Here is a 60948-nt window from a genome sequence, read left to right as displayed (position 1 = left end):
TATATGCGTTTTTAGTAAGTAGTAGCGTGACGTCGTGTTTCCAATAATATGACTTGACTAAAATTCAACTTGTATTATCTAATCTAGTGACTTCATTTATCAATGTTCGGCGACCAAGTTACGTCGGGCGTCAGCAACTACAATCTTGAGAGTCTCCCTTTAATCTGCAACCTGCAATCAGCACAACTCGCTTGACCTTATTTATTGACGCATAAGTCGGATAGCGCATGCCAGGTTTCCTTTCACATGTGCTCAGAAAATATGGCGAGCACCACGCTGATTTGTGTGACTCATCTGTATTGTTGAGTTTACAATATAAATCAGAGACAGCAGACTACTCATCGAGATTCGTGAAATCTAGCGCAATCCGCATAGCCATGCTAAAAGATGTTCCTTGCTTTTAAAAAACGGATTGGAAGAAAGAAGGCGGCACGAAATGTGCAGGGGATAATAAATTTTAAAAGATGCTTTGTGAGATATAGCCTACGTTGGAACAACCAGGGGCTGGAGGACGAATGCTTGAGCTCGATTTGGTCGATAATGTGTTGGTTATGCGGCTGTAGAAGGTTGGATGTCACACAGCCACAGCGTAGGGTAGTCTTCGTGATACGAATTGGTAGACCTTACAACGGCATAATCATGACGGAGGAAAATTTATTCTTCAATAAAATTACCCAACATACTACAAAAAAGCAATAAGAGAAGCATTGGTTGATTTGTCTATTTGCAGAATTGTGGCAGAAATGGTTTAGTAAGTTCATAGTAGTTTAGTAGTTGATATTGTAGTTTAATTACATTATACAACGTATAGGAATTTTGTGAGAACTCTGTAATGATTTTGTGCAGTGTCAATCAGAAAGATGGACGAATAGCTTGAATACGCATAATAAGGTATCGTCAAATTTATCTATATAAGCTTTCTCATAGCCTATTTTGAGTTATCTGACGGTTACGATTTTTTTGTTTCCTGATTGCTCTGAGATAACCTGCTCACTCGTTTGACGTAAATTAGAAGGTAAGTTTTTATACTTGTTCGGAGCGATATAGTTTTATCATCTGTTACTACAGTAATTAGCCGGCGGCAGTTAGTAGGTCAATTATCCTACATTGGCGCCATTAAATAATTTTGCTGATAACTCAAGACATACATGATATAGCAGGTATATTTCTAGTGCAATCCCGATGGTTTTACTTGTCGAATGGTTGCGATTTTTACTGCCATTAGTTAAAAAATACCCACCGCAGACAGTGTCATGGGTGTAGATCCGACATTTATACTATGTAACTTTCTGGGTGTGCTGATTTATCATATGCAATTTGCTTGTGGAACGCATATACTATTATATACTCCCAGTCCCTTTCCATCTCAAAGTATCCAGCGTAGAATGGCATTCCATCTATTCGAAAGCGGATATTCTAGTGATAGTAACGGGCTTCGCATTTTAGTTACGATACTTTTTCCGTATGTATGTATAATACATATACATATACATATACATGGTATATGTAGGCTACTGTGTGTCTCTAAGATTATCTAGACATATTGATGCTGATTTAGATCGGAAATTTATCCATGTTTTTTACGGGCATCGGACAATTTTCGTACGTCGGCGCCGAACGCGCAGGGCGTTGTCACCGCCTACCATTCGCGATCTGATAGAGTCAGTCGGGTTCGGAATGTATGCCGTTCATTCTTCTAACTCAGTTATTCAGTTAATAACTCATACAAGACATTGTTAAGTAATTAAAGTTTTCTGCAGTGTTCCCAGTGACTTTTATATTCACTTCATTCATAATAACCATGTCATTAACGCACATCTCGTAGTACCAGAGATGTAGCTTTGATATATATACTATTTAAATTGTGTCACATTCTAGGTAAGTAGGTATGCGTAGCATATGCGCTGTATGCACCGAGATTCTAGTACACATGTGATATCACTTACTCCCTTGTTATCGCAATTTAACTGACAACATATCAGACTTTCGATTGTATAATGTATGTAGGCGAGCCGACGACTTTCCCGCTGTATTTGTAATGGGTGTCAAGATTTCGTAAAATAAATAATGTAGGGCTGTAGGCCTATATTCTGTATATGCGTGTCTGTATGAGCTATAGATAGATAGATATTGTCTAGGTAGGCCTATATATCGTAGACTACCCACTACCCACATCGCCACCTATCAACTCGCAGGGCGTTTTCATCGACTCGGAGGGTCACTCGGGTTTGCAATCTTGTCATTTCATGAAATCATATTGAACAATCGAACTGTATGACTGGGGTATTTACTCAAATGATAATGAGTAGCGTACTGTAAAGTCGTATTGATTAATGAATAAGTCTATCTCAGCATGAAGAAAATTAACTTGAATCCTGTAAAATCCTTCTTAAAGAAACTGCGGTTGTTATGAATTAAACAGAATTTCAAATTATGTTTAAAAATTATACTCAACGAAACTACGAAACCTGCAGTGAGAACACTCCGTAACGTATATTTTTTTCTGTACACCCAAGAAATATAGCGTTAAATTGCAATGCTTTGACAAAACCTGCCAACGAAATCAGAATTTGGCAACACTAGAAATTGGTACAAATTGACACTATAAGCTATACAAAATGGAGAAATGTTTTTGTATGGTAGGTTTTGTAGTGTAGAAGTACAAACTAAATTCAGGAAATGAATTTATCAATTATTGTAAAATATAAGATGTCAATTTACCAAAATGTACGCACAAAGATGCCCGCTGTGTCGTGGTGTTGTATTTTCGTGTGCATATTTATATGGAGTGAAAATATTGATGAGATATAGTATAATACGCTGGGTGCCACGATTACACTCGTTAATATAACTTCTAGTTGTAGTGTAGTAAGTGGGGAATGGGGATACCTAAGCTCGCGACTGAGATCCCGTGAGTTTGGACGTAGAGCGAGTCTTTTGTTAAAATGTGCCGCGTCAACTGTTTGATAGAGGGCATCTTTTGAAATCGGTTCAACCGGGTGCGCGCGGCGAGCGGGGGAAAATATCGATTTGACGATATGAGTAATGCGGCAAACGCGCAGGCCGTTCGCGGCTCCGATCGTTTGTATCGGAGCGTGACGGCCAGGTCGGCGTGGAGAGGGAGTGGCGATGTTGTTCCGATTCTGACAATAACAGACGGACAAAGATGCGAGTGAACTTTCAAGTTTGGATTTTTGGTTTTCAATGTAGCACCTTCGGTTGAGATGAACGGCCATGCGGAGCTCTGTCAGTCGAACGGTGTTACAAAAAATGGAAACCACGTCAATTACACCAACGGAGATTGCAAGATACAACTGATCCCAAACGGCCATTGCAAGGATAACGGCGTCCATAACGTCGGGAATGGGAATGGCAATGGTGTGGTGAGTAAAAAAGATGATTGCAATGGTGTTTAACGCTCTGGAGTTTCACATGTACCTATGATATTCAGCTATTACATGATTCTGTATAAATCTGCTCCTAAAAGAACTAAAACCCTGCACTCACAGGAACTGTACCGATTCAATCAATGTTCTGTTTTGTTTTTGGAACTATCAACCGAATAAATTAGTCTCAGTTCAGTTTATTATGAATTTTCATCATTTAAAAATATCACAAGACTGCGATACGATGAAAAGATAGGAAGGTATCGAAACGACTTGGAGTAGTCTTTGAAATCAGACACCCAACTGGCCCACTGAATGAAAAGTAAAAGAAGATATATAATACAAGACAGGCGACAAAATGACATGGCATGTAACGGAAGGCGAGTTTGATGTCAGGTTGTGGTCCGGTAAACTTGAGGGCTGACTAGTATTTAATGAAGTGGTGAATAGGTCAATGTCATACCAAACACATGATAAACTCACCTAATTTTCACTGGGCCGGCAATGCAAGGCGTTGATCATGTTGATCTGTATGGGACTTTTGAGTAGTCAGAATGGATAGATCTGGTGCAAAATAACGATAGTAGTCGCAAGTGCGGAGTCATCGAACACAATTTCTGGTTTGTCTTCCAACCGGTTAGATACGACTACCTTGTGGCATATGATGATATCACCATTGATATTATGCATACCTATATGCTGTGAACTGTTTGAAATAGGTTTGCAGCAATATTCCACTATCCCATAAATCAATGCTCTGTAGTGTTATGATGTGCGTGCTTATCAGTTAGTTTTTTTGATCGGCCTATTTCCTCATTAAATCAATGCCTGTATGATGCGATGTACCATGATATCAGGTTCTCCGCACTTTGGGTTTACTTTCAAAAGCCTGTCATTTCAGTGATTTTATAACTACAAATATCTTTCGTGACTCGAATTTTTATGCACTTAATTGAATTGACTAATATACGACTATACGTACCCACACTGTTTAACTCGCACATTGGTGCTCCAACCTACTAGGCTATTGTTATGCAATAGGGTAGTCTGTACTCGTTTCACCCACATATTCCTACCCCTGACTGTAGTCTATTCATTTTTACTTTCCATATCATACTAATGTGAATTTCCTTTACAGATTGTTACCTCAGACACATTTGACCACAAAGCAAAAGATACACAAGCTCATAGTCAATTTGACGCTGATGACATAGCATGTAATGATCCTGTAAGTAATGCTCCTTTTGATTTAATTTACTTCCAAATAAAACAATACCAGAAGCAGTTCTGTGTGATTGTCATATACTTGCAGTGTTTTATTTGAATATCTATAGTGAATGATGCAAGGTGTTGTTTTCATGCTGTTGGATGTCTTCATGTAGGATCCCCGTCAATTATAGCTGCACCATTGTTGGACCGAGTTATTTATCGCCTATCCTGTATAATTCTAGCCCCTGTTCTCGGTGGTAGTCAAATTAGCAATTTCGAATTGCCATATGCCTTCTCAATACACTATTAGTCACCTTATGTTTGCCCCAAAGATGCATCATTGCAATATTTCCAAGGTAGGCCATCACTGTTACAAGATAAAACAATAGGCTAAATATATCATGACAATTAAGTTCTATTCCAATCAAATTTGAGCAGGCCTACCGCCTACTCCCCATCGAAAGCAGCTATTCCAAACTTGACTTAAATTTCACAATCCCATTTGACCACTTTTAGCATACATAATAGATTCTGTTTGGAATATAGGATCCTCATTGGCTTGGATGTTATGAGTTTCTGCAACTTACTGGAATGGCCTGAAATTCATAATAAGCAGAAATAACTTGAATGAATTTGTATAGGCAATACAGTCTACCACAAACGGTTGGTTGGTCAGAAGTATCTCCTCAATGAGCAATGATTAACCCCCTTACCAGTATGGAAATATTGATTACGTCATAATGTGCATCTTTTTTGTCATTACTGTTTACCATGTTATTGATGCATTGCATGTCAGGGAAATAATGTCATACAAGTATGTTGTTACATTACTATATTTTTCTGCTTACAGGTCAATTCTTGGTATTGCCTGATAACGCTCTTTGCCACGACAGCATCTACGATGATGTCCGTCGGTCTGTCATTTGGTGCATTGAATCCGATCATGAAATTCCTAGGCGCATTTTACGGTGAAATATATGTGGTAAGTTCATTTTGAACCAATCGTATTGGGGATTGAATGTTTAAAACATATTCTCTAATCTTTTTGATAAAAGTAGTCTACTCCCTAAGAAATTGGATATAACATTGGATAAATGGGTGGTGGTTATCATTGAAATGAATAGGCTAACTATATACATCTTGGATATGGTCATCAATAGGACTTGAAACTTACAGAATAATTCTACATTCTTGATGTTCCTCAACTTGCGTTTATCAAATATTGGCTAGATTTGATTAGATAATATCACGGTCTATCCTATAACCTTGAGCCTTGTGAAAGCAAATGTTTGGATGTCACCGTAAATTATTATGGCCTATTTTTGTGTAATTTGTTAATTAAAGAAACATAAACGGAGTAAATGACATACCAACTAATTTTTATGGGGGGGGAGGGAGGTTATAATTGTTTTGCATCACACTTAAGCTAGATCAGATTTGAAGCAGACAGAATCTTGCAGTTGGGAGACATGATTTATACATGTGACATGTTTTCCAGACTCGTTGCAATGTAACCCCTGGTTGCAATATATCCTCTGAAGATGAAATCGAAGAATTTGCCAAAGTGGGAGTCGCATTGACGGTATCCATTACCTTGTTGGGAGGACTGGTGGGGGCTCTGTCACTAGGACTGTTTTTGCATTTTCTGACACGCAAAAAATCCATGATGGTCATCAATGCAATTAACATTATCGGGGTGATGCTATCCAGCTTCATTGGCCATGCTGTCATATCATACGAGGTGATTATTTTCGGGAGATCATTAATGGGATTCGCGTCTGGAGTTGCAATGAGTAAGTATTGGCATATTTATATGCTCCTGTTAAGGAGTTTTTCACTCAGTGACTTAGTTTCCAAACTATTAAATCTGTTGATGATTCATAATCTTGCCTCACAGATTTGTTGATAGCCTATTGCTTTTTCCCAGTGCATTAACATTTCAGCAAGTTTACTCCAAATCCTTGAATCATTTTTAAAATCTCTTCGTTTTCATATGATGAGATCTTGAAATAGATTTCATCCAATAAGTAGGCCTACTATGCCAACTTGGTTAGAACATTGTTTTCTTTAAAAAACATACCCCTTTCATCTAAACCACAAATTAGCTTACTATTTTCATAATCAATGCCAAAAAAAATATGCTGATTCTCTGAAAAATCTGCCAATTTAGGCAAACTGGTTATGTGGTGAACTGGGAATGCTGTTATTGGGTTATGACTTATGAGTAGGGCGGTTTTTTTTTGACATGTCAAAATTTGTCAAAATTTTGTCAAAATTGTAGCGTTAGGTCAAAATTTGTCAAAATTTTTCATAAAGTCAAAAATATTTTGACTTCTACATTTTGTTTGTATCGTAGATTTTGCACTGTCCGTGAACTTATAATTTGATATTTTACCGCTTTTAGCCTATTTTATAGGCCTACCGTTGTAAACTGCTAATCGTCTGCCCATTCTGAATCATAAACGGTCAAATAAAACGAACAATAGGTAGACATGGTGTTATGGTCAACGTACTGCAATATCCTAACTGAAGAAAGACTTCTTGTGCATTGCGTCATTCTTATATTGAGAAGCGCATGATGAAAAATCGTGATGTAGACAACATTGTCAGAATGAAGCAACACGGTGTGTCACCAGCACTGTACTCACAACTTGAGTGTTGTCAGCCAACAACTCCTGCTTTTGAACGTCCTTGGCAAGCTTCTTAGTAAGGACGTGCACTTTCTACCCAAGAATGTAGGAAAGTATCTCTCGTTGTACTACAAAATATTTTAATTATTTCTACCATAATACATATTGTAACTCATAGGGCCAGATTTCGTTAAAATAATGTTTTTTCATGTAAAAAGTTGCCTGTTGCTCAGCCAAAAACGTTTTTTCAGGCCAAACTACTTCGTTAGGACAGTCAGTTCCAACCAGAAATGAAGATAAGTGGTACAATTTTAACATTATGTGGGAAAACACCTAATTTGCATATGTTAGGTCAAAATTTGGTCAAAATTCAGTTTTTTTAGGTAAAAAAAAGTCAAAATTTTGATTTTTTAGGTCAAAATTTTCTTTTTTTTTAGGTAAAAAAAAAACCGCCCTACTTATGAGTAATGAACAACAATTTTTCAAATAATATCAGACAAGATCTAGAAATATAGGTCAAATTCATTTTAAAACGAAATGGCATATTATGTAGAGATGAGCTAGTTCTAATCAGTTACATTTATAATAATAATTAGAGCATTTCATGAGTTAAGAAATGATAGTTGAAATTCCAGTAAATAGGCTGATAGGACATTTTTATATTTGCAGTAGGCAAAGTAATACTGCCGTTTTCTTTCTGCACTAAATCATCATCTGCTTCTATGGTTTTTAAGGCCACATTTTGCTACTGAAATTTGGAAAGTTGATTCTATTCGGTTTTATCATTTCTGTCACTGCCGAACCACGCATATAAAAGCCGCTTTTTGCTGTGTACCCTCAGACTGCATGGTTTTGTAATACAATTTAGTCATTATTGATTGGTCAGGATCAGGAAGATGCATTTTGCGATTTCACTAGTTGAGTGGCGCTCTTGACCTATTGAAGTCTGAAACACATTATCTTAAATTACTTTGAACTAGGGCAAGGTAAAGGCGGTTCCAGTAGGCTACTCTAATCCAACTCGAGTATCAATTATATTGGTTCGATTAGTGAGTGTTGATTACACTTTCACACGTAGAGTAGCATGTCATCAATGAAAAATGTAGTTACAATACTTCATTTGCACCACTGGGGTCTCAAATCTTAATACCATTCTCGACTCTGAATAAAATCGCCCAGCCCAGCCTACTTAGAAGCTAGAGCTATGTAGAATAGCTTGGTCTGAGTGTTTTATCATTTCAGATATGGTTCCCATGATTATATCGGAGTCTTCCACAAAGTGCCGAGCGCCTTTCTATCTCAGCCTAATCGGAGTGAATTTGTCGCTAGGAGGTGTGCTCGGTATCACGTTTGGTCTTCCGGAGGTTTGTGCATTCATTACTAAAAATTATCAATCCATATTAAATCATTGGTACTAGATCAAGTCTTAAGTATGGGCGCAATGCTTGGTATACTATAAAAGTGGAGTGGATCGATTGATCAAGCAATTGCTCCATTTTAGGCATATGCATTGCTAGTCGGATTTAAAAAGATTTTGCGATTCATTGATATTGTTGCCGTAGGACTAATCAATTTCTCCGCATGCCTTAAAATTGCCCACTTGTATTATATGTTTCTGTCCATATTTTTTTATTACTGTGTAATACCGTCACATACATTATTTTATATAGGACTCGGCAAACTTATTATTACTGTATATTAGGGTGGTTCAAAAATAACCTTTTTTCCTGAATCTTCCAGGTTACTTGATTAAATCGTTCGGTTGCCTTAAAAAACGACGCACACCAAATTTGAATTCATTCCAACCAATATTCGCGGATTTCGTAGAGTTTGAAAATTTTGAATTTGCCTAAAAATGCAGAAAAAATTTTTTTTCAAATTTTTCTGCCAACCCCATGAAATTGTTGCGCTGTCTTCGAAAACGATGCAAAACAAATTTGACTCAATTCGAAGCCGTAGAAGTGGAGTTATTTCAGTTTTTCTTTGATAATTCTGGGATTATCCTTGATTGGTGGATCATCTCAGAATTATCATCAAAAAACTTGAATAACTCCGCTTCTGCAGCTTGGAATTGAGTCAAATTTGTTTTCCATCGTTTTTGAAGACAGCGCAACAATTTCATAAGGTTAGAAGGAAAATTTGAAAAAAATTTTTTTTTGCATTTCAAGGCAAATTCAAAATTTTCAAACTCTACGAAATCCGCAAATATTGGTTGGAATGAATTCAAATTTGGCGTGCGTCGTTTTTTAAGGCAACCTAACGATTTAATCAAGTAACCTGCAAGATTCAGGAAAAAAGGTTATTTTTGAACCACCCTACTGTATATACATAGACTCAAATTGATATACGGTACCTCTTAAATTTGTTTTTACCCTTTCCTGATGTCCCGTCTTTTCATTATATTACAATAAGTAGAATCTGATTTATGATTTATCAACCATAATATAGGTATCAAATGCTGCTGCATTCCATTTAATAAGGCCACTGACAACTAAACTCGATTTTCCTTGACTTTTCGTGTGGACTTTATTACGAAATTAGAAATTTTTTATCACTGAATTTTTCTGTAATCATTCAAGTTCTCGCGTCTGCTGGTGCATGTGTGTGTCTCGCATTCTGTAGTTTGAAATCATAACCTCCTCGCGTATCCGACACATGCAGCATTCCTTTTCATCAGTAGTAGTTTTGTATTATCCCTTATTTCTTTCCATCCAGGATACACGGCTTATACATTGCTTAGGCCCGGGTTGGTGTCCGATTTCAAAGACGACTCGAAGTCGTTTCGACACCTTCCTCTCTTTTCATTGTATCGCAATCTTGCGGTGTCTTGAAATTATAAATAAACTGATACTGATCCTAATACTCCAACAAATTTGTTGTATCTGTGTGTGGTATTGTAGTTTGAGCAAGCATTTCTGTGTATTTTAAAAAGGAAATATTGTGCATGTCAATATTCAAGACTTGACTATTGAATTGTACCATAATTGGTTTCTCGTCGGCAGGTATTTGGTACGGAACGCTTCTGGCCAATCGCGCTTTCAATGGCTTCCATTCCGTCACTTGTATATCTGGTCTTGTCACCTTGGCTACCAGAGACGCCTTCCTACCTCATTTTGATTGGCAAGAATAGAAAAGCGCTGGATACGCTTCAACGTCTCAGAGACGGCTCCTCACGAGTAGGTTTTCGAATCTGCATTCAAGATCTTATTATTTCGCAAGGCAGGGATTGTTACGTTTATTGCAATTGCCGTAATTCATTTTGTCAACAGGCAAAATCGACTGACACTAATTCGTCGCGAAAATCTCAATCTTAAATCAACAGCAACATTAGTCACTAACACACTTGTAGCAGACCTATAACGAAGTTGAGTCTAAGTCTGAAACTTGACTTTGCAAACTAATCAGAACTGGTGAAATCAGACTGTACATAAACAATTTTGAAATATCTTGTCATGCAATTTTATGGAAAACTTTCAATTGGCTATCATAATATCTTGTTTGCTGAAAACTTGTGTTGTTTTCTATTTGTTCAGCAATCATTATATTTCGTTTTAAAGCACTTCTTGACAAGCCTCATCATACTTGGACTGAAGACTCAATTTCCTGCTTAAGTCAAATTACTTGAAATGATGATGATGATGTCGAGCATGAGTCATCAGTCTGTCATGTTAGGATGTTTTCTTTGTGGCTTCATAAAGGAAGTGTGAGACACATTGTACTTTGGATGTTCTTATTTAACAAGGAAAGTGTCAGTTTTTCTTCAGAATTTCAATTCATCAATCCATTTACGACTGATTACATTTCCGGACGAAATCTCTGCTCTTGATCATATTTCCCATTGCCTTCTATCTCTGAATGCCCATAAAATGACCTGTGATTTGTTCCAGAAAAGAATATATCTGAGCTGAGTCAGTTTGAGTTTGGAATGCTATCATTTGAGTCATTGAGCACTCCCAGTTGATGTTCTGATCATTTCCTAGCAATCCCTCTTTCTGGAACCTTGGTAAGTCCTGAGATTCCAAAATGATGCTTCATTTTTGTAGGTATCTGACTATCTGTGTGAGATATATTATCCATAGTCACTCTTTTTTAAAAAATAGGCTGAATCTATTGTCATATTTGAAAAGTTGCTACTTATACTGGTTGGATCTAGCCAGATGTCTATTGGCAATAGAAACAGGTCTGATGTCCAGTTCGCGATCCATGGGTCACGACTTTTGAGATTCCGTGGTTCATTCCGAGCACAAAAGCTATCCATGCTCTAAATCAGTGGTTCTTAACCTTTTTCATACCATTACCCCCAAGAAGAAAATGACAGGATGCAATTACCCCCTTTCAAAAAATAACAAATTACAGCTTGCACTCTATTAATTGTAAAACAACACAAGGTGACGTCGTAATGCCTTGTGAAAATATCAAGTCAATGCGAAAGCTGTTTTTGCGTTATCCAGTGGTCACATCTAGGCAAAGCGGAGGATAATAGACAGCATCTCATGTAATAGTCAATCGCAAACTTATTTCAATTTTTGGTTTTGATAGATACCATTGCAGAAAATCCTATTTCACCGCAATAAGTTGGAGGAAATTCAATCAGAAAGTTTTAATGCCATTATGACAAAGATTGGTTATTCATTTTGAAGCCGAACCCACAAGGTTTCCAATATCTTCCCCTCGTTTCTCCGAAAGCATTTTGATGATGTCAGACTTAATTTTTCTGACTAGACTAGGCCACTACACTTTTCAATTCTAACAATTATATATCTAGGATATTGTTATTGCATTATAGCTGTAAACCTGAACCTATACTACCCTTGTTGTCCTTCAATTTGCCAGCATGCGTAACAATATAATATGATTCGCACTACTGCGAAATAACTTCGATATACCTAGCACTATGCTAACTACATTTGACCCTGTTATTCATAATCACTAAGTGGTTACTATGATGTCACAGCAGGCATGGTGTGTTGAGTGAAACAAAATATATACAAGCACGCAAAAATTCATCTTAGCCCACATTCATATTTACGTTTGAAAATATTTCAGTGCAGCGTCAAAAGTTCGTGAAATATGTCAATTAGAATTACCCCCCGGAAATTGGTGAATTACCCCTTTGGGGGTAATTACCCCCAGGTTAAGAACCACTGCTCTAAATGGTAGCATTTGAAAAAAAAATATATAAAATTGACAAGATCAGAAAAAGTAAAATATATGTTTGCTTTCAATCTTTTACAAGCAATCTTTCTGATTCAAAATCCCTAAAAGCTACATTCCAAGATACTCTTGTCTTTTGAGGTACGGAACTTCAATATGCAATAGAATATCGTGATATTGAATTCGAACCGAATGTTTTCAGTAGAGACTCGACAGTGGTTATCATCAGTAATTAGTTACAGCCGAACATATTTGGGTTGATTTCGATATGAATATATTTTTCCATTGTATATTGAAGTTCTGTACCTGTGTCTTCAAATTATGAATTAGTTTTCTGGATTTCGCGTCCTATAGGCTATATCACTGATATTGCTCAGTGGGAGATTTTGATAACTAGATCATAATTCTTAATAATTGTGTAATTAGTCTAATCGCAGAAAAATGTCGGTAATGTAACTTGTGAAATGTTTTACGAGCTCTAATTTAAATACTGGTTTTCCGGGAAATTCTACATGAGAACTGTGTCGTGCGAAACGTGCCAATCTTGCTGCACAGACTTCGTCGTTCATGTACTTATCAGGATCAACTCTGGTTTGATATTAACTAAACCTGATGCAAAGTTTTCACAAATTCAGTAATTCTAATTCTAATCTAGAAAACTGAAAATTTACTAGTTGGTAAAGTCTGCTCAGCGATAAGTGGAGGTGCATCGGAGCATTTTGTATTCCATTTTACATGATGTGTGGTCTTTTTGTGTCCAGAGCATGCTCGCTGCGGAGATAGCCAGCATCCGTCGTGAGCACGGCCAGCAAAGCAAATCCAGTCCTTCGCTTCCGTTGCGCACGCATCTCTGCAACCGAGGATATCTTTGGCAGCTGTTCCTGGTTGTGATGGTGTTTCTGGGCAGCGAGTTTTGCGGCATCAACGCGATCACGATGTACTCGAACGAAATCTTCATACGAGCTGGAATCCCGGAGGCTCAAGTTACCTATGCATCACTTATTGTTTATTTTGTCCAGTTTTTGGTGTCACTGGCTGGGGTGAGTGCAAACTAGAACAAAGTACCGGAATTTCAAAATGCCTAACTAGAACTACTTAGTTCAAGCTAGAACTGAACTGAAATTAATGACCTTTAAAAATACCCAACAAATTAACTAAAAAAAGGTAATTAGATTCAATTTCGAAACAACACATTGAAGGGTTTTCGGGTCAGAGGGGTCCCGACCACCAACCCCCTAGCAATGTTCGTAGTGATGACTCTAAGATAGCAATGGCTGCTATCACAATTTACGCCAAACAATGACGACACATGCTTCTTGTTGTTCTATGACTAAATATTTTTAATGCAAAACTAGAACTACCGGTACTCGCTTTTTAAAATTCGCAACTAGAACTAGAACAAAAAATATGTATTTATTTGGCCCTCAATCATCGCCATCGTAATCATTCTTAATCACAATTAGAATTTCACTCATTTCAAACACTAAAAATTCACATGTAATAAATTAGCTCACAATTGCGATTTTAGAATTCGAGATAGTATTTGTTTTTCTCTTGGGAAAAAATCCTAATAATTGCTTTAAATTTCCCGAATATATTTCCTGGGAGCAATGTTCCCTCTAAATTTTCAAGAGCCTGCGCAAACACGCCAACTCACTGCGCAAGCCCTCGGACAACAGTGCGCAACCACTCTCCAATAGGGTGATAAAACCAACTACTGGGGGGCTTCGCCCCCCAGACCCCCCTAGGACTATAGGCTTTTCCGGTACTTATCTTCTACATTGGGTGCCCATTTAGTAGCAGCGTCCCTATAACGCGCGTAGCGCGAAAAATTTATATAATTCATGATTGCATCAGCCAATATGATCGGGAATTGCATATATATTGCTATCAATTTTTATCCTCTCCCTGCTCACATAATCAGATTTACCGGTAGAGCTGATCCAGTGAGGTGTGTTGGAATAGATATGCCCTCTAAATAATAATAAAACATCTTCGGGCGTACCCGTTGATATAATAACTTCGTTGCATGATGCTATTTCGTGACCCCCTATCTGCTATGTCAAAAGATGTTGAAATCGTCAAAACGTACTAAAGTAAAAGACGTACACGATTTCAAATTGGTATTTCTTAACTGGAAAATAATGTCCCCTCGATATGGCATTTGTCTTGTCGTGGGACTCTGATCGCCAGGACAGGAACATTCGGCGCCAGCCATTTAGGCGCCTATGGACATGGACAATTACACATATATTTGTATATATCGAAGTTTTCGGTCAGCACCAGGGCAGTCTTTTTCGCTCAAGGTTTTCTCGCTGCTGATCGTTCTGGCGCACTTCTTGGAGTCGCATGTTAAATAGCCTTTAACTTCATATGTCTTGGCGCGTCATGGTGCGGTAATGGCCGACGCTCAACTGCCCATTTCTATAAATCATGTGTAATTTTTGTTGGGAAAGGGTACCCAATAATCAGATATCTGACAATAATAAAACGCGCGTAGCGCGAAAAAGTTCCTGAAAAATTCCAAAAAAATACACCATGATTTATGTTAATTCTCGAAATAATTTTGGACCCCTTTCGAGCTCGGCCCCTCCAATTGGGGGGTTTGTGTGCGAAAGTTACGGACCTGAGTAAATATTACGCAATGTTCATTCGTTAGTTTCTCGGAGATTAACTTCGAGCTAGCCCATTATTATTGATCACTTTGTTAAACCATGTTATTACGCCATTTCCAGAAAATAATGCGCTATTGAAATGATATCAGTATCGCTCACGCGTACGAGGCCATACTAAAAAAATATCTTCCGTGAGGCGCACGTGATTGTGAATTCTTATTTCTTCACTGTGCGCAATAGTTACCTTTGTGGGGCGCACTTGTACCTCGATTTCAGACTTCAGTGATAACACAATTTGGCCCTGAGAATGTTCCATCTTAATTTTCACGAATATGCGCGCCTGCGTGGTCCATTGGACAACAGTGCGCAACAACTATAAAAAAAACATCATTTCTGATTTTTTGTGCGCAGCGTAGATTTTTTGTGCGCAGAGACCGTTTCAGCACTGTGCATTTGCGCACGTGCGCAGCTTAGAGGGAACACTGCCTGGGAGACATGGTTGGGTTATATTTTTTTTATCTGAACAAGTCACACACAATGTACAATGCGATAAGATATCATGAGCAGATAGGAGGATGTAGAACGACACGCAGCAGTAGCGATCCTTTACTCTGACATCCACCTCGGCCTAGAGTGCCCGACGTCACAGTTCTTTTCAATGTTGATCTTTTAGAAGCCGCGGCCCTTTCTACTAGTTCTTTTCCATTCATTGTGAGTGGGCTTTTTTGTCGCCGTAAGAACGGCAACGGCAGGGGAAGAGGAGCCCAGATAAACCTCCGGCGGGAATCGAACGCGGTTCGCCTGCGTGCTGGGCGCTTATCGTAACCACTACACTATCTCCCCTGCCCTCCCCTCCCCTCCCCCTTGCATGTGCAAGGAAGAAATCAGTAACATGAATGAATGAAACCAATTATATGAAATTAATGGAATGCAATTATGATAAAGCCTACGTAGTCAATTTTTTCCCTGTCATGGAATTGGTGTTTCCTCATGAAGTTTACTAAACATAAGGTTAGATAGAACCGATATTGTAGACAACTTTCGAAGTCTGTGTAAAAGTTAGCAAACTTTCCACAATTTCCTGGAACATCTAACAAAAAGCGATTATCAGCAAAATTTCGCCTTTTCTCCACAAATAATTCGATTATTATGCCGCATACCTCCTTATTCCCATTGTTATCAAAGAGTCCAAAGATAGCGGAATCGTCATGTTGCCTTCTTCCCTTTCAGTCCGCGGCAGTCAACAAATGGGGCGCCAAACGACTCGCTGTATTTTGGCTCACGATCATGGGGCTCTCCATGACGTTATTGACGGCTTCTGCGCATTTTTCAACCATCCACCAGCCATTGGCCTATGTCAGCGTTGCGGCTGTTTCAATTTATGTATTGTCGTAAGTACCATTGTGGTTTGAAATCAGGAGGGAACAATTGAGAATGGGTTGATTTGAATGTACTCAACTCCCTGCAAAATGTATATGACGAGTGTGCAATGTGCATCCACTCCAGTGTAGACTTTAAAAGCGGCATAATTCTAGAGGTCCAAGAAGACTAACTGGAGAAAAATGCCGGTCATCTAATCTGGTTTCTGGAATGTTTCGTTCTTCTCATTTCTATTCTAGTCTTCATTCTAATTTTTGGTTTTCCTGAAAATGCTACAGGTTTGCTGTACGAACTTGCTATGTAGACCAATCTCATGCTTATGATGATGAACTCTGGTTTGGTATGATGCGAATTAGATTTCTGTTGTATTTCATTGTAACGTGGATTTAATTGAATTTCCAAGTTTTTGCGAATCAGCAATTCTAATTCTAATCTAATATGAAAAAAAGTGTGTGAATGTAATTTTGAAAAGCTGATCATTTGCTAGCTTTCCAACTTTGCTGCGGTGGTGAGCGACTACTTCCACTTCTGCTTGAACAGTCTCTCGGTAAATCCACGGACTTTTACAATTTGAATTTTGAAAATTAGATCATAATTTTGGGATAACTATGCACCACTTGGGTCTGTGAAACTTGCCACGGCTGTCGAGGACCACAGATGTAGAGTGATGATGCAAATATTTTTTTCGCAGATGGGCGTGTGGCCCCAATATCACGCTCTTTCCACTCGTCACCGCGTTGACCACTGAGTCTACGAGAGCCACCAGCTTCAAAGTGGGCGGAGCCCTTTTTTGGATTTCGTCGTGGTTTGTTGGATTCATCCCAAAGTTTTTGATGGTGCGTACAGCAGGTTGAGACTTGTAAATGTTGTGCTATATGTATAGGTTTCGATATTTACCTCGCTGCTTTCCAAACACTTTTGACGCATTGCCTCTTCATCAAGCTCAAACCTATCTTTACCGTACCCCTAACAGTGAGAGGTCATCAGTCACCAAGTACTTACACTGTTCACTAGTAATCAAGTTCGGTTTTGTCTGCTTGTTTCACTAACTGCTTTAAGGAACCTAACAGTTTCGTCTAGTTGCAAAAACAACAAAATGCCGTTCTACCATATTTCATGCAAAATGTCCAAACGTTACACTGGCTATTTGTCACAGTCGAATTGATTCACATCTGCAGACAAAGAACGACTGCATTCTATTTTAAGGTTCTTGTGGTGTTTACTGCGATAGGAAGCCGTGAAAATAATCGTAATAGGTTTGCTCCCAGTCTATTTTGATGATATCTTGTCGGGTTCACGACATTGCTACTTCTACTACTGAACATGACAATAATGAATGTGAAATGAGTGGTTAGATCTTATTGATCTGTACGCGAGATTAAGAAAACATTGATCTTACGAAATGTGAACTCGCGCAAACTCAATGTTTTGATCACAAGTGAAATCAACAATTTGCTGGCAAGTCCTCAATTGCTTTCAAATTGAAGACGACATAGGCCGGTGATGATGCAATATGCGGATTGCTTGTCAGCAAAATCTCTAATCTGGCTATGATTCTAGTTCACAATTGTCATGACTTGTCAAAAGTCAAATGGAGTGTGGGATTGGCAGTCGTGATACAGCCATGACCCTTGCTGCTTTGTCGACATACAAACTCCGAACTCGCCTGTTGTGTAATGATGGCTTTTTGTGAGTAACTGTTACAGTCAGCTAACGAAGTAGGATACGAGTCACATCACTCCTATCTAAGCAAGTGCAAAAGGCTATCGGTTTTAAATAGTGTTTGCAGTTCATGAAAAGCAGACTTGAAACCAGACTTAAGCTAGAAAATTTTCAGCTCTTCAAAACTGAAGTGAGAGAGAGAAAAATTTATTCATTATCGCGAAATGACAAAAACAGGCAACAAAATAGCATAAACTTCAGAAACACTCGGAGGCATGCAGTGTCAATTTCAAAACAAATGAGACTTGAGACATGTACGATGTACAGTGCACAAAATGAAGGCCACTATGCTTTATGATTGCAAGAGGAAACTGCAGCGAAGTGATCTGCGGATCATAAAGTCTACTGCAGCAGATTAGAATGATAGCTATACATTTTTTTTTTCAAAATTAGACCAGAATTAGAATGATAGCTACATAGGTTTTTACAAAAAGATTAGAATTACTGAATTCTCGGAAACTTGGAAACTGAATAAGTTCATTTTTATATCAAATCAGAACTCATTCTTGTAAGGATGAGAATGACAGATGCTTGTTCACATAGCTTGGCTCGTGTCGCATTATACAGTTCTCCTGTAGCATTTTCAGGAAAACTATAAATTTAATAGAATTAAGATGAGAGCAAAGTAATATTTGACAAATTAGATTAGAATTGGATTACTGGCATTTTTCTCTAATTGGTGGAATTGGATAACTAAAATCCCAACTGGGCAGACACGATGAAAGTAGACATAGTAGAGGCTCAAGTAGAAGTAACGTGACAAAAACTACTCCAAGTGGAAGTAGAAAAAAGAAGGCTGCCAAGCACTCGTTCAAGTAGTTTCAAAAAGTGGATTTGGTCTCGAGATCAGTTATTTTAGTAGTAATCAGGGTTTCTGTCTTTGGAATCGCAGAGTTCATCTCAGCGACGAGAGCAAAATCACGTATGACACTGCAAAAAGGTTCAATTTTCGAAAACATTCAGTTCAGCTGTTCAAATTTTACTGGCTATGCAATTGTTAGGTTGCCTGAAAAACCGATTGCCTGAAAAGCCGATTCACAAGTTTGGCTCAATTCCAACCCTTAGAAGCAAAGCTAATGATGCTCAAATTTTAGGATCTTATATAATGAAAGAATTTACTTCCGTGAATACTATTTGTTTCAAATCCGAAATTTTGTACTCCATTAATTTCACTTCTACTTGTTGGAATCGGGCCAAATTTGTTGTGAATTGTTTTTTCAGACAAGGTAACAATTTCATGGGATAGCCAGTAAAATTTGAAAAAGTTGTTGAATAAATCCAAAAGTTTCATCTACTACATCTTAGGAGAAATTACATGCAGTGAGCTCCTTCTTAATGTAAGATTGGAATCTTTCATCGGTATTCGAATATACCAGATTCAAGCTTCTCGTTTGATAGGGTTACTAGGTATACCCACTTTGTTGACTCAGCGGAAAATTATCAATTTACCAGTCGAAAGAGAGGAGACGCATATGAGTATTGTAGTTAAGCCTTCCAAGGACAAATTTTATAGTTTTATACTCATCTTTAATCATGGTAGAATGACCAATTGATACAGGAGAATGTGAATTTCCGTTGTCCAAAAGTACAAATTTTAGGCTTCAAAAACTGCTTTTTTGACAAACAAATATTTCGCATCATGTCCTGTTAATATTGATAGAACGACTTAGAATGACATGAGGATTCTTTATAGTCAATTAGTTATTTATACGCAGTATAACATTAGATTTTCTTCGTACCAAGTGAAATATTTAAGGGCAAAAACAGTAATTTTGGGCGTTTTTAGGGGTGTTAATATCTCCTGACAAAGAGCCAATCTGACAAAACTAATGTGATATTCGTAATCAGCAACCTCAAAAACCCCAGAAACGGCTCTCAGATGTTCTGCCTAAAAATTTTTTTTTCATCTTGTTGACCAGTGTAATTACTACTCACATAAGATTCATGATTTATACACACTGTTATATCGGCCTGGGTAGCCAACTGCGGGATGGCTCTTAGGTCAATCGTACAATATTGCAAAACTGACTGAGATAATGCCAAATCATCTTTAGTATCTCACATATCCTTATACATAAAGAGTAATAAGGTTCAACAGTGTAATTAAGCTTAAATTAGGCCGCATAAAGAATATCGTAAGACATACGGCTTGGTGGATTTGATTTTGCTCTGCAGATGGTGCTCACTGCTCATCTGCTCAAGCTAAACCGATAGAGTTCGGAGTATTACAAAGTTTGTAGTACAAAGGCGGTACGAACACGAACTAGGCAAACTCTTCCTATGGATCAGCAAGCTTAGTGGAATCACCAATATAGGCCTATGCCTTTACGATCTAGACTTAGCCTGAGATCATCAGTCCAAGAACAGGAAAGCATGTCTAAGCCTAAATTGTGGAGTTCGCATTACAAACAGGCCATTGCACTGGTCAGTAGATAAACTGCCCAGTAACTTAATAATTCGATGCGATGCTAGATAAATAGAATATTCATTGGACATAAGACACTAATGTGCTTACTGTAATTTTATTTATAACATCCTCTAATCCTTGGTTAGGTACACGAGTAAACAACACTTGTTATGGATCTAATGCGCTAATTGTTATAGTTGAAGAAACGCTAAATTCTGCTGTTAACTAACATGAATGTATGCCAAAATTCCAATATTTTGCATTAAAATATGCCAAATGTCAACACTGGCATCAGCTACTATTTCCTACATTCCTACAAGGTCCGTATACAATATCCATACACGGTGGACGTTTCCGAGCAAGTGAGCTTTGAGCAACTGATACCGATTGAACTCCTTCTTTTTCCCATGCAGTGACGTAATCCTCTCGCGTGGAAATATTATCTCAAACTTTGCATTGTACACATACGCATCAGGAGCGTTCCTCACTTGTGAACTAGAAAAGCCTAGCCACCAAAAAGTTTTTAGAATTGCTTCCAAACGACAAAATTTACAGGCTCACTGTTCTTAATATCGTGTTTATTTGAATTATTCCACGTCGGAAAAAGTGAAAAACATGGACAATTTTCAATCGCACTCATCTGGATTTTTCATTCGCACCACGTTCGTCATTCGCACTGATTTTTTTTCATTCGCACTAGTGCGAACCGTCACACAGGTTGAAAAGCACTGCTCTAATGTATTTGGCGAACCGTCAGGAAACAGGCCACGGACCGGCGGTTGAGTGCCACTGGTCTAACCTACAACTATTCATTTCAGGCCGGACTGAACGAATACGCCTACCTGCTCTGGACGGGATTCGATCTGTTCTTTGCAGTATTTTATTACTTCTGTATACCTGAAACCTGTGGAAAAACTCCCGAGCAGATCCAGTCGGAAATCCACTCCGTCATCAACCCCCGAAGCCAGACAGCCACCTCCAACGGCACCGCTATGCAACCTTTGCAATCCGTCAAGAGTAGACAAAATTCAAAAAGACGACCTTTTTCATAAACTTTTCACCACAATGTCGTTTTTGCTTGCCATACTATTTTCAACACTGCCATCGTCGCAGGGCAGAACGCTACCTTTATTGTGTTATGTGTGATTTTATCTGGGGCTGGGCTTAGCCTAGTACCATCGTTATGACAACCTATTTAGGAAAATATCGGATAGCTCATTTCTGAACCACACACGTTCGTACAATAAACCAACTGATAAGTAAAAAATCATAATTACGACAACATCTTCTAAAACAGCCTATTGTAGACCTCTGCTGTCAAGTAATTCAAAGTATCGATTAGGGTTGTTCAAATTGAAATTGTTTTCTTCAAATTACACTGTGTATTCGATAAAATGGAGAGGTTGGCCAAAGGAAACGCTGCGTGCCAAATTTGGCTCTATTCCAAACGGCAGAAGTAAAGTTATTGCTATTGAAATTTTTGTATTTAAAATCCATAGTGTTTGCGGTGGCTAGTTCTCTAAATTATTAATTGTGAATTTCCCACCGTAAATACAATTATTTTCAAATCCAATATCTTCACTCCTGCTTGTTGGAATTGTGTCAAATTTGCTATGCATCGTTTTTTTTAAAACAACTCAACACTTCCACGGGTTTGCCAGTCGAATTTGAAAGAGTCTTTTTTTTTTAATAAATTTGAAGTTGCTAACTCCAATACAACCTAACAATTTTATGGTAGGCAGTCAAATTTGAAGAAAAATGGAATTTTGAACATCCGTAGCGTTGATCCTGATTTGTAAAATACACCCCTTGACCCTGGTACTGGAATTGTTGTGCCCAGCCTTGCTTTTAACTTGATCAGCGATGAACATGTCTGCTGGGAAAGGATGTAGAAATCGCACGAGGTGCGTACTTGTTCAGTAATTGTGTGCGCAATATCGTAATTTTATCTGATATACTGTCGATGGTGGTGATTTTTCTGTGTTGGTGCTCCAAGCCAAGTATAACTGCTGTAATTTTTTTGATTTTTTTCCTATTGCTGTTCTGTAGTGATCATGTGATAGTTGGAAGCGATGCTGGACTTCGTTGGACCATGTAATGGTTTGAACGTGGCCATCAAAGACCGTATACACCAGAGGTGGTCAGCTGTCATTGGTCGAAAATTTCTACTCACAAATGAAGTGGAAGTAGCAGATGAGCAGTCTTAACATCGCTCATAAGTTCGTGACTAACGCAAAGTGACTAACAACACCAGAAATAGGTGCAATCTTAAAATATCGATTCAGTTTCCATGGTACAGGGTCAATTCCATAATACTGATGCAAAGTTATTGCAAAACTATGTTACACTCTTTAAAATGGAATAGGTTGAAAGAAAGTAAGTAGTTTGGCCTAAAAATGGTTCAAGGGGGTATATTAAAATATAACCACTTCCGTCATTAGTACAATTATAAATTTTCAAGTATTCTAGGTTTAGTTTGGCGTAAAAAACTCATAAAAGTAGTATTCTAACATCACAACTGCTTGAGTAATTTGCACAAACAAGCAAAACTTGAACTATGAAAAGTAACATTTCTTTACTGACCACCTCTGGGCTGAGAATACTGCAACTCTCGTTTTTAGCCCAATGGTTCTCAAGCGTGGCCCATCTGTCTTGCTGAAGTAGCAAATTTTACAAGCCTTTTAATGACCAATTTTTTTTTAACTAATTCGTGTTTTTGGTGACCTTTCCTGTGTCGTTTGCAAGCATTGCATAATGCATTGTGCTGTAGCAATATAGACACGGACGTTCGCAACGTTGAGAACCATCCATGCTTTGTGATGATCGTCAATGGTAACCGACTGTGTCGTGAATCATGTATATTATGATGTTGCAATTACGGAATAATTTTTCGCTGCAAGGCACTGTTAGAGTGTCCCTCATCGTTTGAGACTCTTTCGCATTTTACCAGCGTTTCATGGCAGCCTCTGAAGTGTCTGTGTGCAATCAGGTGAAAGTGAATTAGTTGCTCATTTGATTTTCACTGTTTGACGTGGCACACATGTTTTTTATATTGTCGTCTCTCTTGAATCCCACGGTCATCAAGTTTCCGGCCTCCCAAAGCAAATATAACTACACGGAAACAACTCTTTAGTCCGATATGTATCCGAAACTGCTCTAAATTGGGTTGGTGCTGATAAATCTTGAGTTGAAACGTCTTATCAAATTCCGAACTTTACAGATACATATCATGCCTTTCCTGTAGGCGATTATTCATGAAGCAGAATCTTGTATTGCCACAGTAGTTGGGTGTGAAACTAGCTACGCTGTTTTTTATTCGCTGTAGTTTTGATGCCAGTTTTTAACTGCAAGGACACATTTCAAAATTTGTGTTGCAGCATGTGTATTCGGTCTCCATTTTTTTTATCTACCCAATTTTCTCGTTCTGAAAAAGCCAATTGTGTTCCAACCCCAGGCTGCTGTGATTTCGATTGAAGCTGTTCGTTCTAGTCGACTTCACCCCCTGCTACGTGAATGATGAATACATCGTGACGACTTGCAAACTGTGTTTATTAGTAGATGCAGACAGGCAATATCACCCTACACACAGATGCACACAGATGATAGATTGATGCTAGACAACCATATTATTGGACCGCCGCACAGATTTGGAAAATACATATATACTGCAAATAATCTAAAATTGCCTTTACTTACACTGCGGAAACCACCTACTGCGGTTTTCCAATTTCTAACCCTCCGTCAGATTTTTAAGTAGTCCCTAGTTGCAAATTTTCAAAAGTCAAATGTAGTTCTAGTTGCGAATTTTTAAAATGCAGTAGTTTGAACAAGTCTGTCGACCGTGCATCTATCCGTAAGGTAGTCATGTATTCAAACCGCACTCCAGCCATGGAATGGAGTCACGACCGGTGAAGCGCAGATGAAACATTCTACAGTAGAATCACGCCGTCCATATTTCAAAAATTTTGACGTAAACCATTTCCGTCATCCACCGGTACTGGGTGTCATAATCAAGCAACTCGAACCCATCTCCGCCTGCCACCATGCCCGGTATATCCCAAATAATTCAGCGTCCGCAGAAAAGAGCGTCACACTTCGAACCATTTTTTACCGGGCACTTTTTTCAAGTCGAGTTTACTGGAAAAGGCGCGAGTATATTTCGAAACCAGATCGTCAAACTCTCTGTCCTTCCCGGCGGCACTTTTCTTCAATTTTTTTGGCTTCTCCGCGGAAGCCCGCACGTTCTTGCCCTCCTTTTGCTCGCGATACTTTTGCATGACTTTCCTCTGCTCCGACTTGCTGTTGAGTTTTTTGCTGCGCCGCATTTGCTCCACGACTTTCCCCTTGTCTCTCGAACGGATTTTCGGTTTCGTGTGATGCGGTAACGGAAGTTTTTTGCCGCTGGCCGTCATGCCGACGCTGCCTTGAAACGGCAGTCTGGTTGGATTTGAAGAATCGGCAGACAGGGTCGTTTTCCCGTTCTGCGATACAGAGTTGTGCGACACTTTCTGTTTTTTATCGCGAGAGAAAGAATCTTCCGATGACTTCCTCTTGAAACGCTGTCGCTTGGGATTTGGAGTTGTCGCGGCGTCATTCGACGAGCGAATTTCCTTTTTCAGCTTCTGCTTCGTGAGGAATTTCGATTTCCGCTGTTCTTTTAATTCGAGCGCTTTCCTAGAAGGTAGGAATCGTTTGATTTGCACGAAATCCGCAGTGACGCTTTGCGGAAGCAATTGAAGCAACGGAATGGAAAAGGAAAGTTTCCAAGCAGACTTAGATAAACCCATATAATTCTAGTTGTCTAATTTGACGAAATGTCGGTAACCTCAGCCTAATCTAATTTGTGACATGTTTATTTGCTGTAATTCTGATCTATATTTGTGAGATATTTCCATGCTCTGATTTAGATTTTTATCTAATTTCTGATTTTCCTGAAAAGGTTACAGGCAAACTGTGCCGTGCTAAACAAGCCTAGCGTGCTGTACAAACATTTATCAATCTCATACGATTATAAACTTTGATATGATATGAACAAGCGCACGTTTTCACAGATTCAGTAATTCTAATCTAATTTGGAAAACATGTAGCTATCATTCCAATTCTAGTCCAATTGGGAAGAAATTGAAGAAATTGATTAGTTCTAACTCTAATCTAATTTGTTAAAAATAGGTAGCCCTAATTTTAATCTAATTCGGAAAAACATCCATAGCAATAATTCTAATTCTAGTCTAATTTGGAAAGGTGTGATGATTATAATTCGAATATAGTTTCGAAAAAAAACTGGTTAAATGCTCATAATTTATTATTGACTGATATGTATCATTTTAGCAGGATGTGGGTAGAGTTTTTCACATATTGGCTGGAAAGATCAAGTGTTGTCAAGGATGAATGAAAGCAGAAAATTCAACATGTGAATGAAAAAAAATCAATGTAAAACACAACGCCATAAAATATCAGCGTCGCGCCAAGTATTACCTGTTTTCCAGTGAAAATTCGACGATGGGTCTTTTGATGGGTCCGAAAATGTCTGGATTGTTATTAAAACTTCTCAAGGCCTTCAAAGCGTGCTCGTGCTTTGTGAAGTTGACAAACGCGAATCCGAGCGGCCTTCCGACTCCGTCTTCGTTGACATTCTTGAGATCTCGCATCACTCGAGATTCCGTGATGACCACGCTGCGTCGATCTTTGAATTGAGACAGGAGAAGCTCCTAAAAAAGGAACGGCATCCGTTTACTGAAGTACTCATGGAGCAAACAAGGTGTTAGTCCATCACAAGCAAACAAGGTGTTAGTCCATCACAAAGAAAGGCAATAGGTTATGTGTGCACTGTGCTGGCTGGTCTTGTGCAAGCTGACAATTCAGTTAGTTGACGGTCAATTAACTGCTGGTCTTTTGAGTACTTGTAGTTCTGGTTGTGGATTAAAAACCATGAGCTGGCAAGCAACTAGAAAACACGTGTCGTTGTTTGGCGTAAATTGTGATGCTGTGATCTGTTGTGCGATGTTCTTGCAGCCATTGCTAGCGCGCAGTGATTGCTACCAACAGTGGCGTGGCCCGGGGTGAGTTTTGGGGTCGAAACCCCTCCGATTTCTAACTTGCACTGATGTTCATGTGGGAAATTGATCTGATTCCGATAAAATGAAAATTAACGAGTTGAATCTAGTGAGTTGTGTTTATTAGGTAGTTGTGGATTTTTAAATGTTATTAGTCCTAGTTCTATTTGTGTATTTTCAAAATCCAGTACTTTTTCCACACGGTAAGTCTACTGCCGGTTCTCAGCCTTTCAAACTCGCGGACCAGTAAAATTACAGCAAAAATTCGCAACCGGTAAACGTTCAAATAGCACAATCAACACAAAATGGAAGTACGACAATAGCACAATATTCAAAACAAATCGAATTTCCCAAATTAAAGAAGGGAAATTCCCTGCTGTCGTTTGATACCTCACCTGTTATACCCAGTCCTGTCCCTGGTTCTGTGACACCTCTTAAAATTACCAACTCAATTTTGACCGTTGGGAACATCTTGAAACAAACGCACGACTTCGCCATTTACCAGATGTTATTTATTACTATATTATATTGTCGGAATTCGTCAAATTTTGGAAATCATATTTTTACCACTTACATATACATATACAGTCTTAAACGAGTTGCTGGTTACTTTAAAACATGGCCCCATTACAATATGCCAACATTTTCGCCGGATGATTGCGGGTCCGCTAGATTAGTGAAGGCTGAGATGACTTCAGCATTGTAGCTGTGCCCAATAATAATCAGTTTACCGATAGATTTGTGTCGTAGATATGGACGAAAATTGTCACCAAGTCTGACCAAATACTCTCGACCGACGCTACTTTTCCAGCATGAAATGAAGTTTTCTATATTACATTCGAACTACATACATTTGCCGTAATGTAGGGATTGCTTGTTGAAGGTTCACCGGTCCGTGAGGTCACAAAGGTTGAGAACCACCGCTACAGAATAGGGATGCATAAAATATACTGCATCAATGCCACGAGAACAAAACCGTTACACACACAATGTATTGCTGTGAATCAACGACTTCCGCAGTTTGTGGTGTGTGTCTTCACCAGGGCTGTAACCAAGTCACAAGGTCCCGAGTCACAAGTCAATCTCACCTTTGACTTAAGCCGAGCCAAGTCTGAGTCGTCGAGCAATACAAGTATACACAGACTGACTGGTCGAGTCGAGTCAGTTTCCGTATTCTGACAAAATGACTCGAGTCCAGTCGAGTCACCCAAAAACATCAACTAGAGTCGAGTCATGACTCGAGTCATTACAACACTGGTCTTGTGGCCACTGGGGTTCGTGTGTACCATGGTTAAGAGCCACTGATCCAAGGTAATGACAGAATTGACAGAGTAAGCGAATTATTGTAATTCCGTCATACCTTCAACTTTTTATCGTCCACACTTCTAGGAAGATTGTGAACACAGAGTCGAGTTGTAGAGAAAAATACGTTTGGATTTTTCAGCTTGGCCCGTTTCATATTTTCAATCTTTTCCCTTTTCTTCAATTCGATCGCGCTGAGACCTTCGGCGGCTTGCGTTCCTACAAGGAAGAAAAGTGCAGGTCGAAAAGGTAGCCAACACCGTAACTTTGCACAAGTGGAAGTAACACTGCAAATATCTACTCAATCCCAAGTGGATAATCGCACCGACTTGGGCATAAAAAGGATTTAGGACCGCCTCTCCCAAAAACATGCTATGAATAAAAATTTTTACATTCACCAGGTTACCAAAAAATCACCCGAATGCAGTTTTCTGACAGTAAAATATTATGGATCTGAAACGAAATCAGAGTGAAATCTGAACTGTCCAAAATTGTGAAGCCAAGCATGTATTAATAGATGGGAATCTGCCAGCAAATTTGCACGCATGAACGATTGATGTCACGAAAATTGACATCAACTTCATTACTTATGTTAAGCTAAGTCTGATTTGGAGAGCTTTTTTGATGAGGGTTTGTTTGATGACTGTATAGTAGGCTACGTCAGAACTGCACGAATGCAAGTTTGCGCCGATAAATTGGTCGTCACGTACCTGGTCGTACGAGACCTTCCCTGCCGAGATACAAATTCCTCTTGTCCTCCGTTTCGTTTTTCTGCTTCTTCTGTTGATGGAGCATCTTTTTCACGTCGGTTCTGCTCACGGCTTGACAAACTTGAATCTCTTTCCCGTTCAGGATCTTGCCCTGAAATGGCAGTCATCTTGTTAGCTGATGGACAACTATCTACACCTGTATTTTGAGAAGTTCTAGTTCTTGTTCCGGCTTTAGAAACGTAAGCAGTTCCAGTTCTAATTTCGTATTTAAAAAATTTAGTTACCAATCAAAAGAATACAGGTTTCATCATTTGTCGTGAATCGCGATACCGGTGTTCTGTTGTGTGACGTTCTTGCAGCCATTGCTAGCTCAGAGTCATCACTACTAACAGTAGCATAGCCAGGAGATGAATTTTAAGGGGTTGGACGATTCTTGGACGATTCCGTCTCCAATATTTCTTGGCTTATTTACAGTTCAGTAATTTGTATAGTCAATATCTTAGTTAATTGTGTTTTAGCAGTTGGTTATGGACTTTTAAAGATTGCTAGTTCTAGTTCTAGCATTTTGAAAAGTCTGGTGGTTACAGCACGGCAATAGTCGATTGAAAACAAGCGCAGACCCAGCTACATACATTTTCCTCGCCAGTCAGCGCATCGATGCAATCTGAGGCCTCTTCCGGGGTTTTGAATTGGACGAAAGCGCATCCCTTGGACATCCCGGTTTCCGAATTGATGGCGATCTGAAAAGAACATTATAAAAACATGACTGCGACGTATTCAAATTCATGAATACGTGCAAAAAACTCGAGTTGTACAATATACGTGCATCTGGTCACCATACAGATGGTGAACGCGATATAGAGACGCTAGAACAGGGGTTCTTAACCTGGGGTCCATGAGCCCAGATTTCTTTACACCTTTCTTGTGGGCATTGCTGGCCCAGAGTCGGTCTTGAGGGCATTGTTGGCCCAGAGTCATCAAAACTAACAGTGCTCCAGGCAGGGGGTGGGTTTTGGCGTCAAAACATCTCCGAGGTCTCATCCCATAAAATGCGTGGGAAGTGTAGTTAGTTGTGTCATAGTTACTTAGTTGCGGATTTTTGACAAACGTTTGTTCTAGTTCTATTTGTGAGTTCTGAAAAGTGAGTACCATAGTTCTAATTCTAGCCGCGTATCTTAAAAAGTTAGTTCTAGTTCTAGCTGCAGATTTTGAAAATCCAGTAGTTTATCGAAGTCTGCACACCACAGATGGAACAGACAGACATCACAAAACCGTCTCTACCTTGGCATAGCAAATGTGTCCATACTCGGAGAAAGCTTGGGCCAGACCGTCTTCGGAAACATCGAAAGCCAAATTTTGAACAAACACCGTTCGTCCTTCGTGAACATCGTGAGACGTCTTGAGGCTGTGTTTCTTCTTTGACTTGACAACTGAAAGCAATCAAGCACACATATTATGTGCTGAAAACATCGATAACGGAAACGTAAAGGTTACTAGCAACCAGGAATGAGTGTGCACTTGGACCTGACGACACAGATTTTGAAGAATATATTGCATTTTCGACGGATTTACATCGGATTCATCATTTTTACAGTCCTGGAAAATCATGGTTTGGTGATGGAATTCCGAGGAATCGCGAGTTGGCATGCGGCTTGAATCGAAATCTCAATCTAGTACATGATAGACATTCCGGATTGTGTTTGATGTGTTATTTGCCAACCATCTCTATCGTAGGCTGTACAGTGTACAGCATGATTCATAAACTAAAATCCCAATCGAATAGGGTCATGTTATGATTGGAGTCGAAAAGTGAGAGATTGTTTATCAGAACAGAAATGAAACGCCCCTTTCCGCTTAAGCATATCATAGTATCAATTTTCTCAAACCTCGATTGGTAGCACAAAGCCATACAAGATAGCATAAATAACATTTCTGTGGAGCATTGCTAGAAAGTAAAATGGCCTAATTTTTCCGATCTGATTCTGAGCCGATTCAATCAGGCATTCGATTTCGCCCAGATCTCATTATCAACAAACATTACCCTTTTTTGGTATGCTTTCGCCCCCGGAATCATCGTCCAAACCATCATCATCTTCATCGCTCTCGTCCTCTACCTGTTCCTCCATTTCATCATCATCCGCACTATCGCCTTCCTCTTCTGAATCTCCCAGACCTTGATCGGAATCATGATCGTCCGTCTCTTCCTCGTCAGACGCTTCAGAATCCGTCTTGTCGCCGGTTGATTTTTCCTCTTTTACCAAAGTGCTTTTTTCGTTACTCTCTCCTGTCGTGGAATTCATTTCCAGATATTGCTTTTGCGGGACGGACCAATCGATCGCCACTTTTCTGCCTTTAATTTCCTACAGTCAACATAGAAAGACCATCTTCAATATATTGTTTGTTGCCATGAATATTTCTATGTCTCGCTAATATTAAAGTAGTATTGCGATTGGCGTTCTACGTTCCTGGTTATTGGATATAGGGTCAGAGTCAGGACAGTCTACCATAATTATGGCGAGACATACATCGTAACCACATATAGACCAGGGACAGCCAACTCAAAACGAGTCTCTGGCCACTTTTCAAATTTTGTTGATGCCGCATGAATTCAAAGTAGATAAAATAGGTCCAGTATATGTTTTACCAAAGAAATACAAATACAATTCTAACAATATCATAATCATCACTTCATTGCTATTTTGGACTATGAGCCGCGCAGAATGCCTGACATCACTTTTCAGCGACTAAAGTAAAGAATCGATATTGCGATTCACTAGACACGGTACTTCCAGGAAAACTATCTCCTCGTGAAGTTTCATCTTGTGGTGGGTCACACAATGATATCTTCAAACTGATGTTAATTTCAGCACTCCAAAATGCTCTCATAAGCGGAATCCCTTGAGCCAGTCTCAGGCGTTTGCGGGAAGGCAAGACACCAACCTAACTCATACAGCAAAGTCACACTGACTCGCAGTACTTGAATATTTATGATCATCATTTTATTTTAAGTAAAATTAATGATTTAAAGGTTTTAATCTTTTAACACTGTTGTGTAGTTCAATTTGTCTGCCAGCATTCTATGTTACTTGTTTTTGTGACTAGACGGAAACTTGAGGCTCGCCGAACAGATTAACGTAAGGGTCCGCCAGGTTAGTCAAGGTCAAGAACCACTGTTCTAAAAAGAAAGAAGTGGGAAACGCGATTATGAAGAGATTTACCATAAAACAACGCAAATGCCCAGTTATAGAAAGGAAAAAAAAAACAAGTACCTGCATGTTCATTGCTTTAAGCGCACGCATAGCCTCAAACACGTGGGTGAACTGGACAAATCCAAACCCTCTCTTTTTACCGTCGGGCTTCGTTGGAATTTTCACTTCCGTAATCGTGCCGTAGCTTGAGAATAAACAAGTTGCATCGCATTATTAGGCAGAAGACATTCCGTATAGTGTGAGATGGTGTTCCTAATGGATAGAAGTAGCCTAGCTTATGAAATTGTCAAAGATTTGAGCGAAATAACCCAGAGATGAAAGCCCATCTTCATGTCATTTCCACCAACATGCGCACTTGCGCATCTTTGTGGCCCACTACATTTATCGCATACTGCGATGGAGTGCGATATGACCAATTACGGTTTCAAGGCTTCCATATATAGTTTTGAAACTATAATTCTCGTTGACAAATTAACTCAGTAGCAAGTGATGTATCATTTCAGTACTCGGAAAAATTCGAATCGTCAGAATTAACAATCGATTCAGATTCGAGTACCTGAAACATTACGACCAATGCTAGTGATGGCAAACTCTAGTTGATTGAAAACGTGTCACATGATCATATCACGAACTCCGAATGAATAGTTGGCTTCGTTTCGTAACGGCTATCCTTTTACTATAACTCGATATACGTTTCAAAATGAATAACATAAATACCTGTCGAAAGCATTTTTCAGGTCTTCTTCCGTACATTGAAAGCTCAAGTTTCTCACGATCAACTTTGACTTCCTCGCGGCTTTGAAGTTCCCTTCCGGGGTGAGGAATACGACTTTCAACGTATAATTCCTCTTCTTACCGATGACTTTCCCAGCCAATTTGTTGTACGCTTTCAACGCCGCTTGCTTCGAGTCAACGACAAACCTCGCCGTCTGCCTTTGGTCCTTGCCTTCCACGAGATTTCCAGTCGCGGAATTAATGTTCTCGCATGGAAATTCTAAACTAACGGGTTCCTTTAGTCCACATTTTTTCCAAACAGTGAGAACATGCTCTTTTTTGTATAAAGCTGGCAGACCGCTGACCTGAACGGTATATTGATCAGCGTATTCCGGATCATCCACTGATTCTTTTCCCTCTGATTTCTCCTTCTTTACTATAACAGGAGCTTCGGTCTCGTCGTTTTCCGTGATTGTTGCCTTTTTTTTCAGCTTTTTACGAGCAAGCGATATCCGAAGCTTTGATCCGTCAATGATAAAGTCGTTTTCCATTTGAAGTGCAGATTTTGCGTCTTCTATCCTCATATAGGTGACATATCCAATGCAGGGTCTATGAGACTTATCTTCTGTCTTTTGATTTTTCACTATAAAACACTTTCTAACGGCACCGGCCTTGCTAAACACTTCTTCGAGGGTTTCGTTCGAGCAATCGTAAGGGATACCACGAACGAACAGCATGCACGGATTTAACGATTCTTCCGGATTTGGATTTCCAATCATTTTGTCAGATTAGTAATGATATGATCTGTAAAAAACAGACACATGCTATAAACAAAAATTTAAAATAATACCACTATACATAATGAGACTACTATATCATAATGGTATATGCCATTATATACAATATTGGAAAAAGAAAATAAGACAACAGACAATAAAACAGTTTTATCGTGTTGTGGTGTGGATAGGCCTGTATACAAAAAGCAATCAGATTCATAAACGGAAAATCGACAACTAAATATGATCTCCAATCTGAGTAAGCCCGCAATTCAACGCAGCCTGTGGCCTGCAAAATCCAGATAGCGGCTTCACATTTGAAAACTTGACGAATTCATCAAAAATTACACAACTGCAGTGCAGACTTAGGCAGCTAGAAAAATTTCAGCTGTTCCAAATTAGATAAGAGTGATAGGTACACAATTTTTTCAAATTACATTCGAATTAGAATGAGTGAATTCTCGAAAACTTGAACACGTCAAGTTCAGTTCATACGAAAACATATAATTCATTCACATAAGCATGAGATCAGCGAATGTCAGTACAGCGAGTTTGGCTCGCTTCACACCATGCAGGTCTCATGTAGGATTTTCAGAAAAACCAGGAATTAGAATTGAACTTAATGAGAGCATAGAAGCACTAATCGCAAATCAGATGAGGATTAGATTACCGGCATTTTGACCCAAATCTGATCGGACAGCTGGAATAATCTAGTTTTCCAGGTCTGCTGCGGTGATGCCGTCACATCCATGGCCTACTGAATTATTTCATTCAAATTATAGCCAATTACCATAAGAACGCAGATAGTAGGTCTACTAATGGATGACGATTATGTTCAGAACAATAATTACTTGCCTCGCTAATAAGCGGGCTGATAAGCTGGTGACAAGGTCTCGAAAACAAAGTTTACTATTGTCCTTGTTTACTATTTAAAGGTGACACATAGAAGCAAATACATGGCCAAACTTACATTTTCAACTGTTGTGGGAAGAAATGATAACTATCAAAAAGTGTATAAAAATAGCCTGTCTGAAAAGGCAGCACCAAAGGGACTTGACAGTTCATGAGTAAGTTGCTTGGTCGTCTTTCATTCATTCATCCGGTAAAACTAGATGTGTGAGGGCGGCTATAGTCACCTGGGAGGGCATCTACGTCAATTTTTGACGCGAATGATATCAACAATGTATTGATATCACTTTTCAAACCCGGAGTATCTCCATATTATTGTTGTAACATATCGATATCCAATCAGGCTGCGTGGCGGCCCACTGTATTTGATTGATCTCGCCGTCTGCGGTGTAAGCCAAAATCGGATCTTCAATGGCCCTCGGCATCTGTTGAATATCCCAAATTAACGCTTGGTGATCATCAGCCGCCGTGCAGATGTGGCAAGACGAATGCGGGGCCCATGCGATACCGTTAACGCATGATCTGTGGTTGTTCAACCGCGCTACAGGGGTGCAAGGTACCCTCACATCTAATATAATAACCTCATGAGACTCCATCGCAAAAGTCGCGAGATAATTCGGGTCTTGTTTATTCCAACATAATCGTAGTAACGGCTGATTTTTGGAGTCCTCGTAAATAATCGTGGAGTGTTCGAGGTGGCGTAAATCAAACATTCGTACCGACCCATCCGCGCCCACTGAAGCGAACATGTCTCGTCCACCCCCGGCGCGGCTGAACGCAATGTCATATACTTCCTTGTCGTGAGCGATCAGTTGTGTCTTAACATGACCAGACACTAGATTCACCCTTCCTAATACTTGACCGGTTTCCAATCCCCATATGGTACAAGTGGTATCGATACTGCTTGTACCAAGAATGTTTGGATCAACCTCATTCCAATCGAACGAAGTTAATGGGGCGCAAAAATCAGAATTTTTGTTATTATTCAGTAAACATTCAAGTCTAGTTTCCGAATCGTTCACCACTCTCCATATGCGAAGATAATCCCCACTAGTCGCAAGTAAGTCAGGATACGCAGCCTTTGCATCTGGTATCCAAATGATCTTTGTGCATGGGTACGGATGGTCAAAAGTGCTACGAGCGTTAAATTCTGATCGTTCTTCGTCCAATCCGATGATTTGAACTTTGTTATTGTATTCCTCGATGAAGCTACCGACAGCCAGACGAAATCTCTGGTCCGGCCGAACGCTCCAGTTCATCGCGTAGATTGTCCAGGGAGCCTCATACTTGTAGATCTCCTTTCTTTTCGCATGTACCGCCATAGTCACAGCTTACAGCTATACCTGAGGTAAATATTGCCTGATACAATAATGTTTCGAAAACGTTTAACACGATCATTTTATAAAAAAGGCTACAGTCATTCAGTGGACATCAAAATACACGTTTCGGACCGGTGAGCCTTCAATACTCAAAATTATCTGGAATGCCACTACGGCGAATTTATGCAACTAAAAAGGAAATATTGCAAACTTCATTTAGAGCTGCCTTTTGATATCAGAAGTTTCTGCAAAGTGAACGAACTGCTGTTAGAAACCACAAACTTGAGTTTCGTGGTTCAGTATCTTTTGAAAGAAATGCGAGTACGGTATGCTATTTGCCATAGTGCTGTCGAAATTTGACGAACTTTGCTCTAACTGATTTCGCATATGACTGTTCCTAAACAAGTTCTGAGCTGCTTTTAAACAATTTCGTACAACACTTTGCAGGAAGCATACCATGAACTCTATACTACGAAAGCATGAAGAAGAATGTGTTTCAAATTTCGCAACCAATGTTTTATTCCTCTAATTAACGGGCTGGAGTTAAAGTGCTTGCAATCTAGAATTGAGATATGACAGCTTAATAAATTTGGTGGACCACCACCGTTCAAGCAAGCGGTCGAGAACCAATGGCCTATATGTGGCTTTGTCTTGCTACTTAATTATATATCCAAATGGAGTCGTCACGATCACCCGTAACCATTTTTCTGTGAGTGTCGCTCATTGACTGTAGTACCAAACGCACCTAGCCTATAGAAGATCGGGTGATAGTCGAAGAAATTTTTTTGTTAACTATAGGAAATTCAGCAAATACAACTTGCATATTGAAAGGTCGCGACCCAAATTGAGACCCGTCCAATTTTTTTTAAAACCCTGATATATGAAGTCATCATAAAGTAAACAGATGGGATAAAACATTTTCGCTCTACGAACAGGCTCCAAAAGTAGAAGGTCACTAAATGGTGTCTGACCAACTCCTCATGGCTGGTAAGTCATGCTCACGAAGCAGTTAGATATATATAAATAAAAAGGCTACACCTTACCAGTTCAAGCATATTCAAGAATATACACTACCGTACTCAATATTGTGACGACCATTGTATGAAGATTGCATTGGACAACAATAAGCTCTCATATTAGTATACACATGCAACAAGAAGCTGTTCAATAATGAATTGTTGGGTATGCAGGACTTGACCCAAACCTGCTTGGTTGGAGGTAGAGAACTTCAATGTGTAATTGAATAATACATACTTACATTGAAATAAAACCGAATATGTTAGTTCAGCTGATACTCGTTAGGGGTAATCTTCAGGCTTCAGCAAGCAGCAATTAGTCGTGGTAGAGTACTGAAATAACATCGCACAGCAACAATCGTATCCCCAGAATTAAGAAATCGCTTGAGGCCGCTAGGCCATAGATGTTATTATACCAATGTGGAATCATCGATGTCTCGTGCACACCGACCAAAGATATAGATTCTCACAGACTGACTTACAGTCACATTCACAGTCACGTCACAGACACAACACACAGGTGTGGTGTGATGCTAGGAAATGTCTTGGCATACCAAATATTACACTATACGTACCATACATTTAATCATAAGTACTGCAATCGTGATCAGTAGTTTACTCATTTACATCCGCACAGAACACATGAGGTGCTGAACAAAAGACAGTAACCATGCGATGTTTTGTATCGACGCGGCATGTAACACCAAGGTGAAAAACGTCCGAACAGAAAAATTTTTCATCGCATGCATAATCACAAGCTGTCAAGGAAGAACGCAGAAGAACGTGCTTTCATGAAATACACGGAAAATTTGGACATAGCTATCGCCTTCGCACCGCAGCGCAACAGCGGCCAAAGCACGCATCGAGATCGACTGTAGAAAACTAAGCTAGGGCAGATATGAGAGAGAGAGAGAGAGAGAGTCTTTATTTTCATCGAACCAAAATACATTACAAACGGCAGTGATGGTGGTACAGAAAATATGCGTGCACAGTATTCGGTATTAGATAGGAATGATCGATAAGACCGTGAAGGGCATCTAGTCTGATCACACCAGCATCAAACGTAGGCTTACCATATTTCGGAAATGAAAAAAGAGGACACTTTTTCAGAAATTTCAGACATGCAAAACTGGAGAAGAATTCTCAAAAACCGGTAAATTTTTCCCACTTCATGATCGGTTGACTAAAAAAAAAAAAAAAAAAAAAAGAGGTCATCACTTCAGCTCAGAGCTCAAAATCACGTTTATCACTCCACATTGCTAGGTGGATGACTAGAAAGAAAAAAAAAAAAAGGTCATCACTTCCGCTCAGAGCTCAAAAACACGTTTTTCACTCCACATTGCTAGGTGGATGACTAAAAAAAAAAAAAAAAAAGGTCTTCATTTCGCTCAGACCTGAAACCGATTTTCCCTCCGAAATACCCGCCGGAGCTTCACTTCTGCGCTAATTTGCGGCATATCACTCGCAATTTCCTCTATATCTGACCTAAATTTTCAAATAAGAGGACGAAATCTCAAAAAAGAGGACAAAAGGGCGTCCTCCTAGGACACTTTCAAAAAAGTCAAAAAAGAGGACAAATTCTCTTAAAAGAGGACGTATGGTAAGCCTAATCAAACGGGTACACTTGACTCTGAACAGTCTGGCTGTAATGATCAGGGTTGCCATCGACATGGACCCAAAAATAAGGACGGTCGAAAAATTAGATTAGCATTAAAAAGCGTTTTTGTGCATACTTTGTTTGTATTTATACGAGCTTCGGCATATCACATTCAATTCATCTTATTGCTAATAATTTCGTCATTTCAATTCACCACGAGACTGCGATACAATGAAAGATAGGAAGGTGTCAAAACGACTTGGAGTATAGTCTTCGAAATCAGACGCCCACCTGACCTAGACGATGTGAATAGGAGGCATGCACACTGAATGAAAAGTCAAAGAAGATAATACAACAGGACATGTGGCAAAAATGTGGCATGTGTCGGAAGGCGAGATCGATATTTCAGGTTGTGATCCGGTAAACTATAGAGGACTGACTAGGATTTATTCAATATAAATTATTTGTATTTCGACTTGAACGAGGACAGGACATGCTCGATGACGGTCGGATAGCCGGCGAGATATTGTTCTACAAATTGTGTCCGGCATATTTGATGGAGCGATGATCTTTTTTGTCTACCATATGGTAGTTGGACGACGTGGACGCGCGTGTGTCGTATATATTTGATACTGAGGTACTGAAGTTATTGAAGTTTTCGGGGCAGTGGCACTGATACATAAACTTGGCTATTTCTAGTTTCCGCATATCTTTTATATTTATGACACCCAATATTTTGAGCAGTGATTTGCTGGATACACATCCTAGTCCTTTTGGGGCCCCGGCTATGATACGGAGAACCTATATGCTGTTGTTTGTGCAGTGGTTTCAGTCCGCTAGCATTGGTAGCCTCCCCCAACAGATAATGCCGTATTGTTACTTTGATTGGAATACTTTTTGTCAGAAAGAATCTGCTCCAGCCACTGCTTGTTAAAAGAAAGTGCTTCATGGATCTCACGGCAGCTGAGGTCTAGGTTAACCTTTACTGGTAGCTGGGATTTGACTGTCATTTCAATCTTACGTCCATTTTGACAGGATTGCCGAGCGCTAAATTTAATAACGTGGTTATCAATGGCAAGCTGTACTGATTACGAAAATATAGATTTTATTCTGTTCATGGCCCTAGGACACCCCACCCAAAAACATCAGCCTCGAATTCAGCATTGGGGTGGAGTTGGGCTGTGTGACGTAACCATGCTGTCAGGATGTTTCTCTTGAGCTGCACTCTCGTTTTGCCAGACTGAATTGTTGTATCACAATGGAAAATTTGAGGATGATTTTGGGGTTCTAGGGCCACGAACAAAGTAAAACTTATATTTTCGTAATCAGTAGAGTAGCAGCTTTCCATTATCACCCATTTATTGAAGCTAGCGCTCGGCAAGCTGGTCAAAAATGGCTTTTGGCCAAATCAAAAGTATGATGTAAACCCGGCCTTTGAAAATAAGGACAAATCTTAGAAATAAGGACGGTATGGCAACCCTGATAATGATGGATGAGCATGGATTAAAGGGGCACTGCAATCTAAAAATGATGAGGTCTCAAATTGAAGGAAAAAACGAAAGATAAATTTTGGCCGCAGCCGTTTTCTTCACAACGCCACCGTAATGAGAAGGGTTGGTGCTCGTATCTTGCAAATGACCAAGAAACCTTGCAAATGACCAAGGATTTACCTTGCAAATGACCAAGGCTTTACCTTGCAAATGACCAAGAATCTTGCAAATGGCCAAGGATTGATTTTACCTTGCAAATGACCAAGAAGGGCCAAAACTCGCGGCAGGGTGGGGCAAGACAAGATGGGTCCTCCCCCCGCCACGTATTGCATGGGCCAAATCCTAATCCAAAAAAAAGCAAGTTTTCATTTAAAACTCACGTCAGTTAACTCGTTCAACCAGATGGGTCCTCTCCCCCCACCAATTCGGAAAAATCCAAATCCAAATCCAAAAATTCAAATTTTCATCTAAAACTGGCGTCGGTTGCTAATTACCAATTGCTATTCCCATAGCTGATGACCTGAGCGCTCAAATTAAATAAAGTCGATCTTCTTTGAAAGCTACGAGAAACGAGAGAGTAGCTCAAGAGAAAAAGAGCCAGACAGCATTGTTGCGTCCCAATGCCAATCGCCATAGCAATAAAAATTTCGAGGCTGATTGTGGAAGTTCCAGGGACGCGAGCGGAATAAAATTTATATTTTCGTAATCAGTGCAGAGTCAGCTTTCGATTGATACTCAATTTACCAAATTTAATGCTCGGCAAGCCGGTCAAAAATGACCGTCAAATTGCCTGTAGCCAAATGGAAATTGTGACGTGATACAATTTCACTGAGGCGTGAGATTTGCTTGTGTCGACACCATATAGGACACTATGGTCAAACCATTGGCCAGTGGTACAATTCGAATTTATATTTATAACGTCGTGATATCCGCCCATATTGCTCTTAAGTCTTACTACAGTTACAGTTAAATAATAATCGCACATCGGATGTTACTGAAGGCTGACTGACTCTAGATTACTATACATAACCAACCTACGGGTAAATTAGTAATCTATATAGACCAGGGGTGGCCATCCTTTTCGACTGATGGGTCACATGAAATTGATGAACGAATGCGCTGCCCACTATCAGACTTGGACAACTAGATAATTCTAGTTGTCTAATTTCACTAAATTAGAGCGAAATGCCAGTAATCTAATTCTAATCTAATTTGTGAAATGTTTCCATGCTCTAATTCTAATTCTAATCTAATTTGTGAAATGTTCTTATGCTCTAATTCTAATTCTAATCTAATTTGTGAAATGTTCTTATGCTCTAATTCTAATTCTCATCTAATTTGTGAAGTGTCCCTTTTCTCTAATTCTAGTTCTAATCTAATTATTGTTTTCCTGAAAATGCCTCTTTGTCCGAGGCATATTGCACTATTGCAGTGAGTTAACAAGAAGATCCTTCTTGCGCAGGGAAATCCAGTGCCAAGCCGCCATCGCCTTACTTACACCGTGCAGTCATAGTAGATATTATGACGAATAATAGCCTGCTAGAGTAGCTTGTAGTCTGCGAACAAAATTCTAGTTTTTAAAACTTTACGTTAGTACATCGCCGTTCTGACTAACATGAGCGATGCCCATGGTTATTATAAAGAAGTAATATTGTATTGAAGTATAGTATAAATCGAGCCAATATTGGTGTACAGAAGTTAATGGGAATGCACTGATGTTATTGTTGTTGTTTAATATACAAAAATATGTGGCGCTTATCGCGTGACGGCCTTTTGCACCACGCACTGTGATTTGATATGAACTGAATTTTGCTGTGTTCCTTTCCCATATACAATTTCATTCAATTTCCAATTTTTTGCGAATCAAGTAGCTTTAATTCTAATTCTAATCTAATTTGGAAAAAGCTTAGTAGCTCTAATTCTAATTCTAATCTAATTTGGAAAAAGCTGTGGAGCTCTAATTCTAATTCTAATCTAATTTGGAAAAACTGTGTAACTCTAATTCTAATTCTAATCTAATTTGAAAAAAAATATGGAGCTCTAATTCTAATTCTAATCTAATTCAGAAAAGCTGAACATTTTCTAGTTGTCCAAGTCTGCCCACTATAGCCACACCAGGCGCGTAAAATTTTCAAAGTTAATATTATTATTACTTGGGTATATTGCGGGTCGACTGTATACCACCTGATGGGTTCAGTTTGCACGGACAGGACTATATTCGGCATCTGGACATATCAATATCGAAGATTTCCGCTAATATACGACAATCATTTTGTGCCTATATTTCATCGTCGTTTTTCGTTTTTCATCGTTTTTGGTTGAGATTGTTTGGATTCAGACGGATAGCTCGTCAGAGACTCGAGCCGTCGGACGGATTCGGATTCTCATAGATGAGTATCATCTCATCACTGCGTTATATTAGTGCGGCAAATGACATATGAGATATCTGTGAAGCCGTGATTGAACCGCAGCACAAACTAAAAAATAGGACACTCAACAGAATGTGTAATATGCGATATACAAGATGCGATGTAATGAGCAGAGAGAGGGATGCCGAAACGACCAGTTGCGGTCTTACCTCGGCCTAGTGTCCGATGCTATTCTTTATTCGTAGGTCATTTTTAGTCGGTATTTTCTGCTCTTGTATTTCTTTCATGATCTTCTCTTTTTCTTTCATTCTTCATCGAGTCCTTCATTCTAGGCTTTTTCGTCGCCGTAAGAACAGCGACAACGGGGACGAGGAGCCCGGAAACCTCCGACTTGAACAGAGTCGCCTGCGTAAGTAGCGCCGACGCTACCAAACAATCTTTAATATGATGTAGTTCTAGTATTTTATATTCTTTGTGATTTTAAAAAAGGTACAGATTTGAACTTTCCGCGTCATAATGTCATAATGAGTGATACTCGACTCGAATCACTCATGCACTCGCTTTAGCCAAGTCCTAATACTGAGTTCACAAAGTACAGCATTCGACGTTTCGAATATAATCGCCTGGGGGCATGCTGCTATATTTAACGTCTGGATATGTTTCATTTCTTGGGCAATGTAGCTTCAGTAGTCCATGTAAGGCTACCAATAAGAAACTTGAAGCTTATCGACATATAGGCCTTGTCTGTATAGACTGTAGCGTGTAGTATTGACCTCATCAATCTACATTGTACAAGGAATGAACGAGGAAATGAATAAACTGCTATGAAGATCAGGTGCAAAATCGACGTGGATGATATAATACTTTTTCAGAAATTAGCATATAGACAGAAACGATATTTTCCGACTATGCAAAAAGTGAGCTCCTTATCAACTGAGCAAACTGAAGAGGACTAGCATATGAGTATAGTGTTTAACGATGGCACGCATGGTGTATATATATATATATGTATTTTCTTCTGGAACAACTGGTCATGGTCACATAAGGGATTCTATTTGAGACGATGTTTTCTGAGCGTGATAATGATCAATTCTTGAGATTCGAAGTGTCCAAAAACGGCAATGATCACCATTTTCACAGTATTTCGAAATGCCCTCACTTCGTCGTACCATCCATATACTAAACACTCTACAGCAGTGGTTCCCAACCTTTTTCGGCTCATCATCCCCTTTTGAAGCTTCACACTGATCATCGCCCCCCAAATATTGGGAAACTAAAAACAGCACTTCGTCAGCCCCCCAAACATTGGTCTTTGGCCCCATAGGGTGATAAACCAAACCGCAGACCCCCATCAGCCAGTTGGCCTTTTGTCGCTACATATCAGCTATACCCTATTTCATGTACTGTTTGGTGAGTCACCGTATTTCGCCTAAACGCGCGACAAATTTATATACCTCCTGTTTGAATCGGTCAATATGGTCGGGAATTGCATATATATCGCTATCAATTTTTATCCTCTTTCTGCTAGCGTAATCAGATTTACCGGTAGAGCTGAGTGTGGTGTATTGGATATGTAAGTCGTCAAAACGTACCAAACTAAAAGACGCACATGATTTCAAATTGGTATTTCTGTACTGGCAAATAATTTTTTCCTTGCGGGATGGCATTTGTCCTGTAGGGTTAAGGTCGCCAGGACAGGAACATTCGACGCCAGCCATTAAGCCGCCTATGGACAATTAACGATACATGTATATCGAAGTTTCCTGTCAGCACAAGGGCATTCCTTTTCCGCCAAGGCCTTCTCGCTGCTGATCGTTCTGGCACACTTCTCGGAGTCGCATGTTATATGGCCTCTAACTTCATACGTATTGGTGCGTCGTGATGCAGTATCACCGACGCCGAATTCTCCCATTTCCATACATCATGCGTATTTTTGTTGGGTGACGGGTACCCCAAAATCAAGACATATGATAGTATTAAATCGCGCAACGCGCGAAAAATTTCTGAAAAAGTTGCACGAATTTCGAAAAGATTACTCTATGATAATTGTTAATTCACGAAATAGATTTGGGCCCCCCTCGAGTTCGGGCCCCTCGATCCCAATTGGGGAGTTTGGGATGCGTTAGTTACGGTACCGACTCCAATATAGCCGTTTTAACGCGCCGTCGCCCCCTTTGTTGCTTTCGCCCCCTATCGCCCCCTTCGTCCGTTTTCGCCCCCCTATCGCCCCCTTCATTATTTTCGCCCCGCTAGACTGCCAAATCGCCCCCTGGTGGGCGATATCGCCCACGTTGGGAACCACTGCTCTACAGCAAGGATTCTCAAATCGGGCAGCTTCATTTTTCTAGCACTTTGACAATGTTCTTTAACAGTGATTTTATCTTTAAAGGAATGGCAATAAGCGATGAAAAGTGAAAGCTCCATAAACGCACCGTTATGCGAAACATGAGGCTATACTGGCGTAAACCACGTTACCTGCAGTGAATTTCTGTTTCTCTTCTGCAGCGGTGACATTTATTGCGTAAGCCACTGTAGATAAAATTTGTACCAAAACCAGGCATATTTTCTTATTAGGAAGACTACTCTATTATCCCATTTTCAATCGTCAGTATGTTGTTTGTATACAATGCAGTGTTGGGATCAAGACACTGCTTCGAGTCACAAGTCATTTCGAGTCATCGCATATTTTGACTCGAGTCAAGTCAAGTCAGTCGTTTTTCGAAGGTGACTCGCGTCAAGTCAAGTCACTCGCATTTTGAAGGTGACTCGAGTCAAGTCAAGTCACGATTAAAGTCACAATTCAAGTCAAGTTGCCTTTTCGAAGTATGAGGCATTCCGTCATTGCATTTTGGTAGCTGTCAGAAATACAGAGTTGTCATTGATTTTGAACCGATGAACGAATATAGAATTAAATATACACGCAAAAAGGCGTAGAACTGGTAAACACGTAAGTAGTATAGCCTCAGTTTATAGTTACCAGCCCAAATAGAGAATAAAGAATAGAGAAAAATTGAAAAGATGCAATGCATTACCCACTTATATTGATATGAGTATTGATAGAATTCGAGCCTACGCCAATGGCTGAGAAGTATATAAACTATATTCGAATTCAATCAATAAAACCAAAGGTTGGGTTATGATAAAAACAGAGAACAGAAATAAATATCTTGCTATTAAATAACTTGAGCCAACTACTAGTTTACAACAACGTAAAAGCTGTAAGCTTCGATCACTTCGTTTGTGATCAATTTAGCTGTAACAAAACAATGGAGGCTCAGAACAACGCACGATCATTGAATAATTGGTCGCTCTCACAGGTTTCACCAGCGTTTCGCGAACTTGATGACTTGAAATTGACTCGTGAATTTCGATTCACTATAGTCAATCCACATTTCTGATTCGGCGAGTCATACGAATAATTTGATCGAGTCCATATAGTAGGCTTACCATACGTCCTCTTTTAAGAGGATTTGTCCTCTTTTTTGACTTTTTTGAAAGTGTCCTCGGAGGACGCCCTTTTGTCCTCTTTTTTGAGATTTTGTCCTCTTTTTTGAAAATTTAGGTCAGATTTAGAGGAAATTGCGAGTGATATGCCGCAAATCAGCACAGAAGTTAAGCTCCGGTGGGTATTTCGGAGTGAAAAACGGTGATTTTAGCTCTGAGCGAGAAGATGACCTTTTTTTTTTAGTCAACCGATCACGAAGTGGGAAAAATTTACCGGTTTTTGAGAATTCTTCTCCGGTTTTGCATGTCTGAACTTTCTGAAAATGTGTCCTCTTTTTAGATTTCCAAAATATGGTAAGCCCTGCCACATAGTCTGCTTACTATTTATGGAACTGCCGATAGTCAGTGTGAAGCGGATTTTCTGATAAATTGATTCTGCATTGCGCCAGTCCAGGGTCACTCTCGCAGCCAACGATTTTCGCTGCCAACGATTTGGTCTAGTTAAGTCCTTCGGAGGAAAGATCCCATCCATCTCACTCACGGGCATAATATGAGTGAAAAAAATTCAATATATTTTCGAGATTTGATTTTCAAAGGAAATCCAGTCGCTATTTCGTCTCATGCATTCTCATTTGCAGTTACAGCTCTATGTATTTTCAGCCATGGGTTGCAATGAAGGGTTATCTATGTAAATAGTAATATTGCCATCCAGGTTTTGTTGAATCGATGACCATGAGAAAGCTCGTGTTACTAATTTTGACATCGCTCTTGTCCGGTAAGTCGCGTTGATCTTTGTATCATTCTATTGTCATTTGGTCAGTGATGACTTGAATATCCCAATAATACATATTTGTAACGTGAAAAATGCTATACAATAAGGTACCTTTGTCCAAAATATTCTAGCTTATTGTGGGATATCATTTCGTCAAGTTTCTTGAATAATTTGTATTTATAGTTTTGTTACCCCGTGCGACAGCCGATCGTATCCGGTAGCCGTTATTTCTAAACCTTTACTGAACTGACCAGCACTTCAAGATGGAAAATTAATGACAATGACAATGGTAGAAATACGTTATTCACGCTTCACAGTTATGACACGAATATTTCACCACCCACCAGCCATTAACTGCGTATAGGCTAGAGAAGCTAAATGTTTTTCCGTTATTTTAGGACTCTTGGGAATCGTGTTGATCTGTACTGCTTTTTTCACTGGAACGTGGTTGAAGGTCTACCGAATCCCCGAAGTATTCCGGGGAATTTCGACCGAACGAACTGCAGCCACTCCGCTCCAATATGTCGTGGAAGAACATGGTCTGTGGGATTACGGCGTGACTGATTTGAATTGCCGGGCCACTCCTTTCTCTGTATGCAGTGAGTCATTTACATAGCCTGTCGAGACTTTCAATCCAAATCGGTTAATATTGGTATTCATGATTCGATCCTTTCATGTGTCCCACTTACAGGAATTAGCACAGTCATGTAGAGTACAAATCAGACTTGAGCAGATCGATCAGTTGTTCTCGTACTGGGAGGGACGCCCTCTGGGGGGAGTGCGTGAAAGCACCTGAAGGAGCCGTAGTCAACTGAAAATTTGTTCGCGCCATGCGCGATTCACCTCCAGGTCATAGTTATTGCTCTGCGTATAATCCGAATTTCATATTCGGCAGTTCTCTCATTCATGACCTTCCATGCCATCAAACTATCCGTTGGGATTGCTAGCATTCTGCTTGCTCTTTTTAATATTTTGTGATACGACGGTAAGGGAGGCGCGTAATTTTTCACTGTCATAAAGGGGGAGGGTGTCTAAAAAAAGATTTAGAAGCACTGAACTAGATAATTCGAGTTGTCTAATTAGACTGATGGAGAGATATGGCGGTAATCTAATCCAATTTCTGGAATGTTTACAGCTCTTATTTAAATTCTAATTTAATTTCTGGTTTTCCATAAAAATGCTACAGGATAACTGCGGATACCGTTCGAAACGAGCCAAGCTTGCTGTGCAGACATTTGCCATCCTCATGCTTGAGAATGAATCTGATTTTTTATGGACTGAACTTGATTCAATTTCCAAGCAAAACTCAAATCTAATTTAAAAAAAAAAAACGTGTAGCTATAATTCTAGTCTAATTTGGAAAAACTTCATAGCTATAATTCTAATTTAATTTAGAAAAGCTGAAAATGTTCTAGTTGTCGAAGTCTGGTTCAATTTCAATATATTGTTTACTCATTTTCGTCATTTCAAAACACCACGGGACTGCGATGCAATGAAAAAAGGGAAGGTGTCGAAACGACTTGATGTAGTCTTCGAAATCAGGCACCTAACTGGCCTAGGCGATGTACAAAGGAGGCATGCACAATGAATGAAAGTAAACGAATATACTATAAAAGGGCATGCTACAAAAAGAGGTGGCATGTGTCGGAATTCGAGATCGATATGTCATGTCGTGGTCCGGTCAACTTTCGCGCCGTTTAGTATTGATTCAAATGATGAGGCCGGGTGTAAAAATGTTTGGAGGGCCTGATCTAGAACTCGAACTCATCTCCAACATTTTTAGTGTACACACGAGCGGCATTATCGACCGAAATCGTTTTAGCCATTTGTGGAATCGTTCTGAACATGATATCCGCCGGATGGATTTGTTTGGGCGGAAGGGTTGATACCAGCGGAACATTTGCCAGAGCAGCAGGAATCGTCACACTCTTCGCAAGTAAGTTATTGTGTCATCAATTTACTCTGATGACTGGCTACATACGCATGTATCTTTACGAACTTGCTAGTCGAGTAAATTAGTATTCTCCTATGAAATGCTATTTAAAATCGTCTTTGCAAGGAGGAGATGACGCTCTCCTTTGTAGGATTATGCGAATAAGGCCAGCAACATCGTGCCACTGCGACTATTGATACTTGGTTGTAAAAGTTAGTTGGACCAGTGACATGTCCTGGTTGTACTATTATCCCACTAGACGACGGTCGTATTTGGACCAGATTGATCGCGCACTTGTTTAAAATTTCATCGAATATCATCGAATTGTTCCTGTCTTAGACCTGAGACTGTCGTACATCATTCTATCATGAACTTTTCCTCACAGAACGTTTTTACGCCGTGCTTGTACTCATGCACATATGTTTTCGCCTATTTGACCTATATATAACTAAGCATTTTGAATGTGATGTTGAACTAAGCATTTTCAATGTGATGTAGAAGTAATCAAAAACCTACCAACTTAACTAAGAAAGTGGCGAAACGAGTAAAATTGTACTCAAGTAACTCTCGAGATGAATTAGAATTATTTCGTTCTCGACAACCTTTGATGGCCCGCTTCGTCGCGATCGGTACAGATAGTCATGTCTGCTTTCTGCAGCAATTCTAATATACATATTTTATGTATAAAATTCATATTTTCAGACATCGCCGGATTTATTGGAGTTTTACTTTTTACATTGCAATATACAATATGCATCGCCTCTTGTCCACCATTATTCACATATTACCCTACGTCGTCCGATAACTTGTCTTTCGGATGGTCGTTTATGGTGGCATGGATCGGTATTGGATGTCTTATTGGACATACGTCTTTGCTATTCATCTATTCCTGTCTTGTGGAAGCGCGCTATGCAAAGGTAAGTGATGCAACACCTGAACAATCACGTCTTTGCTAGGTTAACGTAAATTAAGCTCCTATTATTCTAATAATATCGAAATGCGATGGGTTTGTCGTGTTCATCGACCTAGGCAAGGAACAACTTGGGAGTGATTTAATGGTGTACGCATTCATCGGGTAGCAAATACAATGGCGCATTGTCTGCCACTACTCTGTGCACCTACAACCTAGTACTGCTACTTGACGCTACTCCAAAGACATACTCACGCGCAACGCGCACCCATCTGCAGTCAAACTATAGATACTACGTAGCAATCTATAGTCAAACTGACCAAAGATGCGATCACGCGTCACACTACCTTCAACAGAATTCTAAAATGTAAATATGCTACAGAACATTATAGATATCGTGGTTCCATAGCTTCATACTTGTGCAGACGCTATACAGCAGTGGTTATCGAACTGGGGGCGCCCCCTTGGGAGCGTGAAAGCACCTGACGGGGGCGCGAAGTCGCCTGAGTGAAATGAATTAAGCTTCTTGAACTAGGAATGAGTTTAGTACTGACACTTTCAAGTCCAACGCAATAATCCTAAATATATTATGATTTGAAATGTCCGAATTTCGTCGTGCACCAAGGATAGATTGTGACTGACACCGGACCTTGCACCTATCCGACGATGGCCTGTCTGTCAAGCATATTTACAGAGTGCGTAGAAAGTTATGAAGAAATACAATATTATCTTATAAGGTCATGTCACGTATTGCCGTTTTGGAATCTAAGAAATAAGTGATAGGAATTATATCGAAGTGGATTACAACGTCCATTGTGTCGCATGCCGAAGTCTCGCATACTGTAATGTCGCATGCTCATATGTCCACGGACCCGGACGAACACCTGCTGCTACCGATTGAGACAAAATGTTTGTCCCGTGACGAAGTGCCAAGTTTGAATGGCGTGTGGCCCGCGACATTGCCCGCTATCATCAAGGGCGCGTGTCCAAAATAGTGTAGCCGTTCGGTCGTAGTCCTAGCTATCTGACTGAATGCGGCTAAGTTGGGTAACCCTAAAAGGAGGAAACGCGGAACTCGCGGGAATGGCCCCTAAAACGCGGAAACTGCGGAAAATGCGGGAAACCTCGATTCCTAAAGCGCTGAAACAGAGGAAAACGCGGAACGCGGAACAGTCGGTCATTGACCTCTATAGATACAAAGTAGGCACTAAAACGAGGAAACAGCGGAAAAAGCGGAACGCGGGACAGTCGGTCATTGACATTTGTAGATCTCATAGAGGAACTCTAAAGTCTAAAACGACGGAACTGCGGGACACCAATTTTAGAGTGAGGCGAAGTAGGACTCATAAATGGCAGAGAACTGTCGTAATACTTGGCGGATGGTGGAGAGACGGATTAGGGTTGGCGGAGGGGGTATATTAGGGTTACGTGAGGGGGATATTAGGGTTGAGGAGAGGGGAGATATTAGGGTTGGGGGAGAGGGGGATGTTAGGGTTAGGAGGGTTAGGGTTAGCTTAGGGTTAGGTTAGGGTTATGATTAGGGTTAGGTTAGGATTAGGGGAGGTGGGATATTAGGGTTAGGGAGAGGGTGATGTTAGGGGAGGCGGGATATTAGGGTTGGGGAGAGGGGGTGATAATAGGGTTGAGGAAGAGGGGGATGTTAGGGTTGGATATCATGTCCCTAGCCCTCTTCTCCAACCCTAACATCCCCCTCTCTCCAACTCTATATCCCGCCTCCCCTATCCCATCCCGCCTCCCCTAACATCACCCTCTTCCTCAACCCCAGAATCCCACCCCCCTAACCCTAACCTGACCCTAATCCCAAGCTAACCCTAACCCCTAATATCCCACCTCCCCTAACCCTAATATCCCACCTCCCCTAACCCTAATATCCCACCTCCCCTAACCCTAATCATAACCCTAACCTAACCCTAATCCTAAGCTAACCCTAACCCCTAACCCTAATATCCCACCTCCCCTATCCCTAATATCCCACCTCCCCTAACACTAATATTCCACCTCCCCTAACCTAACCCTAATCCTAAGCTAACCCTAACCCTAATATCCCACCTCCCCTAACACTAATATTCCACCTCCCCTAACCTAACCCTAATCCTAAGCTAACCCTAACCCTAATATCCCACCTTCCCTAACACTAATATTCCACCTCCCCTAACACTAATATTCCACCTCCCCTAACCCTAATATCCCACCTCCCCTATCCCTAATATCCCACCTCCCCTAACACTAATATTTCACCTCCCCTAACCCTAATATCCCACCTCCCCTAACCCTAATATGACCGACTGTCCCGCGTTCCGCTGTTTCCTCGTTTTAGTGCCTACTGTGTGATCTATAAAGGTCATAATGACCGACTGTTCCGCGTTCCGCGTTTTCCTCTATTTCAGCGCTTTAGGAATCGAGGTTTCCCGCTTTTTCCGCAGTTTCCGCGTTTTAGGGGCCGTTTCCGCATGTTCCGCGTTCCCTCCTTTTAGGGATACCCCGGCTAAGTTACTTCAGGTTCGACTGGACCCAGAGACACATAGCAGATTCGACGGATATATTACAACGAAGGCAGGCACAATAAATACATCAACACTTCCAATCCAATCCAAGACTTAACACAGTAACAACTCTACACAAAGACAATCCAAGATCAACTCCATACCAAACCCCAACTATAATCACTTCCTCTTTTCCCATCCCGCATGCTACTTAACCTACTTTACGCATGACTGGTCTTGCAAGCAGATAGTCCGGAGTCATTATGGCTCCGGAACCGAGCGGTTACAATAGTTTTAGAACCACTGCCGTACAGCAAACTCCAACATGAATTGAAATGTATACTAGGGTTACCATATTTCAGGCAACCCAATTCCAGACGCTCCTCAACTCCCACTAGTGGATTTCAAAATGAGTTATGAGCACCAGAGATGAGCATGATTAGGATTAGGTTTTGAAAAAACAGGATTTGTGAAATTTTGTCGGATTTGGATTATACATTTTTTTCAGAGCGGATTAGGATTTGGATGGGATTGACCTATTTTCTGGGAGATTGAAATGTCGTGTGGCGAATGGCGACAATTAATGTACTTATGGTTACTAAGTTATCTTGAATCAAGTGAATCGTTGGTTTTGAAAGAAAGTTTTTGAATCCCTCTGTTGCCTAAATTAGTATTTTTTCTGAATTTCCAGCTGGAATCGGATTAGGATTGGACATGGACTTGAATATGAAAAAGTTATGGATTAGGATTTGGATTTGAAGGTTCGGATTTGGATTGGATTAGGACATGGAAATTTCAAATCCGCTCATCTCTGATCTTTGGTTTATTAGCAATTTTATCAGTTCAATACACCACAAAAATAAGATACAATGAAAAGAAAGGAAGATGTCGAAGCGACTAGGAGTTGTCTATGGAATCGGACACCCACCTTGGCCTAGGCGATGTAAAGAGGAGGCATGCACACTGAATGAAAGTAAAGAAGATAGTATAGAAAAAGGAAGCGACAAGAAATAGGGCGGCATGTCATGGGAAGCGAGATCGATAGGTCAGTCGTGGTCCGGTAATCATGAGGATGGACTGTATTTATTTAGTAGTAATGATGAGCACATTTGTCTGTCAATATGACGTCACACTAACAAAGCTTTGCTTATATATAGACAAGAGGTGTCGCGAACAAGGTTCAGGAGTATGTGGCTGTGTTTTGTGAAACCAAGACCGAAATCACATTTTTCCGCCGCTCCCGCCAAAATAAACAATGATTTTGGGCTCACCATAGGGTAGTCGATGCGACTTCTGGGGGAATTGCTATTTATATAATTTTTTGAATGACTTCTGTCAATAATGTTGGTTTTTCCATATTACTATATAGTTTGATCCTATCTCTGGCACATGATCAGAGTTAGCCGTAGAGCTGGTGGAGAAATGACTTCGAAAATACAATACAGGGAGCGCTGTCGCATGTTCATGTCACTCCGATAAGATTGTTTATCAGCCTTATGCCGATGCGCACCACGAAGCTTTATAAACACCCCACATCGAGTGGTTTTCAACCTTTTATGGTTGCGACTCCATCCCCAATTTGAAAATGTTCCTTATTGGCTCAGGTCAAAATTTGACGAGCTGATCACCAAAAGAAGTCATAGCACCTTCGCCCAGACTTACTCAGTGGCTATTTTGGAAGCTGATTACGTCCAACATCTTCGCGAACCCCAGAATAAAGGCAAACGACCCCCACGTTTGGGACTATTATCTTTGAATATAGCATAAAGCGTTATAACCATCTCTAGGAATATGCCGTTCTCCTATAGTTGCGATTGCAATTAGGCTTATTTCAGTAAATGAAGGCTATTTATATTTGATTGCAATTTTTGCGAGGGTGGTAGTGCCCGCAATGAAAAACAATAAATGTGATAGTAAATTGCGCGGCTCGCAAATGAATATGTCATGTAGCATAGGCTATACATTCCATGTTGATTTACGAAAAAAATTATGACCTACGTCAAGCCTTCAAAATTGCGGACATTTCGGCATGTTTGAAAAATTCCTCTCGGACGCCGGCATGTTTTACAAATTCCTCCCGGATGCAAGTTTGAACAGTGAAATTCCGAACGTATGGTAACCATAGTGTAGCCTATAGCCTATACTTACTTTACTGATGCCGATATCGCAATATACTTTTCTATTGTCAGATTTCGTTTTCCCCGAATCGCAATTTTTCTACTGCCGAACGTCAAACCAAACCTGAACAAGCAGTCTATAGTTGAGGATAACTATACCGGGGAAAAAGATGAAATACCGAAGAAAAATAGAATTCTGCAAGAGAAATGAATGTGATGGAATATCGCATGGGAGGCGATGAATTTGGATGGATGTATTTATAATTTGTTGCAATATCGAATTGATAATCCCATGATCACGAATATCAGGGCAATACAATTATTATAATCGCGATAACTCTAGCACCTCTCTGCCGGGAAATGTAGGCAATAATCACGTGACTTGTGCGTATAGCTATTTGTGGTGCGTACGACTATATGGCCTTTCGCCTTCCTGGATGCGTCTTTAAAGGTTGACGGAAATAGGGGGTATTTGATGTTAGCTGCTTTGCATCAAAGGTGCACTGCTTCGTTGTTCGCAGCTGCGCAGCAGTTGATGGTCCACTCATGCATTGTTTTCTTGTTTACTCTTCTATTCCTCGGACTTTCTTCTCTGCTTTTGTTTCCGATCGCTAGGCAAATCTTGTCGAGGATTTCTTCAGTTTCCGGCTCCTGTTGGTGTTTACGCCGAATTTTCATTCTTCTGGTACAAGATCTAAAATCCAAAGAGCATTAATCGCTTTACCCTCGTGCTTACTCAGATTTCGTCCCGTCCACGTGGCTTGCTTCACCGTTGTTATTATTTTGAGGAATGCCAATAGCTCTTCACGGCGGTCTATTCCCCTCGGGTCCATGTTTATTATCTCCTGTAGTCCCGGTAGTCTCGCATTTCGCCCTGTGATTTTGTTCCAAGTATCTGTGACCAGAAGAGTGACAGGTCTCACCTTAGCGCATTTTACAAATAAATGCTCATGCGTTTCTATTTGCAGTTTGCAGAGCGAGCAGTCTCTTGTTCTCGTCGCCATGCTGTGGTGTAGCTTTTCGTTTGTCGGTAAGAGTCGATTCGCAATGTCCCAGTTTAATCTTCGCTGCTCTTGGTTGAGGTAGCCGCTTGCCATGTTCTCCCAGCTGGGACCCTGCATCTCTCCGACTTGCTTCATGTTATTTCGCACGATCGACGCTCTATATCTGTCTCTGGGCTTGTCCTTGAAGTTTTGCTTGTTTACGCCGAGCTCTTGCATCGTTTTCCTACAGGGTTGGTTCGATTGGTTTGAAATAAGGATAGTCATGTTAGAAATGAGGACAGTCTCATGTTTGAAATGAGGATAGTCATGTCAGAAATAAGGATAGTCATGTTTGAAATAAGGATAGTCGCTATATTCACTATGAAGTCAGTTGCAGTACCAGGCACGACTTTCCAGTGGTAACCCAGTCCGAACACATCCCAGACATGATGTCCGAACACGCCCCAGACACGATTTCCTAGCGTCAACACAGTCCTAACATACCCCAGACATGATGTCCGAACACGCCCCAGACACGATGTCCGGATATCTCGGAGTTTTACTGGACTCGAACATGTCCTGGAAGAGTCATATTCAGTCCCTAGAAACTAAATTATCACCGAAGTGCGGCCTGTTCTACAGCCTTGGGCGCTTCATGCCAGCATGGGTTCTCCTGATACTCTTTAAATCCTTAATCCAATCGAAGTTACATTATGGCATCCTCTGTTGGGGGGCTGCCAGTAAAACTGCACTCAAGCCACTGCAGAAACTACAGCATAAAGTGCTCCGAATCATAGCTAGGGCCCCAAAGGGGCCTGGCTGCCCATCCAATAAGTCGCTGCTGAAGAGATTCGGCGTCCTAAACATAGAAGATATGCGGAAACTAGAAATCGCCAAGTTTATGTATCAGTTTCACTGCGGTCGTTGCCCCGAATATTTCAATGACTTCTTTACCTCTGAATCAAAAGCGCACAAGTACAACACACGCGCGTCCACGTCGTCCAAATATCATATGATCGACCGAAAAGATCATCGCTCCATCAAATATGCCGGACCTGATGTGTGGAACAGTATCCCGCCGGCCATCCGACAGTCGACGAGCATGTCCACATTCAAGTCGAAATACAAGCAATTACTACTAAATAATTACAGTCCATCCCCAAGATTACCGGACCACGACTGACCTATCGATCTCGCTTCCCATGACATGCCGCCCTATTTCTTGTCGCTTTCTTTTTCTATACTGTATTCTTTACTTTCATTCAGTGTGCAGGGTTGTTCAGATTTGAAAAATTATCAGGAAACTTCGACCATTGTTATCCAAATGATGGTTTAGTACATAAAAACACTTTTATGAGCAATTTTGGTCATCTTCATCGTGATCTTCCTTTTCCGCAAAGCCCCCAAAGATCAGGGTCCAATTCTCCTAATTATTGGGGATTCCCCTGACTGTGTTTACCTAGCTCATAATGCAAAGCAGTTCTCAGCGGTGATGATTGTACCTTTAGGGAAGCTTGCAGTTGATAATAACAGTATATATGCGGGAAATATCGAGTTAATATATATTTTTTGACAATTGCACTGAACTACATATACCTGAGCTACCTTCAGGAATATGTGTTGTAATCTGTAGGCCTACTGCTACAGCTGTTGTATGAATGAAACAAATGCATGCATTTCCAGGTGACTTTTACTTTGCGACTGTTGGTGAAAGAACTATTAAGTAGGAATGTAATGTAGGAATGTCAGTGTCTCCGCCTCAAATTCGGTTCATTTGCAAAATACTGAGTAATCTCTTTCTGCTCGAAGACGACGAAAACGCAGGACTCTCCTGTTGCCATAGAGTGGAATATGACAAGGATATCTACGGAGCAACATTGTGAAAGTACTACAAGTTCATGATACTAGGCTTGCTCTTGAAACAAGAATAGAGTCAAGTGAAGAAGATGTATGTTTCTGAAACTCAATGAATTTATTGCGAGAACATTTTGCACAATCAAATTATGAAGCAGATTATTGCCAAAAATATCAGTAGGCCTACATCATAACATTTTCGTGGCTTGCGACAATTGTTATTATCACTGAAAATATGTTATGAATTAGTAAGCATAAAAACCAAAAAAAAAATGGATCGCGGCATGCTCCAGTCACTTAAGCAAGTTTTAGGCAGGGCTTAAATGAATTTTAGTGCAGATTTTTTGAAGCTCTGATACTTCTGGCGGTGTTGCGCAACAACTTGCAGCAAACTTTTCTTCTGAAGTTCATCATCTGTGATGATAGCAGCATAGTCGGTGTTGAGTTTGACTCCTCGTTCCGCAGCGTCGTTCACGACTTTAACAGTACTAACAAAACGACTCATGATCTTGTATGATTCATACTCAGGCCATTGTTTCACAGGCTGATTCAACCATTCTCCAGAACACTTAAATTCGATGAACAAATGCCATGACTGAGGGCCCACTAAATCAGCCAAAGTGGTGCTCCCGTCTATAGTCCTCTCCGACGAGAAAACAGGTGGTCCCCGTCGATAGGTTTGCGGTTTTTCAACTTCCAGTAGCCGGCTTGCAATACTTTTTCTGGTATGGTAACTTTCTTTTTCCGAGAATAGGGCATAAACCACAGTTTCTTCCACAATGTACCATGGATGTTTCATCAACTTATTGCAAGCAGATTCAGCAACCTCTTTGTCGGTAGTTGTATATCCGTGCATCTCTTGAATGAAACGCAAGTCGTTCCCTGGAGCGTCGCGCCCAATGCTGCAATCCAGCCAAGCGGGAACATAGAATAAACTTAGAAACAAGTTCATGCGTTTCAGTTGACGAATGAAACATTCTGAATATTGCATCTGATCAGCCCACATGAACATATTCTGAGAATATAGAATAGTTCCCATCCACCTGGCATGATGAGTGGAACCCGGCCTTTGATGATTTGCACGAAACTGAGCACCTAAGATAGCTAAGGTGTTGATGACGCAGAGTTTATAGTCATCCCTAGTAAAGAAATCTTTTTTGTTGAAGGCTTGTGTCAAATGAGCTATGACATTGGCAGCTCTCTCACTGTAATCCTCTGGGACTTCCAAAATTCGAGTTGGAGCAGTTCTGTCTATTTTTGTCCAGTTTTTTTTGAAATTGTTGAATACTGTATTTTCGGGACCCGTGGTTTGACATCCAAAGATACATTTCCAAACACTCTTTACTACCAACTCCAATACATGATGGCGACAAGCATGATACAACATTTTTTTACCTATGAGGTCTTCCAATAACTTTGCAGCCCCCTTTTTCCACCCACTATTGCTCGATGTTGTGTCAAATACCAATGCAGAAATGGAGTTCTGCAGATTCCAATCCGATATCAATTGAAATGCAGTTTTTGCTTGAATCTCGCCTGTTGCATGATCAATCTTCTGAATTCCAAGTAACATCCCATCTGTATGCTGAGGATAAGAAGACAATATCACAGCCAATGCTTCATAGCTTGTTCCAAATCTGTCTTCTGTCAACTTTCCATCCCAGTGTATAGCAGCATGATTGGGTAGGTCTTGTTGGAATGATTCAAATATTTCATGCGAAACCTCAAGGCGATTAGCCTCTCTATGTCTCTTTATACTTGATCTGGATAGCACAAAGTCGTCAATATCCCCTCCGCATGCCTGTATGAAAGCACTAAGTAGCATAGTTGCTTGGTTATCAGTCAGTTTTAGACGGTCCAGCACATCACTAATATGTTTGTCATCTAACAAGTTTCTTGGGGCTTGAAGTTTAATAAATGATGGATATTTGATTGCAGCATCAAATTCAGAGGGTGGAGTACTGGTTTCCTCCCCAGATGACGAGGACATTAATGTGACAAATTCATCACTAGAACTTGTGCTCGCAGATGCTGAAATTGGTTCTTCACTGATCTCAGTTGGAATCTGTGCCTGGCTTCTTTCAAAGATCTTATCTTTTCCTGCGAGTCGTGCACTGCGAGAATGCTGTTGGTCCTCATAAAATGCGACGTCTTCATTCTTTTGAGATGGCGACAACTGCGAATCATTTTTTATAAGTGATATTGCTTCGGAATGTCCAATGTCCCACAACTTATCGAGTTTATCACAAAATGCTTGGCGCTTCCCCCCAACATCACCTGACCGATCCTTGCTCTTTTTAAGATCATACCAAGTGTCATGAACTTTTCGCAGCATCGAAACAATGTTCTGCAATTGTTTCATGGGTATTCTTGCCATATTCCATACTTTGGCAACCTCTTTAACAGTTTGAAGAAGAAGTTCTTGCGTTTTGGTAGTCTTAGGGCAGTTTTCTTTCAGATATAGCAAATACTGTAGAACCTGACGTAGAGTCGGTAACTTGGAATGACTTATACACTCAGATGAATATCCGATCAAGTAGTGACCCGACTTTGATCTTGTTTTTGGTGGGTCTGACACAACCTTTCTCCGCTTTTCTTCAGACATTCTTCTTCAACTAAATTGCACTATACCATCAAATGATATAACTTGTTTTTTTAAAGATACACTAAAATTGAGAAAAATATTACTGACATTACACATTACAGACCTTTCAATAGCATTTACTGGCTAAAAACTAGGTGCCTTTGTTCTCAACTTGCAACCCAACGGCGCTCACTCGATGTACGATCCATAACAAACAAGTGTTACCCGTGCAACTAATACATGCTTCCCATGAACACGATAGACAGATTTTGAAAAGGAAAACGGAGATACATCTGACATTTATAAGTCAGCATTCAAGTACAATTTTGAAAACAAATATATTACCTTGCCCTTTCTTATTTCTACACAACCGTTTTTAACTGACAACTGCACAAAAGCTACAAACTGGTTACACGGTCAACACTACGGAGCACTGCGTGAACGTAAACACTCTGGTGTATCAGCTGTAGTAAGGAGAAACGACCTCAGGATCTTTAGGGGCTTTGCGGAAAAGGAAGATCACGATGAAGATGACCATAATAGCTCATAAAAGTGTTTTTATGTACTAAACCATCATTTGGATCACAATGGTCGAAGTTTCCTGACAATTTTTCAAATCTGAACAACCCTAGGTGCATGCCTCCTCTTTACTACGCCTAGGCCAAGGTGGGTGTCCGATTCCATTGACAAATCCAAGTCGCTTCGACATCTTCCTGTCTATTCAGTGTATCGCATTTTTTGTGGTGTATTGAAGTGATAAAATTGCTAATAAACCAATGATGATGATGATTGGCAGCACAGGCCGAACACACCCCAGACATGATGTCCAAACACGCCCCAGATACGATGTCCTGGTATCAACACAGGCCGAACACGCCCAAGACACCATGTCCGAATGGCAACACAGGCCGAACACACCCCAGACATGATGTCCAAACACGCCCCAGACGCGATGTCCGATTGGCAGCACAGGCCGAACACACCCCAGACATGATGTTCAAACACGCGCCAGACACGATGTACGAGTGTCAATACAGGCCTAACACGCCCAAGACACCATGTCTGAATGGCAACACAGACCGAACACGCCCCAGACACGATGTCCTAGTGTCAACTCAGATCCGAAAACAACCCAGACACCGTGTTTGAATGGCCGAACATGCCCCAGACACGATGTCCGATTGGCAGCACAGGCCGAACACACCCCAGACATGATGTCCAAACACGCCCCAGACACGATGTCCGGGTATCAACACAGACCGAACACGACCAGGACACCATGTCTGAATGGCAGCACAGGCCGAACACCCCCCGGCCCCCAGACATGATGTCCGAACACTCCCAAGGCACGATGTCCGAACACGCGCCAGACAGGTGTCAACACAGGCCTAACACGCCCAAGACACCATGCTGAATGGCAACACAGACCGAACACGCCCCAGACACGGTGCCCGAGTGTCATCTCAGTCTGAACACAACCCAGACACCATGTTTGAATGGCCGAACACACCCCAAACATGATGTTCGGACATCGTGTCTAGGATGTGTTCGGGCTGGATCTGGGATGTGTTAGGACTGGGTTACCACTGGGAAATCGTGCCTGGTACTACAACTGACCTCATAGTGAATATAATAGCGACTATCCTTATTTCAAACATGACTATCCTCATTTCTAACATGACTATCCTCATTTCAAACATGAGACTAACCTTATTTCAAACATGACTATCCTTATATCAAACATATGACTATCCTTATTTCTAACATGACTATCCTTATTTCAAACACGAGACTGACCTTATTTCAAACATGACTAACCTTATTAACATCGTGTCTGGGGGGGGGGGGGTGTTGGGACTGCGTTGCCAATCGCACATCGT

At 40.3% G+C, this 60948-nt stretch overlaps 4 protein-coding genes and 1 long non-coding RNA gene across 6 annotated transcripts; 2 read left to right on the top strand and 3 right to left on the bottom strand.

The window, feature by feature from the left end:
• Positions 1-444: 444 nt before the first annotated feature.
• On the top strand, positions 445-24045 carry LOC145447117 (solute carrier family 2, facilitated glucose transporter member 5-like). 2 transcript variants are annotated; one of them, XM_080325535.1, is made up of 11 exons: positions 445-1015; positions 3211-3383; positions 4525-4614; positions 5446-5577; positions 6094-6388; positions 8468-8589; positions 10228-10401; positions 13141-13419; positions 16225-16385; positions 17066-17210; positions 21322-24045. In XM_080325535.1, the coding sequence occupies exons 2-11, from the start codon at positions 3225-3227 to the stop codon at positions 21553-21555; spliced, it is 1791 nt and encodes a 596-aa protein (XP_080181661.1). In that variant the 5' UTR covers positions 445-1015; positions 3211-3224; the 3' UTR covers positions 21556-24045. The 2 variants fall into 2 exon arrangements, with proteins under 2 accessions (XP_080181661.1, XP_080181662.1); XM_080325536.1 differs by lacking the exon at positions 445-1015 and adding an exon at positions 1140-1160.
• LOC145447119 (uncharacterized) lies at positions 13717-15836 on the bottom strand. Its single transcript, XR_013917461.1, has 2 exons — positions 15481-15836; positions 13717-13980 (listed from the first exon to the last, which is right to left on the bottom strand). It is a non-coding gene; the product is annotated as an uncharacterized LOC145447119 (long non-coding RNA).
• LOC145447116 (RNA-binding protein 28-like) lies at positions 24032-33286 on the bottom strand. The gene is made up of 9 exons (XM_080325534.1): positions 32495-33286; positions 31838-31961; positions 30610-30928; positions 29850-29998; positions 29201-29308; positions 28569-28719; positions 27917-28077; positions 25979-26211; positions 24032-25177 (listed from the first exon to the last, which is right to left on the bottom strand). The coding sequence occupies exons 1-9, from the start codon at positions 33268-33270 to the stop codon at positions 24592-24594; spliced, it is 2607 nt and encodes an 868-aa protein (XP_080181660.1). The 5' UTR covers positions 33271-33286; the 3' UTR covers positions 24032-24591.
• An 8-nt stretch (positions 33287-33294) lies between these two features.
• Positions 33295-37370, bottom strand: LOC145447118 (DDB1- and CUL4-associated factor 7). Its single transcript, XM_080325537.1, has 2 exons — positions 36754-37370; positions 33295-35519 (listed from the first exon to the last, which is right to left on the bottom strand). Exon 2 carries the CDS (start codon positions 35496-35498, stop codon positions 34467-34469), a length of 1032 nt encoding a protein of 343 aa, XP_080181663.1. The 5' UTR covers positions 35499-35519; positions 36754-37370; the 3' UTR covers positions 33295-34466.
• Positions 37371-45734: 8364 nt separating this feature from the next.
• On the top strand, positions 45735-53984 carry LOC145447023 (uncharacterized). Its single transcript, XM_080325453.1, has 5 exons — positions 45735-46186; positions 46582-46782; positions 47967-48119; positions 48819-49033; positions 53720-53984. Exons 1-5 carry the CDS (start codon positions 46138-46140, stop codon positions 53792-53794), a joined length of 693 nt encoding a protein of 230 aa, XP_080181579.1. The 5' UTR covers positions 45735-46137; the 3' UTR covers positions 53795-53984.
• The last annotated feature ends 6964 nt before the right edge of the window (positions 53985-60948 follow it).

Source organism: Botryllus schlosseri, chromosome 9 (genome assembly GCF_051294905.1).
Source record: "Botryllus schlosseri isolate E-star chromosome 9, Bs_hap1, whole genome shotgun sequence".
Lineage (NCBI taxonomy): Eukaryota > Metazoa > Chordata > Ascidiacea > Stolidobranchia > Styelidae > Botryllus > Botryllus schlosseri.
Note: the sequence above shows the minus strand (reverse complement) of the source record. Positions and strands in the feature narration are given on the sequence as shown.

Bases quoted from the DNA above. Each gene is read 5' to 3' on its own strand.
- LOC145447117 (XM_080325535.1), top strand. From the start codon at position 3,225: ATGAACGGCCATGCGGAGCTCTGTCAGTCGAACGGTGTTACAAAAAAT. The intron at 4,615-5,445 runs GTAAGTAATGCT...TTCTGCTTACAG, and splicing joins ACATAGCATGTAATGATCCT to GTCAATTCTTGGTATTGCCT. The intron at 17,211-21,321 runs GTGCGTACAGCA...TATTCATTTCAG, and splicing joins TCATCCCAAAGTTTTTGATG to GCCGGACTGAACGAATACGC.
- LOC145447118 (XM_080325537.1), bottom strand. From the start codon at position 35,498: ATGGCGGTACATGCGAAAAGAAAGGAGATCTACAAGTATGAGGCTCCC.
- LOC145447023 (XM_080325453.1), top strand. From the start codon at position 46,138: ATGACCATGAGAAAGCTCGTGTTACTAATTTTGACATCGCTCTTGTCC. The intron at 46,187-46,581 runs GTAAGTCGCGTT...CCGTTATTTTAG, and splicing joins TTTGACATCGCTCTTGTCCG to GACTCTTGGGAATCGTGTTG. The intron at 48,120-48,818 runs GTAAGTTATTGT...TCATATTTTCAG, and splicing joins AATCGTCACACTCTTCGCAA to ACATCGCCGGATTTATTGGA.
- LOC145447116 (XM_080325534.1), bottom strand. From the start codon at position 33,270: ATGATTGGAAATCCAAATCCGGAAGAATCGTTAAATCCGTGCATGCTG. The intron at 30,929-31,837 runs GTACTTGTTTTT...TGTTGACTGTAG, and splicing joins TTAAAGCAATGAACATGCAG to GAAATTAAAGGCAGAAAAGT. The intron at 29,999-30,609 runs GTAATGTTTGTT...GATTGCTTTCAG, and splicing joins CGAAAGCATACCAAAAAAGG to TTGTCAAGTCAAAGAAGAAA.